Genomic DNA, 72,089 nt, shown 5'->3' with positions numbered 1-72,089 from the left:
GTAAAAGTATTCCTATGAAAATACATTTATCTAGCCCAAAGGAATCCAAGGCAGATAAGAAAGTACAAATTCTACAGCCTATCCCTGGAAGTGTGTTGTAAGAGATTTATGTTTTATCTTCCTCTCATTTCCTGGACTTGAATATTCTAGCAATGGGGGTTGAGCACCATTACTGGCCACTGCTTCAGTGTATAGACTGCATTGTGAAAGACAGTGTACTATTCCTACAGAATGCTGTCCCTGAGCAGATGCCTTCATAGAGCCTTTCATAGGACATTTCACTGTTCTCTTGAGGTATTGTTTCTGGATGATGGAACAGAAGATAAGATCAGTGGAACCCATGGAAAAGAATAAAATTATTGCATTTTAAAGCTTTCTAAAATTATCCATAAGTATCTGATGTATGTATCATAGCATGGCTATACAATCTCCCTGGATAAGAAATTATGGTACCCGAATTCCTCATTATTCTCTCACCAACTATCTCTATAATCTGAAGAAAGTGATGGTATCTCTATTCTAAGATTCTTCATCTATAGATTGGGGAGGTTGGGCTCATAATCACCAAAATCTTTTCCAACCACGGCTTTGATGATTTTTATGTTCAGCAAACACAATCCATATAAATATTGTGGAGCATCTACATTATTCTAGAAATTATGTTCAAGGTTTTATATGCATTTTCTTTTTTTTTTAATATGCATTTTCTTGCTGAATTTCAAAAGTCTTAGAGTCCTTGAGGTAGATAGTCACATTGGTATACTGATTAAGAACTTTGAGCTGCAAATGTTCTATTACATGCCCAAGATTGCGTAACTCGTTGACCTAGAATTTGAGTTCAAATTGGGCCTTAGAACCTTTATCTTCAATTACAGTGCTATACTAAGTCAACATTTCTGAACAAGCCATTGTTAATAATAAAACAATATTTTTTGTATGTAAAAATAAGTTGTTTGATAATGTTTGTCACTGTAGTTACTTGCAAGGAAGAAAAAAAAATTTTTAAAGTCTAGTTAAAAAAGAAAGCTTTGGGGGTCCCTGGGTGGCTCAGCGGTTTGGTGCCTGCCTTTGGCCCAGGACGCCATCCTGGAATCCCGGGATTGAGTCCCATGTCGGGCTCCCGACATGGAGCCTGCTTCTCCCCCTGCCTGTGTCTCTGCCTCTCTCTCTCTCTCTCTCTCTCTCTCTCTCTGTGTGTATCTATCATAAATAAATAAATAAGTATTGAAAGAAGAAAGAAAGAAGAAAGAAAGAAAGAAAGAAAGAAAGAAAGAAAGAAAGAAAGAAAGAAAGAAAGAAAGCTTTATCATTGGAATTTTGCATGATACTATTTTTAATATTATTCATTTATTTGAGAGAGAGGGAGAGTGTGCACATGAGCAGATGAGGGGTGCAGAGGGAGAGGTTAGAAGCAGATCTCTTGGGGGATCCCTGGAGATCATGATCTTGGAGGCCTGGGATCGAGTCCCACATCGTGCTCCCTACATAGAGCCTGCTTTTCCCTCTGCCTGTGTCTCTGCCTCTCTCTCTCTGTGTGTGTGTGTGTGTCTCTCATGAATAAATAAATAAAATCTTAAAAAAAAAAAAAAGAAGAAGAAGAAGCATATCCCCCACTGAGCAGGGAGCCTGATTGCGGCTCGATCCCAGGACTCTGAGATCATCACCTGAACTGAAGGCAGATGCTTAACCGATTGACCCACTCAAGTGCCCCACTTTTTTTGTTTGTTTTTAAAGACTTAGAATTAGTCCATTTTACTGCAGTTACCTTATAAGTGTATAAGTCCTTTTTTTGGCCTTAATTTATTATAATATGAAAATTCCTTTATTTTTATGATGCTTTACTCCCCTACCAGGTCATAATTCTTCCTTTGAGCACAGGATTGTTCCGAAAACTAGCATTTTCATGTTACCTGCCTGAAATGAATTTACGTATACATTTGTACAGTAATACTGTAAAAGATAAATTTGATGCTCCCTTTTCCAGGGGCTTTCTCACTCCTATAGTAGTTTTCAACACAAACAATAGGCCTTCATGAACCCCTAAATATTTCGTTTCCAAGGACCAATAGTTGCAATACCCTATTTGGGTCATATAAAACCAGCCATGCTCATATGTCCTGTGGATAATTTGTCTTATACCCTCAGCTTTCAAGACAGTTCTAGTTATTCTTCCACTGATACCCTCTACTTTGGTTATATTAGAGATCTATCTTGTGATATATTACCCAGAATTTAGTATCCCTGGATGCATTTTATTATTTCCTTCATGTTCCTAACTTTCTCACAGTCATTTCTATAACAGATATTTTTCTGATCTGAATTATGTTCCAGCCTCTCCCAGTTTAATGTTATCAAAAAATTTCATTAACATGCTGTCTGCACCCTCTTATAGATCATTAGCACCAAACCTGAAGAAGTCCACTCCATATTTCCCCCAGAAGGCTCTAACACCTATTAATCATTATCTTTTACTTATGGTCTTTAAGTTCATTTTTAATTCAAGGGACTGCATTATTCCCTGGGCCAATCTGAACAGAATTTATAAGGAAAGCTGTAGGAGCCTTGTCCTCCCAAAGTCTTAAAAGGTATTTTAAAGAATCATTATAAATATCTTATACTGCGCCTATATATTGCCTAGCAGATCAATTATAACCCTTGCATGTCATTTACGACACTCCATAATTGCTTATCTTTTCTTTCTTCCTCTTTCTTTCCTTTTTTTTTTCTTTCTCTCTTCCTTCCTTCTTTTGTATTTATGTTTTATATGTAAGCTTCCACAGATGTTAAAACAGTCACTTCTCTTGGGCAATAGCAGCATCTTTGACAATCTTCTCCCACGATGTCTCACTCTGAAAATTGCTTTGGCCAATTTTCTTTCCTGGAATGCCCTCTTCCATACTTTTAGCCAGTGCATTTTTGTTTTGTTTTGTTTTTTTCTCCATTTTAAAAAATTTATTTAGGATTTGACTTATTTGCTCTTTCATTTTTGCATCTAAAAAAATATTTGTTCTTTAATAGCAGTAACAGTATTGCCTTCTTGCTTATCATTCTACTAGCTGCAATAATGCCCAACACCCAGACAACAAATTCTTGGGCATAGGCACTTTTTCAAGTATTTTTAGAGAAATCTGTGTTTATAGTACTTAATGTGATTTTGTCATTACTGATAACCATAAATAGCCCCACTGTGATGGATAGTCTCATGGGCTTTGCAGTTCTGGATTGAAGCCCTGCTCTATAGCTTAAAATTCTGTGATTTTGTATAGTTACTTAACTTTTCTCAACCTTATTTAATTCCTAGCAGTAAATTCATGATGACACCATTGACTCAGAGAATAATTGTGAGGATTAATTAAGATAATATCCATAAATAATCTATTCTCTTTAATAGCATGATCAATCTTTAAAACTTCATTGCCTATTTTTTTTCCCTTCCTTTCAGGCATAGCTTACTCTTACTACCAGTTTTTGTTTCGTTTTCTGGATCTGCTAAAATAACCCATTTATATTTCTGTACACCATTCTAATCTTACTGATGTTTCAAATATCCATTAAGCCTGGATATGAATTCTTACTAGGTTACTTTCTAGCCTTATGTGCGGCAAATAACTTCTCAGCAGTTTCATATTATAAAAGCGGAAGAACATTAGTAATGCCCATCTGAAGGGGTTATGCTGAGGTGTGAAGGAGAAAATGAGCACAAATCGGACCACAGTGCTTGGAATAGAGCCTGGGTTCACTAATGTCAGGACAATTCGCTGGGGCCATGAGATAAGAATGAGAAGCATTTGGGGTGCCTGGGTGGCTCAGCATTTGAGTGTCTGCCTTTGGCTCAAGGTGTGATCCCGGGGTCCTGGGATCCAATCCGGCATCAGGCTCCCTGTGAGGAACCTGCTTCTCTCTCTGCCTCTCTTTCTGTGTCTCTCATAAATAAATAAAGTTTTTTTTTTTAAAGAACAAACGATAATTGTGCTATTACTGGTTATATTAATGTCTGAGTTAGAGGAGGGAGAAGAATTACTTTATAGAGAAATAAAATAATACATAAGGCCTATGTGGATGGAAGATTGAGATAAATTGACCCCAGGTCTAAGTCCTTAAAAAAATGGTGTTTCAAAGTATCAGTCTGGTTTTCTATAGGATCACTATATTTAACTAGAAACCTTATTTCGTTTTTTAACTGCCTTTTGTCAATAAAACAGTAATTCATGTGAATCTTTACATTGTGTTTCTATAAGTTAAGGCAAACTACAGACAGAGTGAATTTTAAAATTTTAAAACATTATTTACTCTCATTTTGTCAAAAGTTACAGAAAGCACCTTGCTGGCATATGGCAGGTCAGGGGTAGAGGGTGGATGGTACAGAAGAACAACGTTGATTGACACCGTGTTGGATTCTCACTCCCATCAAGTGCACATGTCAGTTCTGTATAGACATACTGGGAGCTAGGGTTAAGAATACATCAATCATTTCCAGAAAAACAAAAGCAGTCAAGCCAGTTAGACTTTGCCCCTCTGCTGTAAGGAAAATCAGAAGTCAAAGGGAAGGAGAAAGGAACCGGAACAGAAGTAAAATCAAGACATATAAATGGTCCTTTTTTTTTTTTTATGTGACAATTATCTACTATTGGATTATGACCAATTGCAAACAATTCAAAGCAAGAGGCACATATTTGAAAATGTTTAGGACAGCAGGGTGTTATTCTGTTTACAGCCTTCTTAACATCAAGAACTGAATAAATGATAACTAATCATAATAACTAAGGAGTTCAGTGAAATCCCACAGTGTGCAGGGGCATTAACAGTTAATTTGATTTACAAACATTTGCAAAATATGCAAAAGCATGTTTAAAAATACAAATAATAATGTCTTTCAAATTTTAGTTCTGTATCCAACTACATGCAATGTTTGAAAAGTAGCTCACATGGACCCAGCAGTGTGTTAGGGTAATAGATACACAGCTGTTCTCCAGCCCTGAGGAATTGAGGAATTTGCTATTTGTTTATTAGTTTATTCTCTTATTTTTGTCAGTCAGAATTAATCAATAAACATTGAGAGACTGATAGCTACAGTTCTGGAAGCATCATTCTTGTGCTGGTGAAGAAGCACATGTTGATCCCTTAAATTTCAATATAAGTATAAATGAAATTGTAGTGTGGGGGCTGGTGTGGCGGGGGGGAAGCATTTGCCTCTATTCTATTTCCATGACTACACCTAAAAATGGGAGTCAGCTTGAATCCTTTCCAATGAAAGGTCCTTTGTTTTGCTGAGCCCTTGGATCTTAACCCCTGGGTTTCATAATCACTACAGTGAAAAAGAAAGGTTGCCTTGAACAAGAGAATAATAATGATGTGGATTTTCCATGGACAATCTGGGAGGAACAGAATGGGCAGTGAGGCAGAGGTGGAAGGAACACAGAGCTAAGGGAGACATCAATACCATAAAACTGCTGTGGGACATGGACTCTCTTCATGGTTCTCTCAAAACATCAAAAAATGGATAGAATTCACAAACATATAGTAGAATTAAATGTGGTTGTAAAGTGACCAAAAGATGAGTTCATAATCTGAAGAAGCACATGATCCACCAAAGCAGACCAAAGAGAGGTACATTGAAGAAGAGAGAACCTGATGGGGATTTGACCTCCTGAGACTAAGCATACATTTGCAGGAGAGATTATGGATTTCCAGAGGCTGAATTGTTGGATTGGAGTCAAGAACAATTTCTAGGTTCAAGGGTCAAGCTTTCCTTCCTCCTCTGCCTCAGCAGAATTCTCAGAGGAGATATATCTATATACATTTATACTTATTTATAAGAGTATCAACTCATTAAGGATTCTTGTCTATATAAGAAATTTCATGCACTTTTTAAAAATAATAATTTTATATCTTTTCCATGGAATATCTGTTAAAAAATGTACAAGTGGGATCCCTGGGTGGCGCAGCGATTTGGCGCCTGCCTTTGGCCTAGGGCGCGATCCTGGAGACCTGGGATCGATTCCCACGTCGGGCTCCCGGTGCATGGAGCCTGCTTCTCTCTGCCTGTGTCTCTGCCTCTCTTTCTCTCTCTGTGACTATCATAAATAAATAAAAATTTAAAAAAATATTAAAAAAAAATGTACAAGTATGAGCAGCCCCGGTGGCTCAGCGGTTTAGCGCCACATTCAGCTCAGGACGGGATCCTGGATACCCAGGATTGAGTTCCGCGTCAGGTTCCCTGCACGGAGCCTGCTTCTTCCTCTGCCTGTGTCTCTGCCTCTCTCTCTCTTTATGTCTCTCATGAATAAATAAATAAATAAAATATCTTAAAAAAAAGTACAAGTATTGGTGCAAATGAAGGTTCTAAGTGAAGTACACACGCGCGTGTGTGCATGTATACATTCATACATACATCTTCATATGCATTTCTCTCTGTATATTATGTATTATATGCATTCTGTATATTCTAAAAAAAACCTCAGAAATGATTACATTCAAATCATAGAATTCTGAAGGTGGAGTATGCTCCAGATCACCAGGAAATGCTTTGCAGATGTGGTAGCCTCCAAGAGTGAATAAGAATTGGCCATGAGGAATGTATAAAATTTATAGAAAGAGCATTCCAGGTGGAAAAAATAGTGTGAGCAAAAGCTTTAGTGTTCCCTTATGAGAAAGCATTATAAAATATAACTAGAGGTCTATCTTGCTTCCATGAGTGGCTTGCCTTGGTTTTAGGCAACTCTTTGCATATTAGACCTATGGATCCTTCCCACCACCCCAATTTTCTTTAATAATTTCAAGATTAAAGAAGTTTTAGGGACTGGCATGTGATTGAACCATCAATCATTTTCAGCTGCCTAGAGTAAGGGAGAGCCTGGGCTTCACTAAAGCATAACTTCACAGCATAACGCAGCACTGTGTTGCTCAAGTCAAAAAAGTTTTGTATGATGCGAGAACCTCCAGAGTTCTACACTGTGTCTCTAGCTGTTACTCCTCCTGCCCCCAGCAGGCAGGTGAAGGATAGTTTATCAGCCCTTCATACTATATAGGCCCCCAAAGATGCTGCATTTTTGTATAGAGATTTATCCCACTCCCAATTAGTTCTCTGCTTTGCATTGCACCCAAACCTGATCTTACTACTACATCATTTCCTTGAGTATAGGCTATCAATAGCTGGCCACTGCTCTTAAGATAAGAGAACAATACTACCTGGTTCTGCCCACATCACCTGCCTTCACTGGTACCAACCATTTCCTTCTCTCTGTTCCTTGGACAGAGGTATCTTTCATTCTTCACCTATGTCACAATAATGCCAGCTTCAGAGTCCTCTGCCCCAAGTGGCACTTATCTTTATGTTAAATAACTCATCACAAGATTTCTACCTTAGTTTACTTTCTCAAGGAAACTTTTCTTAACCCTAATAAATTAAGTCCCTTGATATAACACTGTTTTTAAATTTCTTGTCTTCTATAATAGTTATCAAAGCATATTTAAATAAATGTTTAGATAATTGCTTACTGAGATATAATGTCCATGAGGGAATGGGCCTTCTGGATTCCATCATGATGATATCACCTGGGCCCAGAATGCTGCCTTGCCTAGAAGAGGTGCTCAAATTTCACTCACTGTAGTCAATGAATGGAGTTAGACAAATGTGGATTGAATTCCAGCATCTCTACTTCTTAGGTCAAACATTTTAGATAGCTCTTGATCAATTTCAGTTCAGTTTTCTTACAACAAAGATATTAAAGGTAATAATTCCTATTTGACAGATTTTTTTTGTGAAGATTTTATTTATTCATGAGAGAGAGAGAGAGAGAGGCAGAGACACAGGCAGAGGGAGAAGCAGGCTCCATGCAGGAAGCCCGACATGGGACTCGATCCCGGGATGGCAGGATCATCCCCTGAGCCAAAGGCAGATGCTCAACCACTGAGCCATTCAGCTGTCCCCTACGTGACAGATTTTTGAGGATTAAATGAGATGCATATACTATGGGTTCTTTGTAAATCAAAGCATATACCTATGCTTTATTTTTATAATTGAACATTTATCTTCAGGATTGTATTTAAAATGAGGCTTAAGAAAATTAATAAACAGATTACAATTTAGCATTTGATATGTCTGCATGATAAATATCTTCAAACTTATTTTTATTTGTGGTATGTAGGGTTTAGACTAAGAAGATATTGGAATCAGCTTTTTGCAAGTTGTGATTCTAACCACATAGTTTGGGGCCTTGTCTGCTTTTCTAATCATCTGTATTCTGCTGGCTCTGGGTAATAATCATTTTATAGATTTAGGATAACAGTTTCATATTATCCATTTTTAACTGATTGCTCACTTCAGCAGAGTAATCATTTTAGAATCTGTTAATGATCCCCTATGACGGCTTTTATAGACACAGCACCACATATCATGTATCTGCAACGCGTAAATATCAGCGATTGTTTTTAATTGTGAGGAGAGATTTGTCCAAAAGAATCAAGGAAAGCACAAAACCACAATCAGTGTCATATAAAAGGTACAAATTAACATCAAGAAACATAATTACCTTGCAATTTCAGTCCATCATATGTATGTAGATAATATGCCTCTCTAACGTGAGTACAGAGTTATTTCTGAAAGCAGATGCTTCCTACTGCCATGTGGGATACATCTGAGTGTGCCCAGGCCTTACTTCTTTGTGGCAGCCAAGATAAATAAAGCAAAACCGTCTCCTGAAAAGCACGGGCAAAATATCTGCAGACCATTAATCCTCATCCATCCTCATTTTGCAAGCAGTATATATGCCACTTTGTACATTTACTTAGGGATCTTCTTTCCAACTTTTTTTTCCCTCATTCTCCTTCCCCATCCAGCTTAACTTTGATTCTGCCTTGAATCATTCCATTTGACAGACAGTATCTTTCCACACAACAGTTCAAAGCTGTCAATATCAGTTACTATTTCACCTTATTGGGCATGTGACTGTATTATAAATGCACCGCGCCTTCTTGACTCACGACTCATAGCCCATATTTTTCTTATCTCTTTTTTTTTTCTCTTGACTCTCTAGATCTCTTCCTTTTTCAGATTCTCATCTTAAGTTCTGTATTTCTTTCTTAGTTCTCAAGAAATGACTAATGACTGTATTGCTTTGTCTTATAGGCTTATACTGTCACTTTAAAACCATGCAAATACCCGTGTTTCTCCCTTGGGGGTGGGGGCAAGGGAAATAGCATTTGACTTGGAACCCTCAGACTCTTTTACAAAAAATCTTCTTTGCACTTTAAAGTTGCATTTTTCACTTTTTTCCCCTAACCCTTGCCCTACTGAACTTAAGGCATGAGAGCTTTCCCTAAATTTGCTGCTTCAGAACCCTAAATTCAATACTGAATATATTGCAGATTTTCAGAATCTGTTTAGAAGTTGCTAAGAGTGGCTCTTCCAAGTTTTCTGACAAATTGTGGAACAGCTACTCTTGTGTCATGATCCTTTGGAACTCATCCACCCGTGCTGTAACTGCTATAAAAGAGGACAGTGTTAAAGCAATCAAAACTGTAAATTGTAGAATTAAGAGGCATTTTAGATCCTCCAAATCCCCCAAAGAATGATGTTACTTTTTGATTGCATCTTGAAAGGGCAATAAGATGTGTGAAATAACTTTTGACATTAGAGATACAGAATGGGAGACATGTTGTGTATATTTTTTTCCTTTCTCCTTTATTCTTTCCTGAGCTATTTTATAGTTCAGAAATGTCTCTATTGGGTTCTAATTCTGTAGTGTGTTGCTCTAGTTATGTTTTATTTTAAAACACTATGTATCTATTAAGAGGCTCTCAAATGTAGACTTCTAAAGTTTCTACTTCAACTAATTAATTAGGGATAAAATTCTCAGCTTTTTGACAAAATAGGCTTTACTCTAAATGAATTCATTCAAAATTGTAAAAGAAAAAAGATTATTTAGAGTGTCGATCTTTAATTTTAATAAAGTAAATTGGGAAAATTTTAGAAATACTAAAATAGCAAATCGCAAATGGGAAATTTTAGTGTTTAGGAAACTGTGTGTGGCTTTTTAAATTTTTACTTGATAGGGAAATACTGACTTTGAATGTCTCTAACACTTTCATACCCAGAATTTTCACCCTCTTAAAAATTATTTTATCTTTGTCTGTAATCTGTCCACCCTCTTTAAAAAAAAAAAAAAAGATCTTATTTATTTATTTGACAGAGAGAGATGGAGCATAAGCAGGAGGAGCAGCAGAGGGAGAGGGAGAAGCAGGCTCCCCACTGAGCAGGGAGCCCAATGCAGGGCTTGGTTCCAGGACCTTGAGACCATGACCTGAGCCAAAGGCATACACTTAATAGACTGAGCCACCCACGCACCCCTGTGTCTACCCTGCTTAATTATCCACTCATATTTATTCATCCATACACAATTTATTTTTCACTTACTAAATGAGTAATATATAGTGAAAAGGTCTTTGTTTCCTATGCACTTTTTGGTAGTTCTACCAATGTACTTCTAGTCTCAGAACCTGTGGTCATATATTTTTACTTTCTCCATCTCATTCATTGTATTTAAATTCAAGTTTGGATTAAAAAAAATGTATCTATTTCTTTTCTCTGTTCCTATGGTGCTACCCTAGTCAAGAGGTTCATCTCGTCTCATCAAGGCACACAGATAATGAGTAACGTTTTTCCCAGGCAGGAAAAACTAGCAAAATAGAGTACTTGAGACAGGAATAGAGAAGTGCAGATTGAAGCTTATATTTAAAAAGCAATAGCTAATGTGATGTTGAGAGTCCTGTGATACATTAAAGAGATAGAAAATTCTTGGACTTTAAGAAACTGGATGTTTGCCATCTCTTTATTACAACAGCTTAAGTTAGCTTAACTATCTGTCTTCCTCACAGTCTAGAAGAATAACGATTGGGATGTAGTGAGAGCTCATAAATAGTTGCTTCCATTATTATTATTTTGGCAAGATCAAATTTTACCCATTCTTCATAGTTCACTAAATGCTATTTTCATTATTTAGTCTTCCTTATTGCTCCCTAGAAGAAAATAATATTTCCATTCCAGAACTGCAATTCTTAATCTATATTTAGCAGAGCTTTAATTTTAATGTATATTACACGTACTTTTGCACCTATATATCATATCACTAGAGCCTACTTTCCATGCAGGAAGATAGTATGTCTTATTATCTGGTATCATTCATAATTTTCACAACAATATTTATGCACTAGACACTTAATAAATATTTGAAGAAAAATAGTGATTGAAATCCTTTAAGACTTCATAGGATGTGAAAGGATACTTCTGCCATTTTGATCATGTCCCAGGCTGTGAATCCATGGCTTACACATGAAAGGAATACAATGTCTTCTGCTTCTTGGAAGTGGGGAAAGGAAGTTCTATTGAGATGATGACTCCCAAGGGTGATAGACTCACTCCTAAGCTACGTGACTTGCAACTGCTCAGCAACTGAGAGGGCTACCAATTCAAATTCATACCTCAAAATATGCAAAATCTATACAAGTTATAGACTTTTGGGTTACTTGGTTATAGTTGAACCACAGATATAAAGTCTGAGCATGCCAATGATCCATCATGACTGCTTTAACTTATCAGGACAGGCCTCTCCTCTGGACTCATTGCAAAGCCTGGTGAGCAGGGCAGTTAGTTTTTGGATAAATATACTCAATTATATTCTCTTGAGATTTACTTTATGCCTTGCCAAGAGCCCATTATTCCAATCCTCAGCTTATGCTTGGACTAGAAATCCAAATCTGATTCTTCAAAAACATCTGTTCAGCCAGCTGTCCGCTACTCTCATAGTGAGTATTCTTCCAAAGTGGAGCTGAAATATCTCCTTGTTCTTATAATTTCAAGATTGCTGCCTACAGCTTCATAATCCCCTGTGATGCTTCCAAATTTATCCATGTATTCATTCTTTCATCATTCATTGATTCACTTTTGAATTATTAACTGAATTCATTATTTATTGAGCCCCTAAAATATGCTGGTGTTGTGCTAAGAACCAGCTAAGACTAGTGAATAAAACTAGTCTTGGTTCCCTTCCTCGCAGGGAAGTTGGCTTCAGGTAGAGTTCTTTGTTCATATCAACACCTGTGAGTGTCTATGGTGGGCAACAAGTTTGATAACCATCTCCCTCTTGTTATGGGCACCCAGAATTAATGAATGAATAGGGCCCCCTCTTACCTTGGCGGATTAGCATCAAGGTTTTAATAAACCTTCAACATAATGTAGCTGACCTTGGATTCATTCTCATTTTATGGTTGGTAGCAGGTTTCTTCACATTTTTGGCCATGCAGTTCATCAGCCTCCCAAATTTCTTCTTCATGACTGACAGCTAAGTAGCTATGGAAAAGCTACTTTATAACATTGCTGTTTTATAGCAGGGTCCATTCCACTAATGCAGGATTTCTGAATCTCTTATTTGCGTCACGCACTTAGTGTCATTCAGTCACATCTCACCCTTATGGTTATGATTAGTATTGTCCTCAGCTATCTCATTTTTGAATGGGTGCCACTGTATATCAATTGTGCAGTGTCAACAGAACAGATATGCTGCAGCCAATTTCCTTAACCAGTCTACCTACTCCAGAGAGTTCTAGAGTGACAAGTCTGGATGCAATCTTCTGCCTCTAGTTTGGCCACATGTGTGGCAACAGGGTTACAGATACCTACAATTCACTATGCTGTGATTCAGGTAACTCAGGTCCCCAAATCTACTTTAATGTTTATTACCCAGATGCAGATATTAGGCACAGTTTAGCACTATGAAGAGCTGGCTGATTATTTAACTTGTTTTATATCTTAATGCTAATGAAGAAGATCTTTTCATGTTGCTCTCAATGTTTAAGTCCCTAATGTTTTCCCATTATAAGCATATAAAATATTTATAAGTAAAAGGTGGGAATAAAATGAGTGATTAAACTCTGCAGGAGAGGAAAAAGAAAAAATATCCCTACAAAAATATGTAAAAATAGTTTAATTAAAATTTTGATTTTTTTAACTAAAACCAAATTATTATATTGTTCTACATGAAGGTATCAGAAATTTAATTCATTTTTTATTGATCTGTGAAGTGGCTAGGATATCTAACCAAGCTATCTGGACTTAAATTTTAACAATAATTTCAGGACTTTATTCCATCAGTTGGTGCTTTATCGCAGTCATGGCTATATTTTGCATTCTGTGATGCCCAGATATGTTTTCTTATTGCCTTTATTTTTATAATATTTTATTCAATGTACATTAAGCTTAGATTCCTGGCAAGATGGAAGACAGAGCCAAATTTAAATGAAACTCATGAAGCTTAATCATTTTTTACCTTATTGATTTGGGAAATAACATCCCACCACTAACCTGAAATTAGTATATTCTTGGCTGTTTATGCCAAATGAAGGGAAACAATGTTAAAGGCAGTTTTGTTGGTCACAAGATCATAGAGAACCACCTCCATCTTGACTATAAACCAGTGATTCCTGAACTAGTTTATTTTTGGAATCAACTGTAAATCTGCCTAAGCATATAGATGTATTTATGTAAAGAATCAGAACCTCCAATGGTGGTCTTTAAAATTTTGATAAAATTCTGTAGTGGATTTTTTTTAACACCCTCAATTTTTATTCTTCTTGAAACAGCACCACTTTTCCTCAGAATGTTTCCACAGACACAATCCTATCCATCCAATGGATGACCTTTTGTTTGGCTGCAGCTCTTTAGCCACAGGTGATTTGTCCAGGTAGAGGTCACCAGCCCAAAATATACTCCGCTTCCCTCTCCAAATTAATTCAAGAATTGTTAACTGACTCAGGTTTGGCTAAAACATGGTAGACCATGTTCTGTACTGACAGTAGAAGCTAAAAAAATAAATAAATAAAAATAAAAAAATAAAAAACTATGGATGAGGGCATGAAGTCCAGGAGGGACTGTTGTTCTGTTTTTCTATTTGTTTATTACAGCTGCTATAACAAGTACCATAGTCTAGGCGACTTAAACTACAATTTTTTTTTTTCTCATAGTTCCAGAGGGCACAAGTCCAAGATCAAGATGTCAGCAGGATTGGTTTCTTTTGAGGCCTCTGTCTTTGGCTTGCAGACAGCGTCTTTTCTTAGTATCTTCACATGGTCTTCCCTCTGTACATCTGTGTCTAAATTTCCTATTTTAAGAACATTAGCCATATATTGGATTTTTGGCTCCCCCAAATGAACTACTTTTGCCTTAATTACCTCTTTAAAGGCTCTCTCTAAATACAAAAGCTCTGTCACATTCTGAGGTACTCGGTGTTAGAACATTAATATACACATTCATGGGGAATGCAATTTAGCACACAACAGTTAACACCCTGCAGCTCTTTCCAAATCAGTCCAAGAGCTAGTTTATTGAAATTTGGTCTTTTCCAGAACATTTCAAACCAGAATATGACAGAGTATGTTCTCCCCTGAAAGTAGAAGCTGTGGATGGAGAAGTGAGTCTCAAGGGGGAGGTGGGCTGTGGATTTGTTTCCTCCCTATGAAGTGGAAGCCTAACTACACTGACAAGAGATGTCATCTGATAGCCAGAGGAGACCACAGACCAAAGATGGAGGGAGCTATAGTCTCAGAGGTGTTAAAGCCATTGGTCATCCTTCTTCTTGAGTACTGACTGGATATATATATCACCTTTTATGATTCTGTTTTCATACTTTGCCTGGATATATTGAGCCAATAAATTCCAATCTACCCAAACTATTTTGAGCTCAATTAGAATAATTTGCAGATGATTCAGATATTCTTCAGGACTTTAGTATTATTGCTTTAAACTACCCTGGTTTCTATCGCTAAAGAAAAATGTCGGATGATTTATTCAACTTAATTCTCAATTTTGATTTCTCACTTATATTCCTCTTCCACCTTTTTTGCAGCTCGCATCTTATATTAACCAGCTTCCTCTACTCCCCACCTTCATCCCATCCCCAGTACATAAGTAAACTACTCTTACTATTTTTCTAAGCCTAACCAGTTTGATTTTCTATGATCATCCTATAACTCAACCTTATAAGTAACTTAAATTCTTCTTTGATTTCTGGATCTGAGTTATTATTCTATTGAATTGTCTTATGCCTATTTTTACCTTAGTCCATTCTTAAGATTATTTTCTGGCTGCAGGCCATAAAGGTGAGATCTTTTTTGTTGTATTTTTTTCTTGGGATACCTGGGTGTGGCACACTGTTTTACCTCTTTTCCTTTTTGAGAATAACTGATTATACATTTTTCAAATTCTTAGATGCAACTGTCTTGAAGTAATAAAGGACAGGAGAGAAACTTTCACAGATGAAGAAAATAGGCAGACATTGTTCTCATTCAACTAAGAGCGAAAAGCAACTTTATGAAGTTATCTATGAAGGTGCTAAAAATAGAAATAATGTATACTGTGATTTTCTTATATTCCATTTTTGAAAACATCAAATTTACGAGACTTTCTGTTGTTTAGACAATACAAAGTTGGACATGGAAATATGCTGACAATTATTTTTTAAGAGAGCAAGAATTAAAAAAAGCAACAATGAGGTTTTGTGGTCTGTGAAGGATGTGGTCTGTGGGTAGCCTAGAAATGAAGCTTTCACCCCACTTCAAGAAGCAGTGCTTTCCTAGCTCCATCCTTAAGGAATCTGTTTCCCTGGAGTCTTAGTCATCTCATTACAAGGGAGCCTTGCATCTAGGATCTAAAGATCTAGTAGGAACATGACAATCGGGTTTTACAGCAGGGGGCCTCCTTTGACTCGTGCTAGCTCTAAACCTTTTGGAGGAAAGACTAGACCTTTTGTTGCATATTCTCATTTTTCTTCTGGGCCCATTAAAATAATGATAGGCACCCAAGTGTATAGATACATATTCCCTTTACTCTAGATGCTCACAGATTTGCAAGGATGAGAACATTTAAATAAATATTTGTAGTACAAGGTGGTAAATGCAAGCAAAGGAGTACATGCTGCATGTACATATTGCTCTGAACACACGTGTGCTATTCGTGTGTTACTAGGGGAAGGGTTATGGCCGGCAAAGTGTCATTGGCTTCTCAGAGCAAGTGGAGCCTAACAACATGATTTTAAAGGATGATAAGTAAATGGCCTTGAGTGAAAGGAAGTATTTTAAGTAAAAGGAATGACATGACTAGATGCCAATTCCTGATTTAGTATAGTTTGTTCAAGAAACCATGAGTAGATCATCACTGCTGAGGATATAGTATGAGGCACTGTGGTGTTCTGAGGTAGTCTGTGGTGAAGTTATAAGATATGACATGTAATGATGTAATTGTTAATTCAAGTTAATCTGCTAAAAGTGAAAATTAAATATTTCTTACAAAATGGAACAGAAGCTTTCATGGTTGTTTTATCTTAAAAAATAAAAGTAACAAAACGATGTTTATTTTGTATATTGTTAAACATCATTCAGGTTCTATTTTCAAGCTACTTAGCAATTCTTGTTATTAACAGAAAATTATATATCTTAGTACTTTCTGTAAACATTTTCCTATTAAATTATGTGATGATATATTTTGAGTTCTGAAATTTACATTTGACTTGAATGTCCTAATTTCAAGAGAGTCACATTGGCAAGGACATTTGATAATTTTATTATATTTTTCCCGTGAGTCTTAATTTCTTGCAATTCACACTATTTTTTTTTCTCCTTAGGTATAGCTTCTGAAATGGTTAGCTGGCTTACACCTGCCCAATTCTCATTTGAAATGGAGTAGTATATGATTTGCAGCCCTATTGCTTGGCCATACAGGAACTCATGTTGAACTAGAAAAAAAAGAAAAAAAGGAAAAAGAAAAGCACTCCTTTCTAAGACAAAATGTTCATAATAAATACACAACTATGATGTTTACACAGAGAATGCCACCCCAACAATTGTGCTGTACATACATGCCCAACTCTTTGTGATGTCCTTGATATTTGAGATCTTTTCCCACATCTTCATCTACTCTATTGAATCTTCCATCTTTTGTAGGTAAAGCAATTTTGTAACCAATTTACATGGTAAAACTTACATAGCATAAGCAGATGTTTGCAACTACTGCAAGCATGGGAAGATGAACTCTTCAACAAAGATAGCTTATAGCAAAAGACACTAGTTTTAAGCTGGTAATAACTTTGAGGAGAAATATAATTTTTAAATGATTGGCTGATCAGTTGGTATCTTCTGCCGACAACCTCTGCTTCTCTGCATGACCACTTGAGGAGTTGGACAGTCTCCACTCATATATACTGAAGATGATCTGAAATAAGAGAAACAGAAGAGGCAGACTGGCCTTCCCAGTAACAGGCAACACTGAGCCAGAGGGGGTCTCCTTGCCTTGGGGGAGCTTCTCAGGTACCACATATGCCATGGAATATCAGAGGAGAACTACTGCTCCTTATGGCTGTCCTGGTCTCATGAGGGAACAAGGGATTTCATAATTCATTGTGTGAGAGAGAGCAAGAGCAGGAGAGAATCCAGGCAGTTGAGTATCAAATCAAAATGTCACCTATATTCCTTACAGACACTAGGTGTGTGGAACATGGACTTGCAAACACTCTTCTGCATGACTAACATTTCTCAAACTGTCAAAGCAAATCTGCATAGCCCCACTCTAACTCCTCCAGAGGGCCTGAGTCAGTCTTGCTGAGTCTGGCCAAGAGAATGGAGAACAGAATGAGGCCCATTGAAAGGGATGTGACCCATGCTTTTACATAGAGCTGCTATGCTCAGAAGGGTCCTGGCTTGGAGTTTAATGATCTGTGGCCAGTGCCTTGAAATTCTAAATAATTTAATTTTCAAATATGCTCTCAGCTCATCCATGGCCTATCTCTGGCTTTCTTCTCACCTTTTTGAGGAAAGCCTTTTGCTTGAGTCCATGGCATCCCGGGTCATCTGGCCTTCCCCTCCTCACCCCTGCCCACTGCTGCCTCCCTCTGCATCTCCAAACTCATCCTGTATGGGCCTGGACCTAGGGACAGGGAGGGAAGATCGGGGTCAGACACGATCATTCTGCCACATTTTGGGATAGGACATGACTGTGGCCCTCCTGGTTCAGAGCTCCAAGTATTTAACCAGGGGCTGGGGGTGAGGATCAGTCTCCTTGCCCACTCCTGATTCAGGCACAGAGTATGTCCCCATGTGGGAGGTTGCAACCACTTGGTGGTCACCCTTTGATACAGATTGAAAAGGCAGGTGGCAGGCACTGGGAAGGGGAGATGGTCTCCATTCCCTCCCCACGCACTGCATCAGTCCTGCAGCTATGGGGAGGAGAAATGTGTAAGCAGTGTGCTGCTGTGTGTATCACAGAATCATAGAGCAGGGCCTAAGCCTGGGAGCCTATGAACATCTACACCAGCCTTGTGACTACCACCGTACCCGAGGGAGGGTGACATTAAACAGCAGATAAAAGACATCATGACAGGTTGAGAGAAGGACCACAAAAGAAATAAAAAGTTGTATATTTTAGTAGCTTTAATGCTACATTTTTCCCTTTGCTTTGGACAAGGGGCTCCACCTGTCCATTTTAATTTTATTAATTTAATTTTTTAATTTATTTTTATTTTTTGGTGTCTGATCTTATTTATTTTGTCACTCTTAGAAAATCTCATTTTTGACTGGGCAAAGAGGTAAAAGCTCTCAGAGAGGACAGCCTCTGTCTCTTGGCAATCTGTACCTGGCATTTTTCTTTGGCCTCCTTCATTCTATTGGCCAAAAGTTTAGCATATACTGCAGCCTCTTCCTTATTTTTCTTAGTACGCTGTTTCTTCAAAGCAGTATGCCGACATTTGTGTCGGAGGACACGTGGAGTAACAAGACGCTGAATCTTGGGTGCTTTGGTTCTAGGTTTCTTACCTTCTTTGTGTAGGGGCTTTCTAACAACATACTGGTGGACATTGTCTTCTTTTGACAGATTAAAAAGCTTTCAGATTCTGCTGGCTCTTTTGGGCCCCAGGCGATGAGGCACAGTAGTATCAGTGAGTCCAGGAGTATCCTTCTCCCCTTTTTTCACAATAACCAAATTGAGAACACTGAGATTGGCATCCACAATGCAACCGCAAACAGATTTGCGCTTCCCCTCTCCAGTCCTCCTGGGTCAATAGCAGGAATGCCCCTTACTCAGCAGCAGGTGGACGGGGCCATGGGTCAAGACACCCTGCTTCATGGGGAAGCCTTATCATTGCCACCACTGATTCAGGCCACGTAACCCTTCCATTCCTCCCCCAGAGCATCAGCAACAACTTCTGTGGCCATAGGCTTCTCATAAAAGGTATGCAGTTTGCGCTCATCATCCACTTCAATGAGTTTCAGGCAGCCAGTGGCTGGGAAAAAGATGTTCACCTTCATCCTGAAGCAGCCTACCACCTCAGAGGCACCATGAAAAAGAGACCTGTCTACCTGTCCATTTTAAAATAGGCCCTGCAAATAACGGAACGGACACCGGAGATATCCAAGGTGGGCTGAACCACATATTCTCTGTTCCTTCTGTGTACATCACCAGTGGGGCAGTCACTGAGCAAGGGCTGTGGGAGTAAAGTGAGGCCCAGAATAGTCTGTCTTCAAGGGGAATTTTGTCCACATGCACTCAGAGTGATGGGGATGTGTTCCTCCTCCTGAGTTGTAATTAACCTGCATGTACCATTTCAGATGGAACAAATCTGAGCTCTGTTAGTGACACAAACTCAAATGACCGAGGTAGAGCTATAGGATTTAATGTGCTTCCTTTTTAGTAGGGGAGTTTAAATTGCATTCAATATGTAATTACTCTTGTGCATGTGCTGGCTCTAGGAAACCAGCAGTGAAGGTTGGGGTAGGGTCAGGGGCTGCACCTGGTGAGGTAAAGCAACCTGTCAAGATTCCCCTCAGTCTTGGGGAGTTGGACAAGATCTTATCCAGAAGCACTTGCATAAAATCTTCTGTAAAGGTAAATCTCATCTTAGTGGTTGAGTCTGTTTCACACTTCAGGCAGAAAGGCAGTGCTGAAGGAAGGGCTCCCTTATATTCAGATAAGCCTAGCCGAAGGGCCATTTGGCCAGCAGGTCATTAGCATCAGCACAAGGACAATCAGCCAACATGCTACTCTGCTGGGTGGGAAGGGAGGCTGTGGACTGGTCAGAGACCCATAACAATCCAAGGGCTGAAGCTGTAGGGACCAGTCCCTTTTTTTTGTCCACCATATGATTCTGGGAGGTCTTAAGGACTTTGGAGACACCTGACTTCCAGGGGTGGTGGGAGAGGGGAACAGGCAGGACTGAGTTTACAGAGTCTGGCCTCGATGAGCATGTCAGAATCTCTGCTTCAGCTTCAATAGAGTGACAGCAAGGATTGAATCAAGCACCTCTGGGGAACTTAGGAATTATCTGGAAAACAAAATCTATGGTGGAGAGGAGGGGTGCCCACAGTTTAACACATGGGGTTTGGAGCCAGAGCAGTTTGGATGTTCATAAAAAAAAGTAACCCCGGGCTAATCATGCCTGCAGCATACCCATTATTCATTCTTTTGTAACAGACCTGGAATTCAGTACACTCCAGCTCTCTGGGCTTCTTCCTCTTATATTCCAAGCGATCGGCCATATTTCTACTTTCCTGATTTAAGTAGCAGGTCAGCCTTTGGGAAAATGGTGTTAAAGGGAGAAATCTGTAAAATGACATATCACTTGGTGTGATTTTATGTTTTTTAAGAGGTTTTGGAAACAGCAGCCTCTCTGTCCCCTCACGTTTAACTCAATTCCCCCAGCAACAAAGTTTTGGACACAAACCACTAACACTCTTCAAATGGTTCACTCTCCAAAGACCATTAGGATTTTTATTCCTTGGACCAACTGAGGAGGGAAAGAATGCCACGGCACTCAGCAGGGCAATTCAACTTTCACCAGCTGAGACAGAGTTAAGCCTTTAGAATTGTTGCCCCCTAAAGGAAAATAAAACACAGGGAGAGGGAATTAAGATGATCTTGCATCATTAAGCAGTCATGTGCATTACTGAAAGATGTTGCTTTCTTATTGGGGCTATTAAGTATCACTTTGAATAATGGCTCCAGAGAGCTAAATGCCAGAACAAAGGCAAAAGGAAATGTGAAAATATCATGAATTAAAATATCAGAACTGGGAAGAATAGATGTTTCCTGCAATAAACTTTAAAGTCATAATCATGCTCACATATATGTACATAAAAGACATTTAAAGCAGGGGAGAGAATCATTTCTCTTATAAAATCATTTCTATAATCTAATGATTCTCTCTAGCTTTTATGAACCCTTGTGTTCTGCAATAATTTACATCAGTGTGTTCAACTTTTATTTTAATCAAATGTAGAGGTTTGTACTCACTCATAATGAAACACACTCTGAAGGATTGGTCTCAGAAATTTTTGCACTTAGCTGGGAGTAGATGTTTCCTTTTCATATTGAAGGGGATAGGATTGATATAGTAAGATTTTTTTTTTTTTTTTTTTTTTTTTTGTGGCATAGCAAAAATGAGAATGGGGCTGACAAAGCAGTATACTTTGTCAAACATCTCATGTTTTCATTAGATGAGAACTGGCTCACAAGTTAGCACCAAATGATGGGTGTGAGGGTAAATTATATATTTTGCTTATGACAAAAGCTTATTATTTTATGATAGCCTATGTCTTGGATTAAGAGCTATTTCATGCTCTTTAGGTTAGGGAACGTGCTAATTAGATAACATTTTAATTAAGTAGAATGTGGGATAGAGGTTATTATTTAGCTCTCCTTAAACACTCTGGAGACCAGAGCACAGGGCATATGCTAATACAAAGATGAAAGGTGGGCTACCCAGGGGCATTCTATGTAGTGCCACATTTTGCCTAAGTCATAAGTTAATAACAATGTTCTAAACGGGTTGGACATTTTGTGGAAAAACAAAAACAAAAATACAATGTAGTTTGATTAGTATCACTGAAGATCCTTTGGTGCCATCAACCAGATAACAATTTGGTTACCCAAGTAGTACTAGTAAGAGGGGTACACAAGAAAATCGTGAGGAGCCCGGATCTAGCACCTGTACGAAAACAGGCTGTTCTCTGAGGAGGTTGAAAAGGAACACAAAACAAAACAAAACAAAGTTTTGAAGTCATTTTTGGACATATTTATGTTAATTGCAGCCATTAAAGGTCACAAAATGCAAGAGTGCTACCTGGAATCACACATATGGTGCAATCTTTTGTCTTAAGGTGCAGGCAAGTAATGTTGGAGCTAATTATCGTTGGTTCCAAATGCTGGGAGTTTCCCAAGTGAAACCTGAAACTTACTCTGGGGCAAGGAGAGATGGGAGAAAGAGACAGGCCACTTTATTTAATAAGCAAAGGAAATTACATATGAAGTTTGTCCTGGGCAGCTGCAAGCTGAGTAGATCTGCATACCTACTACCAGCCAGAATGTTAAAAGTTTATATTGAGACCCTACCTGGGTTCAGTCAGCATGTATCCTGTCCAGGTGGTCTCAACAATACATTGCTCTCTCAAAGCTGCATCCTTGAGAGTAGCTCACACTACGGGAATGGTGGGCAGAGAATACATTCCAAGGACAGACGAGACGAGGGGCAGGGTCCAGCTCTTAAGTCAATCAGCAGTGTTATGTTGTCTCAATAACCTACTACAACAGTTACTTATTTACCTGTCATTTTCTGAACACTTCTGAGATTTTCTACTTTCTATATAGGCCAATCAGCTGATAAAAACTGTAGCTTTATGGAGAGGGTGGGGGGCAGAGATTTAGCCTAGGTCACAGTCCCTCCTGATTTAAGGAGTCTGAAATCATATTTGTACTGTATCACAGATTTTTTATATCTGATAACTTTCAAAGGTACAACTCTATTTTTCTATCTCATGGCCATACCATTCCTACTATTACTATTTCTACAAGGAAAAGAGAGAGAGAAGAAACAAGAAAACTATTCATTGTACTAGGAGAATCAGAATGAGAGGAGTCTTAAAAAACAAATTGTTCTAGAACGTAATGCTTAATTGCAAATGCAATTAGGCAGAAACTGTTACTACCCAAAATCCTCTAAAAAAAAAAATGGAGAATTCAAAAAAGTATATTTTTCCCTGGAGGGTTATCCTGCTTAGCAGAAGTTGGGGAAAATTCTTAACAGAGAAGAGGGTTCACAAAATATAAATGTGTTGACAGCATGGGGTCTGACTAAAGGAATAGTTTTGGTTATTAGCATGTTATATTCCTAAAAATTTAAAATTGAGACCAGAGAAATTTCATACATCTGAAAAATTTTAAGACAGTTTTAAACATTCTATTCAGGGCAAACAGTGCCTTAACCAATTTTACTGAGAAATTGCCTAATATTTCATGTATTTGGGTCAGTTTCATAAATAAAGGAAGTTCAAGTCATATTATTATATAGTTTTTTTTTTTTTAATTTTATACCCTGAGTTATATGATCATCATCTACTTGGATCAGAAGCATTTAGTCCCTTTAGCTCAATATAGTCAAATTTGACATCATTGAAGAAATTAAAACAGAACTCCTGCCTCATTGCACAAATCAAAATATCAGGTCATAGAGTCAAACTCAGTCTTCTTAACGTTCAATTTGAATTAACAGATTAATGCCTTGTTAACTTTGACAAAGAGCTCTTTGGCACAGAACTATTTCTACACACTCAGGTAATTGACATAACAGCTTAAACAAATCTCTTTACCTGAGACAGTTACATAATTACATCAGATATCTGGCCTCCTCTCTTCTGTTGCAGGAAGCTGACTTTAGTGTGACATTTTGGCTTCTCTGCATTGCTTGTTTTTGGGGTTTTTTGTTTTCGTTTTTCTGTTAACAACCAATTGTATAGTGAGAAAGTCACCTAGCTGTGAGCACTGACAACCACACCTTGAAAAACATTCCCTTCCAGTTTTGGGTGCAAGTTGAGTTGATTTTGAGCCATCTCAGGACTCAGGTCGGGTGTCAAACTCCCGTTCTTGGCCTGTTCTCTATTCCCCAGGGGCAGATCAAGTCCCTCATGCACCTGGGAAACCATGCAACAATAGAGCTTAGCAGGGAGAGTAAAAGGTATTTTTTTTCTTTGAACCCAGCTGGCATGCAACATTCTATGAAACAAGAGGATTGATAGCCCATGTAATTTTAATCTGGGTTAATATGCATTTTTAATAAAACTACAGATGCTATTCTTGTTCATCCATTCCCATCTCTACTGTATCACTGCTCAAGTTTTGCTGGCTCATATTTGTTGTGGGAAATAAGTATGTTATAAAGTGTGTAGTTCCCTTGGCCTTTGGAACTTTTTCTCTTCCCTGGCATGAATCAAATCCTAAAATTATTAATTCTCTCTGCAGACTAGACGTCCCAGTTGGTTATATGAGTCTCGAAAGTCTTCCTTGTTTGAAATGTAATCAGTTGGGTTTTAAAAGTTTTAATCAGAGATTTAGAACAGACAGATAATTTTTCCTTACGAGGATAGCTGAGAGTCTTTAGCCGCTGTCAGATGTGGCATCGTAGCCACGTGGCTTCCTAGGGCAAAGTCGCAAAAATGTGTTACAGTCTGAACAATTCCTACACTGGAAAAAGTAAAAGAAGCCTTCGATTGAAGTCAGCCTGTCCTGGATTTCCAGATCCGCCCATCTCCAGGGAGCAATGGCTGCTTTCATACCTTTAAATAGTTTCCTGGTTCGGTGTCTTCTGGGAGGTGGTGACCCTCAGCTGCTACACCTTTCCTAGCTCCGGATGGTTTTGTCAGCCTCTCATGCTTGCTCTTGATCTCTGACTTCTAAGCCACCTCTCTTTAACCCACTCCCTCCATACCACTGACTGTTAGTCTCAGCCTTGGCCTCAGCTCACTCAATATTCACCTTAAATTCCATTTCCCCCAGTTTGGCATTTCTAGGGAGGCATGAGATAGTGACAGTACTCTCGGTAAACATTCTCTGGTTAATTTGTAGCTCACAGCAGCTTCTACTCACTTTGAACCCCACTCCTTTAGAGGGTTTTTTTTTTTTTTTTTTTTTTTAAGATTTTATTTACTTTTTTGAGAGAGAGAGAAAGAGCCAGAGTGCAGGGGGAGGGGCAGAGGGAGAGGAAGAAGCCAACTCCCTGTTGAGCAGGGAGCCAGATGGGGCTAGATCCCAGGACCTTGGGATCATGACCAGAGCCTAAGACAGATGATTAACCCATTGAGCCACCTAGGTGGCTGAAAGTTAATCTTTATATTATTTGTCAGTTTGCTCCCATAAGCAGTGGGTTTAAACGTGTCCTAGTTGACAACATTCAGTGATTATCCTTGAGGATCACGACATTGGAAAGTCAGAGTGAACGGAGTTTCGTCTGCCTTTACGTTGTTTGTGGTCACCTTTACCTCTCTGCATATTCTCTGCCATGACTTGAGTTGACAAGGCATCCAGGAGATTCTTGGCCTTGCCTCTTGGGAGAGCTGCCGCCAAGGATCTTCACAATGGGGAAAAAAGAGAGAAAAGCCAGAAAAGTGTATATAATATGACCCTAGCTTTTAAAAATGATTTTAAAACAATTACCAATTCCTCCATAGCTCTGTATAAATCCACTAAACACCCATATAAAATATGTGTATATATGTAGCAGGTGGATTTCCTGGTCTCCACCTCACTCTGGGGAGCCCTCTTCAAATCAAGCAGAACACTGTAATTCTAATCATTCTTTTCAGACATTCCAATCAGACTGGCAACTATCTTGCGGCGAGAGCCGTAGTCGGCCTTGGCACACTCCAGACGCTTTCTAGCTTCGGGATATTTCTAGACTTTTTTGGACACGATTTGAATGATAATGGCATCCAAAACACAGGATATAGTGCTTTTGGACACAGATGATTTAAAAAAAAAAAAAAAAAAAGGATAAGTGGCTTGAGTAGATAGGCTCAGGTGATAAGAAAACAAATACCATCTTTCTTGTTTTGCTGATACAAATATTTTGGGGGACCAACTGACAAACCCCGTTCTGTAGGACAGGAACCATGGAAGCTGGCTGAGTATTTAGACATAAAGAAGAAAACTGTTAGTGTGACTTTTATTTTTTTTTAACCAAAAATACATCCTAACAAAAAGGTCAAAATTTTGGCTGTTTCATTGGAGAGGTCAGGGGACAGGGGAGAGGAGGGGCCAAGCCAAGCGGAGCAAAGCGGAGCAGGGGGCCTGGGCCCGGCCACTTACCAGGTGTGTTTCCGGCCTCTCTCATCCCCGGTACAACCAGATCCTCACAGCTCCTGGGATTGGGATTCTCGCGATTATGATCATTACACTTAAAAGTCTTCCAAAAATGACAGCAGCACCCAGTATTGACTGCTAACGCGCACACACCTGCAGGTCGCTTGGTCACCACAGACCGAGGTCGACACCAGCCGAACCGCGGGCGCCTCAGAGCGAGCAGCTCGCACGCTCCACCCACACAGGCCGAGACGCCGGAAGGAAACCGGAAGGCTCCCTGGGAAGCCGCTCCAAGAAGCGGGAAACCTCGCGAGAGCGCGGAAGCCTCGCGACATCTCGGAAGCCTCGCGACACGTCGGAGGGGCGAGGGCGACTCTTCCCTGGCACTTAAAGATGGCGGCCCCCCCCCCCCCCCCCCCCGCCCAGGTAGAGCAGGAGCCGCTGAGAGGAATCTGGGTGGGCTTTGGGCAGCCGTGGTCGTGGGCAGGATGCGTGGTTCCCGGAGGGCCTCGCGGGATGATCCAGGTCTCGCCAGGACTGGTCTGCGGTCACCGAGCGCACGCGGCACGGAACTCCATTTTTGCTTCTAAAACTACCTGAAACCTACTTTACCTGACGAAGAAAGTAGTCTCCTGAGGAAATAAGCCTGCGTCTTAGGATCACAGGTTAGTTACCCATCAGCGCAAAAAGGTCACTTTTGAAACAACGACTTTTTAAAAAGGCTTGTGACAGAGAGCCTCCCGTCCGCGTCCGCGTCCGCGTCCGGCAGGGGATCACAAACCTTGTTCAGGCCCAGTAGGTTCCCCTGACCTTCCGGTGGAAGATGCACCTGAAGCTGCTTGTGTCCGGATTCCAAGCCCTCAGCCGTACCTGTGTGGAGACCGAGAAAAATCAAGGCCATCCCACCTCAAGCTTAGCGTTAGCACAAGTACAGCCATCTTAGGCCCCTGGGAACAAGAGCTGAACCATAAGGAAAAACTGCAGAATGTCCTCGGCAGGGAATCCCACATCAGAAGGACAGAGCCCACACCCCTGGTAGAAAGTCCCATATTGGAATGAGAACAGAGCTCAACGCCCTTGAAAGCCCCACATCAGAATATAAACAGAACTTGAGGAATTCCTCCCCCCACCTTCTGGAGGTCCCCTAGACCAGCCCTTAAAACTAAGCTGAAACCCACCTCGATGTCCAAGTCCCTGCACCGCTGTGTCGGGTATACTTGGACCCACACTCGAGCTTGTAAATAAACCCTCGTGTGTTGTGTTTGCATCGGCGTCGGCTCCTTGGGGGTTTCTCGGATTCGCAATCTTGGGCGCGACATATGGGGGTTTGTCCCGGATCCGAGAGACCTCCAGGACCCCATCCAGAGGGTTTTATGCGTGGTGAGTGCACTCAACTTTTTCCACCTTTTGCACGCATATTCTCTGAGAGCTCTATACTGTACTTTTACCTGTAGGAATTCCAATATGTGTTGGGTCGGCATTGGCTTAGGCGGATGCACTGGTGGGCCGTGGACCGGGGGTCTTGAGGAGACGTCCCTTGCCCCCACCTGGAGGATGCGGTCCTCGTCTGTAAGGAGGACTGAGGTCCTCATCTGTAAGGGGGACGGGGGTCCTCGTCTATAAGGAGGGCCGGCTGCCAGCCCTTCAGATTACTTTCTGTTTTGTCTCTGCTGCAGCATGGGAACGTTTGTCAGTGTTACTATGTCCTTGTTAACTGTTTGTGCATTTGTTGTGTTACTGTGTCTTTGTTAACTGTCATAACTGTTTACATAAGGAGAGGGAAATTTCAAACTTACTGCATGTCAGAATGGCCAACCTTTGGCGTGGGATGGCCCCGAGAAGGAACTTTCCACCTACCTACTACAGGTTAAGGCCGTGATCTTCAGGGACAAAACGGACGGCCACCCTGACCAGGTGCTCTACATCCTGGTCTCACAGGACATGATCAAGAATTCTCCTCCTTAGCTAAAACCATTTTTACCCCCCAAAGTGCACAACTCGGCTGAAGGTAAGGAGAGACTCCGGGTCCACCTCTAGACTCTAATGGCAGGTCTCCAGGCTGCCGTGCGCAAGCCTACCAATCTGGCCTAGGTATGGTTATGTAAGACAGGGTAAGGATGAGAGTCCAGCAGCCTTCTTAGAGAGAGAATACTAGGAAAGAAGAGCTTGCAGGACTTATAGTAGCAGAAAGAGTCTATAATAATAAAGTCCGGAAGAGCAACAAACCAAACTAAGTGACCGGCAGACCTGAAACCCGGCCAAGATCCTGCTGGCCACAACCATGGATGACCCACAGGAAAGACGGAGGCACCTCAAGAAGGTGGCTTCAGGGACAGGTAAGGAGGATGGCCCTGGTCCCAGTCAAGAGCGCCCTAAGCTAAAAAAAAAAAACCCAATGTGCTTATTGCAAAGAAGAGGACCACTGGATGAAAGACTGTCTTAACAAAAGACCCAAGGCCCCTGCCAAGATCTTGGAGGTGGAGGACCTGGACGACTAGGGGAGTCGGGGTTCGTCACCCCTCCCAGAGCCCAGGGTAACTCTCAGAGTGGAGGGGAAACCTGTTGAATTCCTAGTGTACACTGGGGCACAACATTTGGTTTTATTACAACCTCAAGGGAAATTGGCAAACAAGACTTCATGGGTGCAAGGGACCATGGGCACAAAACAGTACTCATGGACTACCCGGAGAACTGTGGATCTCGGTATGGGTCAGGTATCCCACTCCTTCATGGTCATCCCTGAGTGTCCCTACTCATTGTTAGGTTGGGATTTGCTCACCAAGATGGGAGCACAAATTTGCTTCCACCCCGAAGGGGCAAAAATCCTAAACAAGGAGGGGCACCCTATTCAGGTGCTTGTCCTGAGTTTAGAAGACAAATATCAGTCTCCACCAAATGCCCTCAGCCCCAGTGACTGACATTGACCGTTGGCTGTGGGAATTTCCCCAAGAGTGGGCAGAAAATGGGGGAATTGGACTGGCCGGGCACCAACTGGCCATATACATAGAACTAAAGCCGGGGGCAGACCCTGTCTGGGTCCCCCAATACCTCATGCCTCGTAGTGCTTACGGGAATCACACCCCACATGGAGACTTTTGGACTCAGCATATTGAGGCCTTATCTATTGGCATGGAACACTCCCTTGTTGCCCGTTTGGAAACCGCACTCTAACAATTACAGGCCAGTCCAGGACTTAAGGGAAGTCAACCGGTGAGTAAAGGATATGCACCCTATGGTCCCAAACCCATACACCCTCCTCTATTTAAAAGATGCCTTTTTCAGCCTGCTTTTCGCACCCAAGAGCCAAGACCTTTTTGCCTTTGAATGGATGGACCCTGAGAAAGGCATCAATGGCCAACTCATCTGGACTCGACTACCACAAGGATTCAAAAATTCACCGACCATCTTCGATGAGGCCTTACATGAAGACTTGGGTGAGTTCTGTTCCGAGCACCCTCATTTGACTTTATTACAATATGTAGATGATATCCTGTGGGCGGCGGAGGACCAGGACACATGCCTGCGAGGCACCAGGGACTTGCTCCAGACCATAGTGGCCCTAGGATACCGGGCCTCAGCTAAAAAAGCCCAGATCTGCAGAGCTCACACCTTGGGTACAAATTAAAGGATGGACAAAGATGGTTGATGGATGCATGGAAGGAAACCGTCTTAAGGATCCCACAGCCGCAAACTGTCCATGAGGTTGGACAGAGGCATTTCCCACCAAACATGAAACAGCACAGACCATGACCAAGAAACTGCTGGAAGACATCTTACAGAGGTATGGTTTTCCTGTTAAGACTGGATCAGACAACGGCCCAGGTTTCGTCTCTAAGGTGTGGCCTAAGCTGAGGGCCCTCTATGAGACTGGGCCACCCCCGGACCCCGGGCCCCCATTGATACCGGCTGGGTGACTGGGTGTATGTGCAGAGATACCAACACCAGACACTTCATCCTCACTGGAAGGGACCCTACATTGTGATCCCGACCACTCCCACCACTCTCAAGGTCGACAGGATTACTCCCTGGGTCCACTACACCCACGTCCGGCCAGTTGATCCACACGCCGTTCTCAAGGACTTTGTTCCAGAATGGAAAGGCCAACCAGACAAGGACAATCCCCTAAAGCTAAGACTGTGCCGTTCTCACTTACCCCACTAATGTTGCTTCCCCATTAGCCCTTTAAAAATATGCACCCAATTCAGCCTTGCTTTTAAAATCTTTTAAGGGTTTAAAAGATGGGAGCATCTTAACTGTAGAGAGGCTTTTGCAAGCAAGGGGCGGGGGTGGTGGTGGGAGGTTATGTGTTGCCCCAGATGAGAAGTGTTGCTTCTTTACTGACCACTCAGGAATAGTCCGGGAATCTATGGCAAAAGTCAGAAAAGGTATGGCTAGACGTAAACGGGAGGGAGAATAGCAACAAGGTTGGTTCGAATCCTGGTTTAATCATTCCCCCTGGCTCTCTGAGAGCAACCCAGACCCATGATTGGGTCCTTCCTTAGGTTCCTCTGAGAGGGGGAAAATGTGGAGACCGAGAAAAATCAAGGCCTTTCCACCTCAAGTTTAGCATTAGCACAAGTATAGCCATCTTAGGCCCCTGTGAATAAGAGCTGAACTTTACAGGAAAAACTGCAGAATGTCCTCGGCAGGGAATCCCATATCAGAAAGACAACAAAGCCCACGTGCATGGTAAGAAGTCCCATATTAGAATGAGAACAGAGCTCAATGCCCTTGAAAGCCCCATATTAGAATGTGAACAGAGCTCAGTGCCCTTGGAAGCTCCATATCAGAATGTAAACAGAATTTGAGAAATTCCTCCACCCCTTCTGAAAATCCCCTAGACCAGCCCATAAAAAACCCGGCTATAACCCACTTCGGGGTCCAAGTCCCTCCTCCACTGTGTCGGGTATACTTGGACCCAAGCTCTAGCTTGCTAATAAACCCTCGCGCACTTGCATCGGTGTCGGCTCCTTGGTGGTTTCTCAGATTTGCAATCTTGGGCACAACACCTGTTGCTGACCTCTTCCTTCTGAGACCAAAGTCAAGGTGCCAGAAGTGTTGCAGCGCAAGAGCATTGGCTCTGCTTGGTCAGTAGGTCATCCTCATGGTCCTTTTGCAGGAGCAAGCATCAGTGAGGATCTGGGCAAGTTTCTGAAGTGCAGTGAGTCCTGCAGGGCTGATAAGGAAAAGCATGTGCTTCTGCCACCTGGGTGGCTCCGGTGGAGCGTCTGCCTTCAGCTCAGGTCATGACCCCGGGGATCCTGGGATCCAGGGGATCCAGGGGATCCTGGGATCAAGGCCCACGTCGGGCTCCCTGCACAGAGCCTGCTTTTCCCTCTGCCTGTGTCTCCGCCTCTCTCTCTCTCCCTCTCTGTGTGTCTCTCGTCAATCAATAAATAAAATCTTTAAAAAAGAAAAAAAAGAAGCATGTTCTTGAAGGGCGTAGAAGAGGACCCTGAAAGAACTTTGGAAACGACATAGGAAGAGATCTGGAGGAAGTAATTCTGTACTGGCTAGCCAGGTGAAAAAGGCAATAGGGTTAGGGAAGGGTGTTTTAGAAACAAAGAATGACCAAAGCAGTGATTCAGGGGCAGGAGGGAACTAAGTGGGTTTCTGGGGTGGTGGTGGTGTCCCATGGCTGGAGGGCACAGTGGAGGTAGCAAATGGCAGGAAATGAGTATGAGAATATAGCAGGGCCCAGTAGGGGTGGTGGACTATTGGTTAGAACACTTAGGAATGGGGATGTTGGAATGAGACTTAATTGAGCATCTGGGTGGCTCAGTTGGGCCAGTACTGACTCTTGATCTCAGGGTCCTGGGATCAAGGTCCAGGTTGGGATCCTACTCCACAGGGATTTTCCTGCTCTGCTTAAGGATTCTTTATCTCTAAAAAAATAAAAATAATAATAATAAAAAGGATTCTTTATCTCCCTCTGTCCCTGGTCCATACACACACACTCTTGTGCAAGTGCGGGCACCCTCTCTCTCTCAAATAAATAAGTACATCTTAAAAAAAAAAAAAAGAGAGAGAGAGAGAGAGACTTCATTACCAAACAGCTCTGGTTTATACCAGATAAAAAACCACAAATTTGGGGCAGATATTGGTAATAACTAAGGAGAAACAAGGGAATGGTTCCAGGAGTGCCGACAATGCACCCATTCTTCATACGTGTTCTCATCACATAGCCACATTTGGTTCGTGGATGTTCATTCAGTGGTTAACATTATAGCCTCTACAATACATTTTCACAAAAACATAAGTGAAGAAAGAGAAAGCATTATTTCTACCCACAAATAACCTAGTAGTGATAGGCTGATCTAGTGTTTTAAATTTCAAGGGGAAAATAAATCCAAGTGATGTAAGTAAGTTTGCAATGTTATTGAAATGATTGTCTGGGAGCACATGTTTGGCTATGTTTACATTTATGGGAATTGGGAATTGTGATGCATATTTTGCAAAGTTTGATGCTCAAGTACATTCACCATAGGCAGAACGTACTTTAAGTCATGAAACATGTTTAAAAAGACACCTTAAAAAGAGCTGCCCATTCACTAGCTTTGAGTAAACAACAATGACAAAACTTAAAAATGTGTTGCAGTAAGTATAATTGTACGAAAAATAGGGAAGAACTATATACACAGGGAGACTAGAAGTGTGTCCAATGACTATTATTTGTGAAAAGAACAAGTTTCCTAGAATAGCCATAACAGATTACCATAACTAAGTGGCTTAAAACAACATAAATTTATGTTCTCACAGTTCCGAAGGCTGGAAGTCCAGAATTAGTATATTGTCAGGGTCATGCTTCCTCTAAAGCCTCAAGGGGAGGATCCTTCCTTGCCTCTTTGTAGCTTCTGGTAGCACCAGTAATCCGTGGCATTTTCTGTCTTGCCGCTGTCATCAGTTGGCATTCTCTCTCCGTGTTCCTATTTCTTTACCACTCATATTGAATTAATGCTCACCTTAATGACCTCATTTTAACTTGATTACATTTACAAAGACCCTATTTTTGCATAAACTGATGTTCACAGCCACCGGAGGTTAGGACTTTAGCATATCTTTCTGGGGACACAATGCAACTCATAACTCATAACAAGTTACAGAAAAATCTGTAGTTTGAGCTCATTTAGGTAAAAATATGAATACATGAACATATGAATGCTTATACAGAAGCATGAGAATGCCTATAAAGAATGCTAACAGTGCTTCCACCTAAGGAATAAAGGGAAGTTTTCATATTTTTCTCTAAGTATTTCCAAAGTATTTGAATATTTTACAGTGATTATTTATTGCCAGTATATTATTCATTCTTTCAGTGTATGTTGATGAGATGCCTACTATGAGGCTTACAAAAAACTCAATCTGTCTTAAAATATACGTAGAAGAACCATTACACACCATGAAAAAATTGAAAGCATGTAGAAGTGTAAGGGTACATCAGTTAGTATCATTAAGATGTAGAATTTTCCAAAATCAAGATGTAGAAAAAATAGACATGCAAATTATATTTGGGTTATATTTACCCTATTTAGTTTTCATGTTCACTAATAAACTAAATTTTATGATGTCTTCTGTCTGTGGGCCATATGGATTTAAGGTCAGGTGATTTCATTTATTTTGATCAATAGAAGTAGTAAAATAAATTATCTGGATTGGTTGTTCTATGCATACATAATCTCTAACCTGGTCGGGATGCTTCTTATCTAAAGAAACATCTATGCAAACTCTCTATTCCAATATAGTATTATATGGGCTCGATCTGCATAATTATATCAAAATACTTCACTATCCTTAGAGAGGTAAGATCTGTAGCATTAAGTTTTCTTAAGAAATTTAAACTATGATATTTTAAGATTTAACCATCTTTTACTTTTCCTTGAACTTGATAGTATAATATTTGTGCTGAGAGTATCTCAGCCCATTTTTCTTCCCATGTTCATTAGTTCTGAACTTTCTGTGCCATTTGTGGTGGTATTTGCACAAATCTGGGAGCTTGAGGCCTTGGGTTAGCCTTCAGATATGCACCATGAAAGCCATTCTTCTCTGAGGCTTTGGGAAGCTTGTGACCTGAGATTTTAGAACTTGATTTTAGAATCTTGACCTGAGATTTTATTTTATTTTATTTATTTATTTATTTATTTATTTATTTATTTATTTATTTATTTATTTATTTTTATTTATTTATTTATTTTTTTTGACCTGAGATTTTAGAACTTAAACCCAGTTTAGACCACCAGGCATCCTATACTCTGTCCATACCAGGAGGAAATCTTCCTGTTTTTCTCCTATTTCTAAAAAGCATTTCCTTCTGTTAACCTCTCCTTCTGAGACAAAGGCTTACCCTTTTCAATAAATTTAGGTATCTATGGGGAGGGGGGAACTATTAAGTAGTTTCTACTGTTTTCCTTACAGAAAATTATATGACAAGCAAGTACTAACAAGTTGGCTTTCCGGTTGTAATGAATGAGGAGAAATATGCAAAGTTTAACACAGATAAACAGTTCAAATACGAACTTGCCACTGCATTATTCAGGAATGTTATGATAAAAGTTCAACATTTGCCAACAAAGCATTTGTAAACACAGAAAAGAGCAAACAGTTCCTACTTTGGAAATATCTGTGTTTGCTGTAGAGACTGTTTCTCATTCCGATCGTGAGATGTAAGCAGAATAAAATATATATGTTTCAAAACTATGCTTTTAACTAAACTATTAAAGATGGATTGAATAAATGGTGGTTAAGTAATTCCTCTATAATTAAGTCAACAGACCAATTTTCTTTCTCAGAATGTGAGCTCTGAAAAATGTACTCATACATTTGAACACATTCTGTTTAAAATTGAGCTAGAACATAGTCAAATTCTATTTTACCTGATTTACATGAACAAGGAATTGTGGACATATGTAAAAAATATGTTTGCCTAATATGTAACTTCAAACCACAAGGGAAAATATATATTGAAGTGCATTTCGGGTTTTACTTAAGTTGCTAAAGCTTATATGTAAAGAACAGAAATGAAAAATGTTTCCTTCCTGTTTCATAGCAAAATAATGGACTTCATTTAAATATGGCCACCCATTGGTGAGCCTGAGCCACCTGAATTACAGAGCGCTTACAGATAGCCTAGAGTACCTTCTCCCTTCGGAATTCAGTTATGTTCTGCTGACATACCTGACCATCTTCGCTAGAGGTTTAACAATAAAAATAAGTATTGACAGTTTTTAAGTTGGTTTCTGTTTTGTTTATTGACTGCCGAAATTGTGGTCAGTGCTTTTGTTGTTCTTTGTTTTAATCTGTTGTCTCACCTTGTTCCCTTTCACCTTTCATGCCTCAGTTCCTTACCTGTCAGGAGGAAAATAAGGTACAGATACAACACATCCATGTAAACATAGTACATTATGGGAATAAATGGTTTTGTAACATTTTCCAAAAGCCCCATATATAAAATAGGTTTCTCACCAGTGTTCCACTAAACATTTCGCTTTTCCCAGTGATTTATACCATGTAACATGATGATATGTATTCATTCATTCAGTTATTTATTTGCTAATTCATTCAATGGCCATTTTTGAGTGTTTATTATAGGGTAGATATGGTGCTGAACACTGAATATTTCACTGTGAACCAAATAGAAGCAGTCTAGTTTTTTGTTTTTTTTTTTTTTTTTTCCCATGGAATTGACTCTAGTTTGTAGCAGTTGAAGGGAGGGGAGGCAGTTGGCATATACAAAGGGATGTAAAGGAAACAGAAGTTCTATTTAAACCACTGGTCCTGAACCCAAATTCATGTCCTAGGCAGATGAAGCAGCATTTTGCAAGGCAGTAGGTATTTGACTGTTTTTATTGTCATTTACCTTGTTTCAGGACTCTGTAAAAGACTGCTCAATGTATCACAACAAAAATATATGTTCTTAAGTTCTGTAGTTTGCTAGTTTGAGACCTGTGATGTAAGCCAGTGCCAACGATTTTCTTTTACCTTCTATTGTGAGCTGTATTCCAAGTTGATTAAAGATAAGGTGGCAACTGGGTCACATTTGAAGTTTTGTTTTTACAATAAGTGTAATTGATAGGAGCCTGCATGCCATTTTTATTCAACCATTACTTCTACTAAACAATATGACTTCAAATTTTTTTCTTTTTCCTCTTATGTAATAGGTAAAGATTTCTTTCCATAACTGTTCTTTTTGGTGACTCACATTGATATGTGAATGTGAACGTTCTTCCCAATTTCTATTGGATATCATGCAAGCAAGAGTGTTTATATCCTCTTTATATCCTAATAATGTATGCTATAATAACCATGAACATATTTTTGATCTTTGAATTTTAATTATGTCAGTGATACTTACTTTGATGTGAATGTGTTTTTCTCAAAAAGATCAAGGTTTAGAATATGTAGTCAATTTAGTAAAATAGCCTTTTCATCATTTTTTATTACTTACTGAGTTTCTACAGTATTCAAGGGACTTCAACTAATACTTAAAACTCAGGTGGTATGCAGTGATTAAACAGTATTTTGGAAGCAGCCTTATACATTTAATTTTGCTCATGGCTTTCTGCTTAGTTATATGATGTTACTGAAACAGCCTCTGCATGCTGATGTCTTTAACATCATCCATTCATTAGTTCATTAAACCCACATTTACTGAGAATCTACAACAGGCAGAGTACTACACGAGTTTCTGGGGATATACAAATGAAGACCATTTGGGCTTTTTCAAGGAGAGGAGTTCTATTTTGAGATAACCATTATAGTCCAGTATGATGTACATATTATTAAGTCCTGTGAAAATGCAGAGTTGGAAGTGTTTAATTTAGTTTGGGTCAGGGTTAGAAAGAGACAATTTGCTTGGGAAGGAATAGGTTGAATCTTCAAATGTAAGTAAAATATTATCAGACAAAAGGAGCAGTTACTCTGTGATGATTAACTGGACTAGAGAATATGAAGACATCCAAACAAGAGGACAACATATAATTATTTACATTGCATAAAAATTAGAGAATACATGTCAGTTTGCATATCACCAACATCAGTATAATTAAGCATTTATTGGTGTTTATTTTTGTAGATCACTGAGTTAGTTTGTTGTGACATAAAGTTCTATGGCCCAGACTATATGCTTGGGGAGTTTATAGGATGAGTAAAGCTAGTGCTTCATATTAGAAAGATAAATGTTGATGTTAGCATATTATAATGATCTTACAGAGGCATAATATAATGAGCTGATTATATTACTTATATGCAAATTTAAATATGTATTTATCTGTGAAAACTGTTTTGTATTAAAATAGAGGAATTGGAAATTTTCTATACTTTTTAAATTATATTTGTTAAAAATAATATGGTATTTGCAAACATTGTTATCTTTGATATATACTTTCCATCTGTGATAAATTGGCTGGTTTGTTCTCAAATATATACATGTTACTTAATTAGACTTTATAGGGCCTATTACGAGTTAGATACTGTAAATGCAAAGATTAATGAAGTGTTTATATTTAGAGGCTTACAATCTAGTGAAAAGAGTGAAAATCTTGACTTTTACATGTCATAGGAAGTGTAGCAGAGGGAGCATGTGGTATTGTATGGTGAGGGGCAGCAATTAATGCCCAAAAAAGCCTGGATGGGCTTCAGAAAATGGAGTCATTTGATCTGATATTGAAATATGAGTAGGAAGTTACCAAGAAAATTCCAGGCACAGCAGGTGTAAAGATGGGGATAAGGACACTAATTTTGATATCTGCTTGTAGTTTGGTACTGCTAAAATACAGGCTATGGTGTATAATTATAGCAGAAATGTAACATGGGGTTCAACATACATTATGGAGACCTTTGTAGCATGCAAATTTTTATGAATAACATCTGTAAAATGTTACTATGGTAAAGATAATATGACCTTTCAATCTGTGCTTCCTTGGTTTTAATTACTTTTAATTACTTAAATTTTAATGGCCATATTTTTTTCAGAATTGACAAATAAATTTGAGAATAAAAAATATTGACAATAAAATAAAGCTGAGAAATAAAATTTCCATTTTAAATAACAATGCTTATTGTAAATAATGTGCTTTATTTCTTTACATTGGAGAAAACCTTTTGTACATATACCTCATTGTAATTCTTCACCTTCTTCCCTAATTTTATGCTCTTTGAGACTTACATAGTATGGGGACCCCATGTAAACTTACCATGGATTTATACTGCCTTTTAGTATTTTTATTCTCCAATAAATACTTAATGTAACATGAACAGTTGGACCTTGAGACCTCTGGGCTTGGTTGGCCATGGCTACTGTAGCAGTGAACCTGCAAATTCATTTCAGGAAGAGACTCTTTTCATAACCCCAAACCTAGTGAAATGGAACCATAAGTGTTACGATCACATTTGGCAAAAGCCAATAAAATGTAATCAGTAAATTTTCACATTTGAACAAAATGGTGTCTTTGTACTACTACTGTCTTACATATATTCCTTTCAGTGAATTTTAATACCTGGAGCTCTGACAGAGAACAGGCATCAAAACTATTATAAACTGCTTCCAAAATTACATGCATATTAAGAATATCTGCTTGTACTTCCATCATAGTACACTGACACACAAACAGATATGCTATTTTTGTAAATGTGTAAACATGCATTTTCATGATGTGATAGTTAATAAAATTACACATTATTTTAAAGAATTGTTGATTTCAGTATGTTTTTACCATCATTCACTTTTTATATTAAACATATCTTTACATTATGATTATTTGATGTGAGATAGACCATGGCATAGTTTTGACATTAAAAAGACAATTTCACAACTTTGAAAATGGCAATTTTAAATTGCTTTTATTTGTTGAAAGGATTAGTGATACTCATGTAAATCCTTTATTTGAAAATGTCATTTGATGTGTCAGGACTAGAACAAATTTGATTTTTCTAAGAAACACTGTATATAGCACAGAAAGGGGTTTTTTTCTTTCTTTTTTTTACAAAAAGGTGTTTCTAAATATCTCTTTGAACTTAATGAAATACTGCTAAAAAATTAAGTAAAGTGCTTATGTGATGGAGAATATGGTGATTTGCTCCCCATACCTTGTTCCCCATTCTGAAATGCTTTGCAAAGCAAAATAGAGGGCCACATATTTACCTTTTTTGCATTTCCACCACAACTCAGCATCAAAATCAAAGCTTACCTTCTTTCTTGTGTCTGCATCTTCAGAAGGACCCTAACTACAGTTACTGTAAAATCTAGAACAAAACTTCTTCCAACATTATACAATTGAAAATGTACTGTAAATACAGGTTTCTTGTGACTTAGAAATTAAAATGACTTATTAAAGTCCTTTTGGAAAAATAGATCTTAAAAATCAATCTTAGTACAGATATCAAGTTCAAAATAAGGCTACTTGGTCCATTTTTACCTTCTACAGCCGCTCATTCTTTTTGGTCATTCCATTTCCTTCATCATCAGGATCTACTACATATAGGAAGCAAATGATAGTCTTAATTTTTTTTTTCTTTCTACAAAATGCCAACTTTCCTTATAGGACTATAGTGTTAGCTTTGGGATAAGCTTCATCCAACTAGAGTCTTAGAGATATTGGAGAGAACTCAGCTTTGAGTAAGAATTTGCTGAGTGAGTATGTATAAACCCAGCTGCATAAGCTGCAGCGGTTGACTTAGAAGAGCCCAGGCTTCTGTGAGCAAATAAACAGTGACTTCAGGATGTGATCTAGTAAGTGCTGTTCCAGAAATGTGACAAATTAGGTCAGAACAATCAAGGTGGGTGTTGCACTCTCACGGCCAGTCTTAGAATAATGCAAAGAGCTTTTGAATGAGTCAAATGAAAAGATGAAATTCTGTACTGGTTCCTAGTTTGTGACAAGAACTTCCTATTGCATAGCATCCTCGTTTATTTAGAAAGCACAGAAATCCTATTCTCTATTACCTTCTGACTTCTGATTCTAATGGGCCATATGGTTCCCGAATCTTCTGTAAGTAACTTAATGCTTTGTGTAATTAAGAGGGCATATGCTTCCTGTACAAAATCACTGTTAGATCTCTGCCTGGCAGAAACCAGCATGGACCAGGTTGTGATATCAGCTTTTATCTGCTGCCAGTAAACTTTAAAATTGCTTAATAAAATTCAAAGAAAATGATGATACGTCTTACAGTTTTCAAGATAACCACATGCTTTATTCTCGTTTATCCTGAGACTCAGGGCTCAAGAGAACTTAGCACCTTGTCACTCCCCATAACCCTCTCCACACCAGCAGGCTCTTATGACAATTTGACCAGATATCAGGCAAAGTTAAAATTCTCTTTAGATTCTTTTTATTCTTTCTGAAATTTATGTACTCTCTAGCATCATTCCAGCTCACTGATTTTTAAACATCTTACAGAGAACCTTTTTTTTTTTCTCTCTCTCTCTATTAACCTCATCTCTGCAAAGCAAGAACTGCAGGTGTATGGTCAAACAAATGTGAGTCATCTGTATAATTTTATACATGAAAGGGACAAAAAGGCATATCACTTTTTGTTTCACATTCTGAGAATTGACTGTCTTTTAACTCAAAATAGCTATAGAATTAAGTCCTTTATCTTGAGTCCTTATTCTGCTTCAAGTTGCTTGAAGGTTGGTCTAATTCCTTTCCTTTGTTCTGCTGAAACAGATTTTAGAACTATCAGAAATTACCAATTTTTACTAAAGCAATAATTGTTAGAGACCCTGGCTAGGAGTCATATTGTGGGTGTTCTGTACATATCAGAACCACGCTTGAGGCAGTAGGAATTTTGAAACTTAAAAACTAGTATGAAAACAAAGTGATGTATCTGTTCAGTTGGGGCATGTGTTAGATTGCAGTAATGACTGTAAGTATTCTGCACCCATGCTCGTATCGATGGCTTTGGTGTGTGACTTTATAATAACCTCCCACTGTGACTCAGGAGAACTTCACCTTTTTGCTCTGGCATTAGCCATGTAACTTGCTTTGGTCCACTGAAGGAGGTAGAAGTAACTATGTGCCATTCTTAGCCTAGGCTGCAAGACTTCTCATGTTTCTTAACTGAGTATTTGTGCTTCTGCCATAGGCAGAGAAGGACGTTCCTGGCCATTTATAACTCTGTAGAAAGAGAACGGTGGAGCAGAGCCAACCCACAGGTAAATGAAGAACTCACTGGAGATGAGCTGAACTTTATAGATGCATAACAGATACTAGTTTATTGTTGTATGCTACTGACACTTAAGGCAACTTGTTTTGCAGCAAAAGAACTGTCTGCATTTGATGTGTGTCAGGCATAAATCCTCTGCCAGAGGGGGCTACTGATTTTTAAAGATTGTTGTAGAAATCTACAACAGAGAATTTGGTAATTAGTATATGGTTTTCTAGAAATAACATTTTAATGGATGAAATTAATAATGTTTATGATAGATCATTGGCTCTGCCCCCATAATTATTTGGGTCAGACCACTCAGATATTCCAGCTAGCTCAGCATGTAAATAGCTTTAATCAGGTCTAGAGATTCATTGGTTCAATGTTCTCCCTACTTCATGCAGGAATACGTTTTTTGACCTGACTGTAGAATTGACTGAATTACCCCCCGCCTCTCCCCACCAAAAGAAAAGGTTGAATATAAAAAATTATCATGTGACTCATTTTGTGCTTGTTTTGCCTATTTGGCCAATTATTCTAAGATTTGATTTCATTGTGAAATTTGGAGATAATCACTACCGCTTTGCACTGAATGCTTCTGGCTTTTCATCTTCCGTAGGACTTTATAATTCTGATGTTCATGGTTAGTAAGCGGTGAAAGTCACTTCTTGACTGAGCATTCAGTTGCTGCTACACAACCTTCTAGGACTCTTTCCCTTTACTCTCTGTGATGGCCCTTGGCAATGTTTCTTTTATTTATTTATTTATTTATTTATTTATTTTATTTTATTTTATTTTCTTCTTTTTTAATTTTTTTATGATAGGCACACAGTGAGAGAGAGAGGCAGAGACACAGGCAGAGGGAGAAGCAGGCTCTATGCACCGGGAGCCCGACGTGGGATTCGATCCCGGGTCTCCAGGATCGCGCCCTGGGCCAAAGGCAGGCGCTAAACCGCTGCGCCACCCAGGGATCCCGCAATGTTTCTTTTAGTTGCTGTCTCTCCGTCTAGGTCTCCAAGTAAGAACTACGATCATAAGGTCACAGCCCTTAGTCAACCTCCAGGGGACATAAGCCTTTGTTATTTTAGCCCCTGAGATTTAGGCTTTTCCTATTCTTTTTCTGTTTCTTCTTCTAACTCAGGTATAGCCTGGGCTCATGTACTTTTTGATAACGAGGCTATGGGGAAGAGGAGATATAGTGCTCACCTGCCTCTAATCACCTCATGTGAATGACAGTAATGAAAGTTGACAGTTACTGAATGGATAATTTGGCAAAAGTGAGGTTGATATATTTCTATATCAGTGACTCAAATTAGCTCCCTCTGCCCACTTGAAAATATGTATTGAATCTTTTCTGACCTGAGAATTAGCTGATGGGGCTCTAATTCTTTCTCAGTCAATATGTAGATTGCTTAAAATAGGATCCTGGTTTCTCATGACTGGGTTCTGCTTTGAAAGGGTGTGCGTGGGGGTATCTGGTTTAGAGGACTCCTGATGGCTTAGGAATAAGTCATATATGACATGGAAAAAATACATATTTTGGAAAGTCAAGATAGTTAAATAAACTTAGTATATTTTCATTTTCATTTTCTCTTAGTAAATACTCAGGACCAGTCCTGGCAAGAGAGTCTTTGCAGCCCAGCTGGAAACCTTCACCAGCTCCCAGGAAATGGTGAGTCTCAGGGCTGCTGAGACGGAAGATTGGAGGGTGTGCTGAACATGTGAATTATGCATTTCAATATGTGTTTCAAGTGGGTGATCTTGTTTTATCTTCCCACAGTGCTCTGCTTTAAGTATGATTCTTCCTATGTAAGATTCTTCATAAGCAGTTGAAGATTAGGTTAAGTCAATTGGCCAAGACCACACGCAGATGGAGAAAAAAATAGCAGCACTTTGACTTCAACTCATTCCTTTTCCTCCAAGTGTCGTGCGTTCTGCTATAAGCTGCCTTCTTCCATCCCCACCAGGGCTCTTTCTTAAAACACATATTCTTAGTTGTCTTTCAGTGTCCCTGGGACTTCTTCCTGGGTGACCATGCACAGGTAATCTACAGTATGCAGTCGTGTCTCCCTGAAGACATGCAGTTCCTTTTCTCACCCATCCCATTGGTCTACTTATTTTTCAATTTCTTTTCTTGCCACCTTTCCCTTTTTTTTTTACTCTTTTCTCTTTTCTCTATACTTTCTCCATTTAGTACTATTTCTTTAGAGATTTAGTGAAAGTAAAACGAGTCAGGACTAGATCATTGGGTAAGTAAGTGAGGGCAGAAAGCTGAAATATTTTAGTTTTTCTTTTCTTTCTCACCGACCAAAATGAACATGATTGATTGTAGTTTTGCAGTGTTTCTGAAAGCCAAGTGGTTAAAAATCTGATAAATGTACTATCCTAAAATGTTATTTAAAAAGAGTAAAGCTTATGTCTTATTTCTTTATATAAATCTCCCAGTTGTGAGTAAAAGAAGTGAACAAAAAGAAATGGATTAGCCTAGTCTCACATACCAAGAAACCAAGTAGAATTATACACTATTTCTCACTCTGAATATGCATAGAAATATAAACATTTCAAGCTATGGGTATTTGGGGGAAGTTTGTGTTTACATAAACTTTATATTAAACTTTAGGCCTCAACAAATATTGTCAGAAGATATTCTCATATCCCTTAGTATTTCTTTCGAAGGAAAAAAATCACAATATCATTAAACTGATTTGAATATGTGTCATGCAATTTAATAGGAAGTTCTAGATTTGATTTGATTGGAGCCTCAACAATGTCTGCAAGGATCAAAGTGAGATTGTTTTGGCCTGTTTTCTTCTTTCTGCTTTGACGTCTGTCCTGTTTCAAGTTGACTGCCAGAGTTCCAGGAATTTCTCAGGCATGGCAACATGCTGCAGCACAGGAGACTGATCTGCTTGGACTTATTTTTTTTGGTGAGGCAACCTTTTCCAGGAGCAGTGTCTGCAGAAACCCTAAGACCTTATTGGCCTGTATCACATTCCATGCTCACAATTAAATAAAATAGATTGAATCTTGAGGTTGGGATGAGACCACACTCCCTGAGAGACATATAAACTGTATCTGTGTCAGTAAACAGGGAAGAAGGACAAATACCCATTGTATAGGAACATAACAATGACTACTAGAGCATTTGAATTTGTTTCCATATTAGTTTGTTTTTTTCCTGTTGTCATTCCTGCTGAAACTCATGAGTATGTGTATATATAGTATTTGTTTGCCTGAGGGGGAAAAAAGAGACGATTATTAAATTGTTAGATTCAGCAGGCTCATGGAAAGTAGCTTCTTGAACATTAGGAATGAATTTGAGAAAATGCATTTTGTTTCAAGTGGTGAAGAAAATACTGAATTACTTATATTTCATTCCTGCTAATCCTTCTTGGTTAACCACATCTTGTTTGTTTCTTCTCTCAGTATCTATGATGTTTCCATCTTTAATTTAGAGATTATACCTTGTTCTATTTTGTAGCCCACACATAGAAATATTGTCATCATTATATGTTTAACTTGTTCCCAGATTGATTAGTCACGGGTATGTATTGCCAAGTATAGTACAGTATATTATATAGAGAAAAATCATTCTGGGCAAAAAAGATGCTTATGCATATATGTGTATTGTAGTGGGGGATAGTTGTTGGTGAAGACTCAATTGCCTTCAACTGAAGAACATTCAGAAAACGCTCAAGTTGCTGCAGGAAACAATGAAAGGAAGGAAACGTTAGTCAAGGGTGAAAGGCACCATATGTCCTCCTGTACCTAGGCACGACAGGGAGTCAGCCTAATAGCTGTCTTAATGCACCCCGTTGTGTGTAGGTATCGGGGACATATGGTATATTTCACCCTTAACTGTGAATTTCCTGAAACAGCTGTAATGTTCTTTTAATGTAGTTTGTGTGGGTCGTTATATGTAAGCAGAGATGTTTAAAGCATCCCCCTTTCTCCTATTCACAGTAATCAAAGGAAATTTATATTTGGCTAATGTACACTTCTAACTATTAAACTTTTCCCATTTTGAAATGTTACCTGCCCAACCCCTACCTTTTACCTGTCTCCTATCCTCCACAAATCTATCCTTCTCTTTCCATTTCTCCATCCTGTTCCCCTTTATTCTATAGTTAGCAAAGGGCTACTATTGAGGAAAAGCAGTGAAATTTTTTCAAGCTGTTTTTAAAGTGACAGCTTGCATATCAAGACTGTTTATATGCATTTTTATTTTTAAAATAAAAATAAATCCCTGGACAGAGATGCCTACATGGCTCAGTGATTGAGCGTCTGCCTTCATCTCAGGTTGTGATCCCGGGGTCCTGGGATCAAGTCCTGCATCAGGCTCCGTGTGGGGAGCCTGCTTCTCCCTCTGCCTATATCTCTGCTTCTCTCTCTGTGTCTCTCATAAATAAATAAAAAATCTTAAAAAAATATTGGACAAAATTTAGATCTCAATTTCAAGTTTGAGATTTCAAATGTATTAGTACAAGTAGGAAGCTGTGTTCATTATCTCCTGAAGAGTCAGTTTTTTTCCTTAGGGAAATTTTATGCTTGTTCTGAATTCACACAAACAGTTCTGATCTGCAACCTGTGACTTAGAAACAGTTTAAAAGGATTCTTAGATTTAAACAATAAAACATAACTTGATTGTGAAAATGAGAAAAAAATCTTCTAATAGTCAAGTGAAGAGTAAATTATGACAAAAACCATATAAACCTACAGTAAAGGATATGGATGAAAAATGTGATTTCAGGGAAACATGTTTGATGTGAAATTAATTTGACATAGGTGTAACTGTTAAAAAGAAAGTTCACCTAAAATCAGTGAAGGTGATAATAGTTCAAATAAGACAAGAATGACACTATCTTAGAGAACAATTATTTCTTAAGGTTCACTGGAGGAAAAAAAATGAAAATTTACAACACTAAATTAGGATCCAAATAATTGCTTACTTAAATTAATAATGATTCAACATTTAAAAAGAAAATACTGATATGTCATAGACTGTAACACTTTGCCTTCATATGAGTACATTTTATTATAATTTTGAATTATAAGTGACAGAACTACCTCATTTTAAATGTAGTTACCTAACCTAAATATTTAGAGTTCTGTACCTTGAAAATAGATTTTTCACATTTTTCTTGGTTGGGGTAGTGGGTGAGATGTAGCCATCATTTCTCCTTAAAGATAAAGGAGCTGAAATTCCCACAGAAAAGTGTTAGAGCCAGTTGTTATTAACAAAACTACCTGCTCAGAGATCTTTGCTTTGGTAATAAATGGAGCTGGGTGGGGATAGATTAGGCTAAGAATTCTTCCAGACATTTCTTTGGTGAATAAAGGTTTTGATAACATGCTGTATGCCCTAACTACATCCAAATGTTTTAACATCAGTCAAATAGCTTTCCAGAAGAGTAAAATAGCATTAAAGCCAACTCTACCGCTTCGGAATTTATGATACTTAATAGCTACAAAAATGTTTATTCAATTTCTGATAAAAAGATTAACCAAGTAAAACTAAGCAAAAGAAATAGGATATGAGAGTCTACTTGAGAAAACTTGATTGACATAAGTGTTTTTAAAGGTTTGTACAAGATCTTTAAAACAAGCAAATTTCTGTATATTCTTAAGAGTAGAACCAAATTATTACCAGTATTAATTATTCAGGGTCTTTTGATCTATAACATGATATTTATTTTAAAATATTTCATAATTCTTATTTGACAATAATATACATTCTTTTTAATTAGTTCATGCAGAGATTTTTTTTTTCCAATTCGTATCAAGGTTCCTATCACTTACAAAATTGCCAGTCCTTTGTGATAAAGAACATATGTGGCAAAGTGAAATCCAGCTTTCTCATAGTTAGCTGTGCCAACTATAGGCAAATTATCTTTCTATATTCCTGATTACTTTATCTCTAGAATGGAAGAGTATTACCTAGAACAGTGCTTTTTAAAGTTTAATATGCATAAAGATCACTGAGAATCTTGTTAAAAATGCAGATTCAGACTCCATAAGTCTAGGATAGTGCCCACTTTTCTGTGTTTTTGAGATGTTCCCAGATTATGCTGGCATTAGTGGCTCACTTTGCGCAAAAGGCTCATTCTAGTTTCTCATCTTTGTAGAATCATGTGTTCTACTGGAAAATGGGACAACTCATTAGCTATAGGAGATTGGATAAGAAAATGGATGATTTTTCAAATAGTGAATTCACATTAGTGCTACGTGTCTGTCACCAAAAGGAGCAAAACAAGAAGATTGAAAAATGTAATTGAATACCACCAAGAGTACCAAAGGGAGATTAAGAATCCATTAAAAAAAAATGGTTTGGCTTGGTGTAAAGATAGTAACATGAAGCAAAGAAAAGACAAAGGTCAAGGCCATATTTAATTAATTACGGGGAAAGCCACATGTAATTAACAGCCGTGTGGGATAAATATCCATGTCTGTGTACTACTAAAGGTGAAATGGATCTGCTCAAGTGCCGGCCTATGACCACAGAAGAATGTTTAGTTACTCTTAGCTGACTAACCAATCCTTTGGCCCCATGAAACAAAGAGTATCCTTAGACCACTAATTATAATTAGTCAACTCCTTCTTCTGCACCTCCTATCCAAACTCATGATTTAGTTTTCTGACACTTATCAGCTTCTGACAATACCACACAATATATGTTTCATTTTGTTACATTAAAATGTAGTGACAGAAACTCTTGTCTTATATTACATGTCCAGATGCTTGAACAGTGCAGGGTGCAAGATATGTCTTGGGTAAATATTTGTTCAACATGCAAATGAAATAAATAAAGATATTAGTAAAGCATAACAGAATAGCCAAAGAAAAAGGGAAGATGAAGAATGTAATCTTAACACCTGAAACTAATGTAACTTTGTGTATCAACTACAAAAAAAAAAAAAGATAAAAGTTGAAATAACAGATGCTTGATATTTAAAAAAAAAAAAAAAGCAGGTAATCTTAGATGATATGAGAATCCATTCTGACTCTTCCTACCAGCTGGAGGAACCTTTGTATTGCTTTTGTATGAAAGCTTGTCTAAGGTATTCTGTCTTGAATATTTTAAGATGTCTGTATCATACAAAATTATAACAAAATTATATTAAAAATTCACAAAAACTCTAAAATTTTATGAGTAAAGTATTTCTGATATCATATTAGGTACTTAAATTATTAAAGTCCTTAACTTAATTCAACTGCAGAAAATTACTCTTGCATATTTGCAAATATGAACTGAAAAACTTATAAACTATCTTTGCTTTTTGTTTTCTCCCTTGTTCAGAGAACTCAGTAATTTTCAGATTAAATATTCTCTTCTGGGGATACAGTTGACTGTACTATAAAATAATGGCAGACTCCTACTCTATATTCTGAAAAGTATTTATTCTAAATTCTTAGAATTTTTTATTTTATTTTTTTTTTAATTTATTTTTTTTTTTATTTATGATAGTCACAGAGAGAGAGAGAGAGAGAGAGAGAGAGAGAGGCAGAGACACAGGCAGAGGGAGAAGCAGGCTCTATGCACTGGGAGCCCGACGTGGGATTCGATCCCGGGTCTCCAGGATCACGCCCTGGGCCAAAGGCAGGCGCTAAACCGCTGCGCCACCCAGGGATCCCTAAATTCTTAGAATTTTTTAAAAATATTTTATTTATTCATGAGAGACACAGAGAAAGAAACAGAGTGAGAGAGGCAGAGACATAGGCAGAGGGAGAAGCAGGCTCCAAGCAGGGAGCTCGATGTGGGACTCGATCATGGGACTCCAGGATCTCACTGTGGACCAAAGGCAGGCACTAAACCACTGAGCCACCCAGGGATCCCCTAAATTCTTAGAATTTAAGGTAGCAGTGAGAATCCAATAATGAGACCAAAAGAGTGACACTTTTTCCATGTTCTTACTTTTGAATAAATGCAACAGGAATTTTTCTTTGTGTGTGATCTGGGTATAAAGGGAAACTTGTTTGTTCACTTTACATATCTAAGAAGTATACAACTTATTAGTACATTCTGTGGTCCTTTCATGTCATGTGTAACGGAAAACAAAGGAGAGCAGAAGAAGATACTGGCAGCAGAGGTGTGGTTTATATCTATTTTCTGGTTTCATGGGAACTTTGTTAGCCTAAAGTCTTGATAAAAATTATGACGGTCAGCCTAATTGATTATTTCTTGATATTGTTTATGGGTGAATATTCTACTCTATTGATTTTGTTTTTCTTTCAATTTCCTATTCTTTAAAGTATGTACAGGAATGTCTGATCATAGCACTTCTATTCAAAGACTGTAAACAATTATATTTTATGGTGTCTATGATGATAATTTGGAACTGGATTTGCCACAGTGTGTTTAGATAATTATAGCTTCTTTTCTGCTGGGTTGTACCTTCATCCTGATTTTTTCCACTCTATTCCATATTAATATCTTTCAGTTTTAAAAAATCTAAATCAACAACAGCTATTTTTTTATTTCTCTAAATATTGCTGAAAATAGACAGTTGAGTTAATTTGGGTTAAACTGAGTTAACAGACACTTGAATCAAATTGTGAATTTTAGGGAAAATGTATTCTTATTTGTGTTTAATAATGTGGTTGAATCAGTGGGGGGAAAAGGGGACAATTGCTTATAAACAGAGGCCTATTTCCCCTCCATTAAGCTTAATTTCAAACATTTTAGGGATAATGAATCACTGTTGACCATAGGCCACTTCATCATCATTCCGTGGTCATTGTGGGTGCTTGTGGGTACCAGTTTTGTATTTCATTTAGTTGTGGGAAGAAATTGTAAGCATTATTTATAATACTGTAGGAGCCTTTTGTAAGTTGCACATGAAACTGGAAGAAAAATAATTCTTTAGAATCCTTTGGCCTACTAAAACCTAAAACTTTTTCATCATGGAAGTTAAAAAATGATCCCTTGCTTTTTGATTCTCTGTAGTAGTCAGGTGGAACAATCTGAAAAACTATTTATGAGAAACGTTAAAATATGCTTTGAGAGAACCACCATAACTATATTTTAAAATTGTTTTGCAAAGCCTTGGGCAGTTTAAAGAGCCAAGCAAACAAAAGATGCAAAATTATTTTGTTGTTCTCAAGCCTGTAACCATCAAAATAAAACAAAACTGGCTGCTTTGGGTTGATTGTAGAAATAATGCCGATGGAGTCTAATACAAGGCAGTGTTTACTAGTTAGTAGAAAGAGAAAATCATAGCATGTGGGGTCATGAGATCATACCACATGAAGCATCATGAACATGCAGATATTTTCTGATAGGAAATATTTTAACAGAGATTTAGTAATTAGAGTCAGAAGGCAAGATGAACAGAGGGGGATCACAATGGTAGTACACCCACAATAAAGTTTTTCATAGGTATATATAATTAGAGATTCAATTTTCGCACCTATTTGGAATAAATATGGTAAATTCAATGTTTAAACAAACAAGATAGAAATAATAGGGTCTGAGCAGTAGGATTTATTTTTCTTACTTGACTTTGAATAGAAATGACTGCTAATTCTAGAGTATACATAGCTTGAGGGATCTGACATAGATAGAGACTTAGATATTAAAAAATAAGGCCATATTTATCCAAAACACACAGAAACCTTCCAGATATATTGTGGTATGTATAGGTATGCATATCCATGCAAGGAAAAAATAATGAGAGGTAACAAAGTATAGAAAGTAGGCAAAGTGTTTACTTATAAAATGGGAGATGAAATGGGCCTAGGACAAAGGGGAACTTTGTTACATAATTTTAATTTTTACCAGAAGTCATGTGGTGATTTTGTATTATTTTTGGCAAATTATTAAAAAGAAAAAAGAAGATAAAATTTAGGCCTTTGAGACAAAAAGTGTAAAACTAGAAGATGATTAATGTGTCCAAGTATCCAAGTAGTTAGGGTGGCCAGAGGCAGCAAATGGAGAAGTCCAAAGTTTGAATTTCATAAACATATGTCTCCTTCAGGCCTTTGCACCTTGCTAGTCCGCCTCCTTGCACATAGTCCCATGGCTTCAGTCTCTATTCTCGCAGATGGTTACAAGACCAATTCCTTTCCTTTTTTTTTTTTTTAACTCCAATAAAATGACATTTTTGGGGGGATGGTCCATACTCCCCTCTCTTGTCTGCTATCCTTCCCTCATCTCATTACTCTGAATTAGTTTCCTTCATAGCATTTTTCATGGAATCTGATTTATTTTCAGGTATCCTTATGTTGACATGTGTTTCGAGCACTGGAGTATAAGCTCAATGATGGCAGGGCCTCCGGCTTTTCCTCTTTCTCAGCACCTACGGCGGTGCTCAGCATGGAGTGGTTGCTGAAAACATATGTATTGAAAAGAGAAAGACTCTAATAGATCCTTAAAAGATGCTGTTAGGAGCAAAAGCCAAATAAGGTGGAATCTAAAATAGAATGCTAAGCAATATAACCAACTGTTATGTTATGAAAATTAATTTGTTCCACTTACAAATAATCTTTATATTAACATATCTTTATATTATTATCTTTAACATATCTTTATATTATATGTTATATTTCATATCTCTTAGATATTTGTGCCTTTGATATTAAATGGATAATTTTAAATTAAAATTCAATGTAGAGAAAATCATAGCTTAACATTAAGTCTGGACCATCTCTTCCTAATAGAGATTTTTTTTTTTAACTTCTCCTGTAGTCCCTAATTTCTAATCATTTCTGCATATGGCTACCATAGAGGGTCTGAAGGAAGAAACATTGGCCTGGGATTGTTGTCTTGGCTCAAAAGCAACATATTGCAGAAATACATAGTACTTCTCAGTCCTAATAGTGAACTTATATTTTTCTTTTCCTTGTATTTTCTACATAATTATTTACTGGCTATTCCTATAAGCATATAACACACTGCAGATGTATGTGTCTATATCTTGTTGAGGGGGGGGATATCTTGTCTGAGTTTTATACTGGATTTTATATGCCAAATAAATATCAATATGAAATTCTGTCCAAAGTTGTTCAAAATTGCAGGCTTTACAAATTCTCTCTCCCTTAAACATTTGGTAATATAGCATTTTAGAGCAAACAAACCTGGATTTGAATATAATAATGATGAAGACAGAACTTTCCAAAACTTCACTGAAATGCAAATATTGGGGAGGATAGTTTATTTTCTACCTATGATGAAAGAAAACTTACAAGATGGTGATGTTTTATTGATTTCTCCATGCATGTTTAATCATTAACACTCCAAAAATTAATTTCATTTTGTTGTTGCTTAGTTGAATGACTGGATTTATATAGAAAGATGTTTAATATCACTTAAAAAAGCAAGTAAAATAGTGAATTTAAATTGCAAAGTGCTTCAAATAAGCATGTAAGATGTTACTATTAATGTTATAAATGCTAGATACCAAAAATAGATTTTAAAATAACCAAATATGGTAAAGAAAGAGAATGCATATTCAGGTAAATATAAATTCCTGACATTGGGGATTATCTAGGACAAAAAGTTTGTTTTAATTTGAACATCAAAAGGATTTCTCATCTGAATGGTGTGTATGTGCATGTGTGTATCAATCACCATAAGAAGTATGATAATTTAGAATTTTAGAATCACTCAAGGCATTTTATGCCCTCCCAATCATCGCAGTGTTGGAAACATGTCTAAAAAATGAGTTATTTGTAAGACTGCAAATCCCAGGACTCTAAAGATCATCATTCTGAATTTTAAAAGCTTATCTCTAATAGTTTTTATGTACGCCAGATTTTAAGAACTATACTTTGGCAATATTATGAAAGAGACAATAATACAATAAGTAATAATTACAGCACTATATTACTAATAATTGAAATGTCAAATGTGCTGATTATTGCCACCATCCTAATCATGTTACATGTATTAACTCCTTTACTAATTGCAGTGACCCTATATGGCAGATACTATTGCAAACTCCATTTTACTACTAAAGAAAACGTGTCATGGAAAAGTTAAGTAATTTGACGAAGTAATAGTGTGAGTGAGAGAGACTGGAGCCAACAAAGGTGCCTGCTTCCTAAAGTTGCCAAATCAGCCCTTGTGTCTGATCCATGCCACACACTATGGGTCAGAAATGAATGTTGCACAGTCCACTCTTGAAGGCCTTAACATCTAGAGGAGAGACTGAACAAACACTGAGATAAATGCAAATTTGATTTAGGCATAAGATAATCAGGAGAGAAAAGACTATTAATCTTTATAGAGAATTCTTTACAGAGGAGACGAGTCAAACTTAAAGACCAAGTGAAAATGGCAGATAAAATGATGGCAGCATTTCATACAGTTCCAGCATGCTGTACTGCAAAGTCACGGAACATTAAAGCATGACACATTTAGAAAAAAGTAGTTTAGTGTGGCACAAATATAGTGTATATTGAGGACAAGCAGAAGGAGGTAGAGCTAGAGAGGTACGTCAGGGCAATTTATGAAAAAAAAAAAATAAAGAGAATGGCTTTACTGCCCATGCCAAGCCCATAGACAAAGATACACAGATTTTTTTTTTCTTTTCTATAACCAAAGTGCTCTCTTGAGTTGTGCAGGGCAAAACCAGCACTGATATATGTAGTGGGGCAATGGTCATGGGACAGTATTAAAGAGTGGAAAAAGTAAGATGGGATTTACTACAAATTTAAGCCAGTGTTTCATAAAGCATGCAAAGGAAGACCATAACCCACCTAAAATATGATTGAATTTGAGTAAATCTAGTCAAGTATGAGTTGGTCTAAATGCAGGTGATTTTTTTCAAAAGGAACCATTTTAAGGATAGATTATGGGAAGACCTTGAAAACAGCCCTTTGCTATAGAGGTCAAAGTTCACTTGGACCCTTCCTTCAGGATTTTTCTTTTCTTTTCTTTTTTTTTTTTTAGCAGCTACAAAGATTTTGGGTTTGAAAGTATAGTCTTCCTCCTTCAGGATTTTTAAAAATGTAAATAACTTTATAAAGTTGTCACTACTGGGCGTAAGGACTCTATCAAAGAAATGTTACAGACTCAAGAAAAATAATAATTGATTTAAGGCAGAGTGGCCACACAGCATACCGTTTGGGTTTTGCTCTTTATTCTGCATTTTGCTCCATTACTCAAGAATGATGTGAGACTCTAAGAAATTCAAATAAAAACACTTCTTAATAGTTTAACTTGCTGGGCAGGGTGGCTTTGTCACTAGGCCGTCACTGAAGGAAGAGGGCCATCCACCTCAGCTGCTTGCTGGGGGCATCTCAGAGCAGTTGCCAAAGAAGCAGGTTTCAAGTGATGTAGCAAAGCAGACAGAAGCGGTGTGCAGGCTTCTTAAGGAACCTGAAAGAGTTCATGAAAGAGGGAATAAGTTAAATATTTCCAACAAATTAAAGAGTGGAGAAAAATCTATATAAATTAAAGAATGGAGAAAATTCTATGCATGAAACAGGAAGGCAAAGTTTAGAGACCACTGATAGGATGATTACAGATGAATTGTTAAAAATAGAGCAGTAAAAGTAAGCAGACTAGGTTTAAAAAAACCAAACTTGTAGGAAAAGAAAATAAAGTTAATAAAAAAAGGAGAAATATTTTAAGATGTGATGTATCTGTTAATGTGGTGATGCAAATGATCAGGAATGTTCCTGATTTTCTGAAATAGTCATCTGATAAATCCTTAGCCAAGATTCAATCTCATGCAGATTTGATGCCGAGGATTGCCTTCTCTCAGCCATAGCTATCTAACAAATTCTGTGAACCCTATTAGAATTTATATGTATTAACTCATTACATAGAAGATCACATTGTTTCCTCAAGAGAAGGGTCTACCCCTAACCCATTTTGCAGGGCTGTGGGGGAGGGATGTCTGTGCATAAATAAATATGGATTGGGATATATGATACTTGTAAAAATATGCTACAATCCTTTTCCTTAAAGGTAAATTTTAAAAATTGAATATGTGGAATGGGGCAGCTTTTGTTTGTTGATTTTTTTATGGAGACAATTGAATTAGGTAAAGGATAGCTATAATGCTGTACTTGTTTCTATAGAGAATTATAAACATCAAGGATAAGTATTTTTTTTGAGGATAAGTATTAATAAATATCTTTGAAATTACATTACATGTAGGCTGAGACACTAGTGAGATCTCTGAGTTTATACTTGACCTTGCCCGATTTTTAGAAATGCAGGATCAGTCTTGTAAGAATAAATTATAAGAATATCCTAAGTATCTGGGTGAGTGAGCAGAAAAGTACCTGATGAGTTTCAGAGGCAGCTAGTGCAGTGTAAAGTGGTGAGAAATAAAACACTTAAACTGTATGCATTAAAAAAGGCCTCTGAGGTATTGATTCCTATTCTTGGCTCATAGTTCACACTTAGAACATTTGCCTTGCCTCTGCTGAGTCTTTATTATCGCTATGTTGTCCTGATCTGTCATTGCATAGCTTGGCCCAGCACAATGGCTTGAATGGATCAAGAAACGTCTTTTAAATCAAACGAATTTTCCCCCAGTCATTTCAGCTCTACCCATGACTGTGTAAGTATGGCAATTATCAGAAAGGGCACTGGAAACAGACTATTACCCTGCTGGTAAGGGATAAGTTACTCATATGCACCTGTTGTAATGGTGTGTACTATTATGGTTTCTGCATTTTCAGAAGATAAGAAAAATGAAAAGACATGCCAAGCAATGTGCAATAGGTTAGAAGGGAGCAAGGGTGCTCTACAATAAAATTACAAAGAATCTCTGAAGGTGACGGTTGAAAATACATCATAAATTACTGAGGTTTAAATGGCTTGTGGCTACTGTATCAAGAAGCCCAGCTCTAGAATGAAAAAAATGTTCTAATATTCATAGTTATTTTGTGTGTTCTTTTAAAAAACGTATCCTTCTTCACTTACTTTCTCCCAATAAGCATGTAAAACAGAATATATTTTTTTCTCTTAATGGGAGAAGAAATTGAGTCTTGAGTAATGAGAAATCTGACCACAGGTCAGAGGAAGAGTAAGTTCTTGAACCTTAGGTCCACCGAATTCACAGAGTTTTAAAAATCAAAAGTTTTAAAAGAATAATTTAAGTTTTTATTTTTTTTTAATTGGAAATGGGAGTGTGTGACTTTAAGAGCAAACACTAGGAAATACTGTTTCACATGGTAAAGAATATATACTTTTAAATCAAGAGGTAATGTGAATGGGTTTGAAAAATATCTGAGGACTTCACTCAGTCTACTAAAGATAATTTGGTGTGGGCTTTACCTTTAGAGTTGAATGAGGAAGATGTTCTCTTTCTTCTTGTGGCGTTCCCCTGAGCTCCTCTTGGGGAGCAGTGCCATGCCAAAGCTTCTGGAACAATCTGCAAAATCTTTGACTTTGAGAACTAAGAATTTTAAGCCGTAGTTGGAAGTTCTGCCTGTGACTAAGATTTACCAAATGAGCCACTAAATATTGTCAGAAAGGGATAAAGAAAAAAAGACAAAGATGAGGCAAGGTGGTGGAGGAGTAATAGAAGTTCCATTAGCTTCTATGACAATTTTTCTAGGAATCTAAGAAAATAATGACAATGAAAGTATTTTTGAAACACATCATGTTCCAAGTCAAACCGTTATGATGCTACAGTTATTCAGAGACAATATGTCTGTCTTTATACTAAATGGAGAGAATAGAATCAAAGAATCTGAAGAATTAAAGCAGGTATTACAGGTTTTTATTATTATAATTTTTAAATTTTCTAATCTGTATTTCTCCATTACAGAAAACATTGCTGTGTAAACCAAAATGGCTTTCAATGTGCAAAGCTATAGAAAATAATACATTGGGTAAGCATATATATATATATATATATATATATATATATATATATATATTTAGTTGGGCTTTGCTGGTTTGCAAAGTCTTGCTGAGAATGATGAAGAATGAACACACTGAGAAAACACATTATGTAAGTAATATAAGCATTTGTATTTGTGAAATTAATACTAAATCATAATAATAGGTAATGACTTGAACTTGAATACTTAGAAATTATTTTAAATATTTAATGAAATGATAGAATCCATTGACAACCTTCAGTCTTTGTGTGAACTCTAGCAGTTCACCAAAGCTTTTCAATATCAGAGAAAATGAAAAACGGAAGCTGACACATTTAGATACATATTATGCCAAGGCACTCAGGTCACACATTTCTGTAACAAGAATTATAGCTTACATTTAATAAACACCTGCTATGTGAAAAACACTGTGTTAAGTGCTTTATATGCAATGAATTATTCAATTTTCATAATGACTCCATAAGGTGATACTTTCATTATTTCCATTTTTAACAGACAAGGGATTTAACTTATTATTAATTAGAAAATTAATAGCTAATATTAGCATAATCAAGTAAGGCTAAGTGGGGGCACAAAGTTTTCAATTGTCTGATTACAGATCTATGGTCTGAAACACTAAGTTATAATACAGATATAAATTAATTAAAAGAAGAATACGGTTTGGGGTACTTGGGTGGCTCAGTGGTTGAGCATCTGCCTTCAGCTCAGGTCATGATCCCGGGGTCCTAGGATCGAGTCCTGCATCAGGCTCCCTGCAGAGAGCCTGCTTCTCCCTCTACTTATGTCTCTGCTTCTCTCTGTGTCTCATGAATAAATAAATAAAATCTTTAAGAAAAGAAGAATATGGTTTATGGATTAAACACAATCTAAATCATATTCAGTCATCAATCTAACAAACTAAATATATGTATATGATGAGGCAGGTGACAATGAGGAGGTTTGGTTATTCATATACAGTAAGGTATTTTACTTTATGTAAGCAGGTGATTTTTTTTTTTATGGAAGATAGTGAAAAGTTTCCACTATAGAAACAGGTTGGAAAAGCTTTTTAAAGCTTCCTTTTAAGTAAAAATATAGGCTCTTAATGGATACAGAGAAACTTATGGTTGAAGAATAAATATTTCCAGATGATTCCATGTAACTGATGTTCTAGTGGAAGAGGAATAATTGTTGTTAGCTATTTGCAACATTTCAGGAAGACAAAAAAATAATAAAATTTCCATAGAATAAGACTATCTGGTAAAAATAAATCTTTGCTTTGTGTTTGAGAGAATAAAAATGAAATTTATAGTTGGTATTAAAAATATCTATAGCATATATACATGTATGTGTATTATATATGCATATATATGCATGACAATCACATATTTGTAGATATTTTTCAAGTGCTATAAATAAAAATTAGTGCAATTAGAACTTGATCCAATTCATGTAACACATAGTATCTCTATAGTTAGTGCTAAACCACTTTAAAATATGATTATCTGATATGCCCAGGGAAGATTTAGTAAAACAGAAAGTATGTTATTGTAATCACTGATACTTTGGTAGGTAGTGATATGGTGTCTATAAATAGAATAGAATTAATTCAAAAACAGTGGCTTTTCTTGGGGATCAGGTGCAGCTGACTGGACATGTGCTGATTGCTCCAGATCTGTTTATTTAGCAGTTTTTGTTTTTGTTTTTGTTTTTTAAAGCCAGCATACATGTGGCTCGACCTGGACAAAGGCAACCTTTAATTCAAGCAGTCGAGACGCTCTTCTTTTCTAAACTGCTGTTGTTCAGAATGCTGATCACTACCTAGGATAGGGTTATGCAATCAATTTAGGAATCTTATGCATATTTTCTGTGACATAGAAATGAAAGAACTGGCAATGTCTAAATGGTCTCAAGGTCTAAGGATGACAGTTTTATGAAATAATGTGTTTGAGCCATAGATGTATGTGGGAGGTTGAACGATGGTAGAGACTTATGTAGGAACCATAATGTAAAATCTCTGTATGAATGGAGGCAAAAAAAAATAACATTTCTCTGGGACATTATCATGGAAAAACTGATAAAACCCCCCAGTGTGGACACCCAATAATGGGGTTTCGTTGTCTAACTTTTGGGACTTCTGTTTAGGAACATGATTTGTTCTACTTTCTATGTCTCTGGAGTCCATCCTATCCCTCCTGTGATGTAAACTGTATTCTAGTGGTCAGGCAGGGGAGCTTTCTTTTTTTTTTTTTTTTTTTTTAGGGGAGCCTTCTGAGTTATTTCTTTGTTGATCAATTCAGCTTCTGTGGTGTTTCCAGATGAGTTTTTCCCAGCCACAGTTCTGCTTAGAACAGTTTAATAATTCTCCATATGGCCAAGGTTAACTTTAAACACTTTAATCTGGCATAAATAAAAAAAAATTCTTTAGCCATTGGCCTTTGCCAATGTGTTCAGCTCTATTTCCTATCATTACTATACAAAGACCTAGGATTCAGTAAAACCAAAACACTTGCTGGACCAGATTGCATGAGAGCATTTCACACATTTCTGTTCAGTCTCAGTTCTGTTCTCATTTATTGTTTATTCTCTCTTTGTAAACCAGTAAACCTTCCATTTCTCCTTTATATCTCAGTGGTCTTTATGTTTTACCTCCTATATGAAATCTTCACTGATGCCTTCCACCCGGCAACGGTAAGATGGTTAATCTTTTCAGCCTTCTGCTGTCTCTACCATTATGTCTTACATAGCTTCTTGTCCCAAGTGTACAATAAAGCACTTAGAACATAGTAAGAGATTAATACATATTTGTTGAATGAATAAACATCTATAATCATGGATATATATATATATATATATATATATATATGGTGTTAATATTTGCTGGACACATTTATTTGATTGTTGTGCTCCTTTTTCCCAAAACTAAATAAATATTGATTGATATACCAGCACTGCAAAATTGAAAATGAATTTCTACATGATATAAGGAAATCATCATCATTTAGTAGACATGATGCTTTGAGCCCTTCAAATAACTGCTTGTCTAAGCTGTTCTTGATGAGTTATTATTTTAGTCTGCAGAACAGTGAAGGGAAATGATTTGTTTGTGTATTTATAAATAGTTTCTATGTCATGTGTGTTTGTGGGTTTTTGTGGGGAGAAGAGTGAGAAGCATTGCTATCAGAAACATAATAGAGAATGGGAGACGAAGACTATGAAAGGAAAACAAGTGTTCATGTTTTTCACCAGTGATTTTGGTTCAGAGAGCATTTGATGTTTACTAAGAAGTGTAAAACAAGTTTCAAGATTTGATAATCTAGCAAGAAGAGTAAAACAAGATTCAAGGTACAAAAATGTTTGAATCAGTCATTCATCTTAAAGTAATAGGAATGTAAAACCCAAATTGTTTTTAATTTTAAAAACAAGAAAAACTGAATTACAATGATAATGTGCTTGAATTTTTAAGTATACAAAGAATGACTACCTGATATAAATTAAAATTTTAGTCTTTGTTATTTTGTAAAATTGTACTCATTTTCTCTGTGTAATATAAAGAATTTTTTTTTAGCCTTTGAACACATACCATAAATTAGATAACTTTTCTTGGCATGCAGTTTTTCAATCACACTACTGCTGTAATTGATAATCAAAGGGAGATTGAATCCATATCTTACAAATGTAATCATAAATAGATATTTCACACTAATGTTGGCAAGTGTGATCTGAAGTATTGGACAGATGTGTAATATAAAGAGATTAAGCTGACATCCATGTTTCTGATAGTAAGGTGTGGATTCCAGAGACACAGAGAGCTAGGGAATGATGGAACTAGACATCCAAGTGTAGTGTTAAAGAATAGGTTTGGGGAGTGAAGGCAATGACTCAATTTTGTAAAACCTTCTTTTGTGATTCTTATTCCATACTGTATAATGTATTTTCATTTATTATTTTTAAAGGAAGGAAAATAATACATATTAGGTCTTGCCATGGGTCTTTTTAGAATAACCTGTGAAGTAAATATTCTTTCTAACCTTTTTATAGCCCATGTAATATTTTTTATGGGTCAAGCAATTATGTGCATATTCCTTAACAAGGATTTTCTTTTAAAAAAATAGAATTTTCTATCATGTATTTAAGATACTGTTCCCTCAGCCAGACTTGAAGGAAATCCTTGTAGGCAGGGGTTATACTCTTAGATTGGTAAGAAGATTCACTTTCTTAGACTTTGTACTGTAGAGGACCCTACGTTAGTCCTGGTTGAGCTCTGTCTTTTCCCATGGGCCATGAAGTCCATAGGGCTAGTTGGATATACTCACCCTCTGACTAAGCCTCTCATAACTGAAAATGAGCATAAATTCCAAAATCCAGGATTCAAGGTCTGGGTATGATCAAGCAACCTGTCTTATTCCTGGTCCCCTTTACCTTGCTCATACAATTCTGGTCAAGCACTTGTCTTATTTTATTCTTTGAAACGTCAGGTTCATCTTTGCCTTAAGATCTTGCATTAGATGTTACCTCTGCTTTCTATACTAGGATCTCCATTCAGAAGAATAAATACTTTCCTGAGGTCAGCTGGCTAGTTTCCTTGCTTGCTGTTTCCTTCTTTCCTTCTTCTTTTTAAAAGATTTCTCTTTCTTTCTTTCTTTCTTTCTTTCTTTCTTTCTTCTTTCTTTCTTTCTTTCTTCTTTCTTCTTTCTTTCTTTCTTTCTTTCTTTCTTTCTTCTTTCTTTCTTTCTTTCTTTCTTTCTTTCTTTCTTTCTTTCTTCTTTCTTTCTTTCTTTCTTTCTTTCTTTCTTTCTTTCTTTCTTTCTTTCTTTTCTTTCTTTCTTTCTTTCTTTCTTTCTTTCTTTCTTTCTTTCTTTCTTCTTCTTCTTCTTTCTTTCTTCATGAGAGACACACAGAGAGAGAGAGAGAGAGAGAGAGAGAGAGGCAGAGACACAGGCAGAGGGAGAAGCAGGCTCCCTGCGTGGAGCCCTATATGGGACTTGATCCTGGAACCCTGGGTTCACTACCTAATCCAAAGGCAGACACTCAACCACTGAGCCACCCAGGTACCCCTGTAGTCGGCTTTCAGGTGAAATGTCACCTCCTCAAAGAGCTTTTCATTGACCATCTATGTCAAATAAATTATTTTGTTTCTACTTCTTTTTAAAATATTTTCTAAGGTATGTATGTGTATGTGCGTGTTGGTCTATTTGTAATACAAATTCCCTGAGAGCAGAACTTTGTCTTTTTTTTGGTTGTCTGATCTTACTTATTTTGTCACTCTCAAAAAATCTCATTTTTGACTGGACTCAGACTTAGAGGTAGAAGCTCTCAGAGAGGACAGCCTCCGTCTCTTGGCAATTTGTACCTAGCATTTTTCTTTGTTCTCCTTCCTTCTCTTGGCCAAAAATTTAACATATTCTGCAGCCTCTTCCTTATTTTTCTTAGTATGCTGTTTCTTCAAAGCAATACGCCGACGTTTGTGTTGGAGGACACATTGAGTAACAAGACGCTGAATCTTGGGTGCTTTGGTTCTAGGTTTCTTAACTTCTTTGTTTAGGAGCTTTCTAACAACATACTGGTGGACATTGTCTCTTGACAGATTAAAAAGCTTTCAGATTCTGCTGGCTCTTTTGGGCCCCAGGCGATGAGGCACAGTAGTATCAGTGAGTCCAGGAGTATCCTTCTCCCCTTTTTTCACAATAACCAAATTGAGAACACTGAGATTGACATCCACAATGCAACCCCAAACAGATTTGCACTTCCTCTCTCCAGTCCTCCTCGGTCAGTAGCAGGAATGCCCCTTACTCAGCAGCAGGTGGACGGGGCCATGGGTCAAGACACCCTGCTTCATGGGGAAGCCTTGTTTGTCATTGCCACCACTGATTCGGGCCACATAACCCTTCCATTCCTCCCCCAGAGCATCAGCAACAACTTCTGCGCTCATCATTCACTTCAATGAGTTTCTGGCAGCCAGTGGCTGGGAAAAAGATGTTCAGCTTTATTCTGAAGTGGCCTACCACCTCGGAGGTGCCACGAAAAAGAGACCAGAACTTCGTCTTTTCATCATTGTCCTTGTCTTCTGCCAAACCTCTAGTGCCCAGAATGGCCCTAGAACATAAGAAACACTCAATAAACATTTGATGAATCAATGACTATTGAATGAATTATCTGGAATAATCTACATATTTGATAAATATATAATGTTTGAATGAATGAATGAATGAATGAATACATTCTTTTTTTTAAAAGATTTTATTTATTCATGAGAAAAAGAGAGACAGAAACAGAGATACAGACAGAGGGAGAAGCAGTCTCCATGCAGGGAGCATGACGTGGGACTTGATCCCAGGTCTCCAGGATCAAGCCCTGGGCTGAAGGCGGGCGCCAAACCGCTGAGCCACGCAGGCTGCCTGAATGAATGAATAAGTGAAAGGTCACATCATTTTTCTGACTCCAAAACTTATGGTCATTTCATTATTACACACTAACTATACTTTTTCTCTGAACTCAATTGTACCCTTGTGCTCTTACCGAGTTTGAGACAACAGAATGTTTGTACAGTGTAAAAAATGTCGCAGATTCTTTTCTTTCATACTCTTCTTTGCATTGTGACATGACAGTTCCTCCTGTCAATAAGTGGAACCTATCCCTCCTCCTTGTATATGGGTGAGCCATATCAAATGCTTTGCATGATGTGTCACTCTAAACATGATGGCAAGCAGAGTAGCTTTCCTCCTCTTACTGCTGTGGAAAACCCTAGGACAACCATTTTAAAAAGCCAATGCTGTTTTATTAGGTTCTGAGAAACATGTGGCACAGTCCCCTCAATTGCCCCAAGATTGACTGTCAACTGTCAAATGTATAAGGGTGATATCATTTTGGATCATCCATCCTTCAGGTGACCTTCCAAATAATCACAGCCACAAGACTGAGTTCAGTAGTTATCAAATGAGCTCGTTCAGTCCAGAAGAATTATCCAGCTAAACCAAAGAATTATGAGTCAAATACATGGTGGTGGTTGTTTTAACCACTAACTTTGAGGGCAATTTGTTACATAGAAAAAAGCTAACTGATAGTGAGACTATATGGAAAAAATAAAAACGGGGGATCCCTGGGTGGCGCAGCAGTTTGGCGCCTGCCTTTGGCCCAGGGCGCGATCCTGGAGACCAGGGATCGAATCCCACATCGGGCTCCCGGTGCATGGAGCCTGCTTCTCCCTCTGCCTATGTCTCTGCCTCTCTTTCTCTCTCTCTCTCTCTCTTTCTCTCTTTGACTATCATAAATAAATAAGAATTAAAAAAAATAAAAATAAAAATAAAAAATAAAAATAAAAACGGGACCTGCTACAACCATGCCCTTGTAATTCAAGTAGCTTCTTCTTCTTTTTTAAGATTTTATTTGTTTGAGAGGCAGAATGAGAGAGAGAGAGAGAGAGAGAGCACAAGCAGGTGCAGAGGGAGAGGGAGAAGCATATTCACCTACCGAGCAGGGAGTCCAACATGGGGCTCAATTCCAGGACCCTGAGATCATGACCTGAGCTGTAGGCAGATGCGTAACCAACTGAGCCACCAGGTGCCTCAAATTCAGTTAGCTTCTTAAAATGTAAATATTAAACTGAGATACAAAGAAATCATATTGCAATGGCCATTCCTGAATACTCTGTTAGTGAAATGCTTCATTTGTTTGACAGAAGAGGAAAGATTAGGATTTGTCTTGATATAATTGAATTTGATGAGTCACTTTTTATCTATATCATAGGTGATATTTAAGTGAAAAACCAGAAACAAGTCACAATTTAAATATTACAGAGGTAGAATTAGAATAGATAAAAGGCAGGTTTTCTCCTAGATGCTGACATTACAGGATTTGCTGTGAGTGTGTGGTAAAGTTGGAATAATAGTAGTGGGACCTCAACTTTAGAACATCCTTTTCGATCCACAGCTTCAATAAATTTTGATGTTATAAGTGATACCAAAGTTATGATTGAACATCAAGTCATTTTAATATCATGTAATGGCATATTTTGATACACACACTGAGAAACACCATATTATTTTGCTTAAGAAAAGAAGTTTTGCTGAGAAAAGTTGTGGCCTCCAAACATATTCCAATGAATGATTCCAGTACCACACTAATCTGATACTTGAATTTGAATTGCTAATATTATAAAAATTTTCTGCTTATGCTACCACTGTTTATACTTACTCTTGCTAAGCCAGATGTCTAATATCCATCCTGCACCTACACATTAAACTGCTAATCTTGGGGAAGAAAAAAAATGCAATAGCTTATTTTTGTTGTTGTTATTACAGTTGATCTCTAAGATGTAAGGATAAGACCGATTTTTATCATAATATAATTTATTATATTGGTGTGTATTCCCTTGTCTTCTAATGTTTTTCTAGGCCATCTGATATTTTGAACTATCCTGCCAATGGCATTAGGGTTCAGTCTGTAGTATTATGGCTTCCTGGATCAGAAAATCATGTATGTGATTCCCTCATCTCATATAAGTGGTCTGTCCAAGCCACTCCAAAGTCCATCTGCCAGTATAGACATTATTACTGTAATGAAGGAATGAAATGAAGTTTCTCATAATTTACTAGAAAATGAATTCTTTACATACTAACAACAACAAAAAGGAACAAAGGATTGAGAATGGAGTCTATCTTTATATCAGTCAAGTAAAGACCTTGAAATAGAGTAGAACCTTCTATACACATCCAATATCTGTTTTGCATTAATACTTTCCTCTTTCTCTCTAAGTACAGTATCTTAGAATTTCCAATGATGAAAGCCTGGATTCATCCAATCTTGACCATATTTTTTTCTGAGCGAGCCTTTGTGAAATACTTTACATTTTCCTCTTATGGTGTTTTAAAATATGTCCAAAAGTCATTGGTTCTCCTCTTCTCAAAAGGCATAGCTTAATTCTTACCCTGTCGGCTAGATTTAGTAACTATTTTCTAATTAAAGAGAATGTGGCAGAAGTGATGGCATGTGACTTTTGAGACAAGGTCCTAAAGGGCACTGTGGTTTCTTTCTTGCTCTTCCCTGGAGAAGCCAACTGCCATGTTGTGAGGATGTTGAAGCAATCCTGTGGAGATGTCCATGTAGCAAGGCAAAGAGATCTCCTTTCAACAACCATTTTGGAAGCATCTGGACCATCTTAGACACATATCTTCCAGCCCCAGTCATATCTTTAGATGACTTCAGTCTTTACCAACATTTTTACTGTGATTTCATGAAGGAACCAAAGCCACAACCCTTTAGCAAAACTGAATTTCTGACCCACAGATATAGTTCAATAATAAATGTTTATCGTTTTATTTTTTTAGTTTTTATTTAAATTCCAATTAGTTAACATACAGTGTAATATTAGAGGTGTTCAATATAGTTAGTCATTTAGTACTTCCATGTAACACCCAGTGCTCATCACAAATGAATTCCTTAATCCCCATCACCTATTTAACCCATTCCCCCACTCACCTCCCCTTTGGTAACCATCAGTTTGTTCTCTATAGTTAATGTTTATTATTTTAAATAATTATGTGTTGAGGCTATTTGTTACAGCAATAGGTAACTAATACATCCACTAGAGCAACCAGTGAATTTAATAAAACCATCAAATAAAAATGTTTCTCCAATGTTAATTGCCAATAACAATTGGCAATTGTTTCCTCTCTTGAAAATGAATAGTTTGTCTTAAATGTATTCTTCCTCCTTCCATGAAATCTTGTGAGTGTATTTTCAGGAATTTGTAAGTTTTATGATATGGGCAATTAAGAGAAGGGCTCCATGTTTAATTATAATATAAAAAGTATAGAGCTGAGAAACTATAAATATATATAAAATTAGATATAAGTATGTAAGTATGGAGTTTCCTGGTCCAAGATGTTATTAATGCAAATTTACTGACACATGAGCATCTTTCCCCCTGTATCTCTATACTGGCATGTGAGGACATTTTTTGCTTTGAAGATTTATAAAAGGAAAGAGTCTGGGATTGGGAAATGATGCTAATAGTGGGAGACTAAGTAAAATCTGAGAATGTGTGTTTCATGGCCAGCTCCTTGGATTATATTTGATTTCCTATAGTAGAGAAGGAAGGGCCATAAGCTGACTTAAACATCAAGAAAGAGTGTATCACCTAGACTGATAATCATCTGTGCTTTGCCTAGAGATGCATAGAATATGAAACCTAATTATGAAAGAGGTCTTTCATAAAAACCATCAATATCTTGTATTTCAACATATCTTGGAATACCTTGAGGTACATGGAAGATGCCTTGTAAAATATCCTAAGGGAAAGGAAGTTGAAAGTAACATAATGGACAGTGGCAGGAAGATTTTAGCAATTGGCTTGACAGGCATAACTGGGGCAAGTACACATAAAAGCAAGAGGAAAGGAGTGGGGTGGACCCCGTGTCATGATTTGCAGTGGACAGGTTGTTTGCTCATGTGAGACACTCCTTTGAGCATACCTAGAAAACCTGGGAATTCTAAAGGGGACAAATCTCTTGGTTGTTAGAAATCTTGTGGGTGAGGAAAGTGCATTTACTTATAGCTGCAATCTCAGAGGTCTTAGACACACATTCTGGTTCATAAATATGCTTCCAATTTCTAAATGTCTCTCTCCCTTTCTTTCTCCTTTCCTCTCTCCTTTCTTCATTTCTTCCTCCTCCCTTTTCTCCCCGTCTTCATGTTTCTTTCCTTCCTTCTCCCCATCCCAGCTTTTCCTTTTTATCTGTTTCTCTTCATTCTTCCTGGTGTCTAACCTCATTCCCTTTTTTTCTGTCTTTCCTTTTTTATTTTACATATTTTGATTAGTCACCTTCTAGAATCTGGATGCACTGGCTGAATTAGGTCTATGATTCCAATTGGCTTTATTGACATAGGCTCTTTGATATACATGCATGCATGCACATGTACATGCACGTGCACACACACACACACACACACACATACCCCTCCTGCTTCATTTTAGACAACTCATTCTGTTTGCTAACTCTACTAAGGGTGTTTTTGACCTCACTCTATGGCCTGTCACACATCTTTGGAATTTAGAAAATTTAGTAATCATCTTATGTCATTCCAGACTTCTGTTAGTGGAGGCTGAGTAATACCTCGGAGACTTTCTATTGCAGCAGGTTGAAACCTGGCATAAATTTTGACACCCAGATGCAATATTTCTTCCTAATTGTATGGCTCATAGTTACTTAATAATGCATTGTTTTCCCAAATAAAACTCAGCGGAGGTACAACATCTGGTTTCTAGTGAAAAAGCTAACTTAATTTACTCAAATCCCTGGTGTGATTTACAAAGCACCAAAGAAGGTGGAACGCTTTGACACATTGTAGAATACTGACTAACTGTGTCTACATTGGCAAGGGTTTTCTAAATGGCTCATTTAAAGCAATCAGGGAATCTTTTATTTGGTACCTCCCTGACAGCGAAAATGTTTACATTTCTAAATGAAAACCTTTTTCTTTGGGTGAAAACATTTCCAAAAAAAGTAAGTGCTTTGGTCATTACAAGCAAAGACAATGTTTTCCTTTGAACAGTGGTGATTGTAAAATGTTTTCCAAATATCCCCAAACATTATGAGGCAAATGTAAGTATTTGATAAATTCTTGGCTCTGAGTATTAGTAAAATTTCAAGCAAGTTCAGATTTTTAAATAGGCTATCAATTCTTGCAGTAGAATAGTTGGATGTTTGAAAATGCATCCAAACTATAACAATGGAAAATTGATTGCTGATGTGAAAAAAATCATCAGGGTTATTGATATCGACCTTCACTTTTTATAAATTACTAACAAAACTGTTTCACTGTTGTATTTTTAATTAAATTTGCTTCTTTGACATGGTGAACTCCGACTTTGAGGCTATCTTCTGCACAATGTGGTAGGTACTATCAAAGAAAAAGTCAAAATTTGGCCTTGAGCAATAAAAATATCTTTTCCATAGTCATTTTTTTACCTTGCATGATAATTATTACATGGAGGGAAACAGGTGGTTAATCACTAGGTTTTATGCTTGTTGAGTTCATCATAACACAATCAGCGAAGTCCTAGTGAGATAAATAAACAAAACTAAATTTTCTACAACAAATATAGATGAATAAATATAATTTCCTACGAAAATAAATAGGAGCTATTGCCTTAGTTTAAATGATGATAGATAACTGCTAGTCATTGAGTAAAGGCAGAAGGTCACATGAGAAATTCTTATAAAATTTACAGTTTTACAATAGAATATGTGTAAAATTGATATGAAGTGATACCATTGTGGCTAATTATAATCTTAGGTACATCAAGGTACCTACTCATTAATATTTTTCAGATTTTGTCTTTATTTATATATCAGTTCCCAAGGTCAGTGTGTGCTTCATTCACATAGTCTTGTGTCAACATGTATATTTAATATTTGCATCTTTGGTTGGCTTTTAAAATCAACAATGAATTGGAAGAATTCAAACTTTAAGATTTTCAAAATCTACGTCTGTTAATAAATTATGTTACGGTCTCTCACATAAATTATCTCCCGTAACTCTTTACAACTGCCTCATCCCATAATATTACTGTTCCTTTGTGGCAAGATGAAGCAAGTCAGAGTGCGCTAAGTTGCATTGGAATTTAATAAAAAGTGAGAATATTTGTTCCATCTGATTATTTACATTTACTCATTTATTTTTTTAAGGATTTTATTTATTTATTTATGAGAGGCAGAGACACAGGCAGAAGGAGAAGCAGGCTTCATGCAGGGAGCCCGACGTGGGACTCTATCACAGGTCTCCAGGATCACACCCTGGGCTAAAGGCAGTGCTAAACCTCTGAGCCACCCAGGCTGCCCTTCTCCTTTAATAACATTTATGTTTTAACCTGATTCTCTCATTGAATGTAATATTCCAGTCAGCTCTATGACAAAATTATATTTTATACTGATTACCAAATTGAGCCTTAGTTTTCTTGTATTTTAAATACAATTACTTACCTTTCAAGATGTTTTATGTGTATTAAGTATAATACATGTAAAGATTCTTGGCACTTATTAAATGTATACCTAGACACTGTGCCGTTAAGTAAGGAGTTATACAAGAAGATATTGCTGATTAATTCACACTTTGCATATGGACATATACAGGCCATTTCCTACAAATATTGTGAAAATCACATAACAGATATAATGATGACTTCCAAAAATAAGTGCTATCTATTTTCCTGTTCTGTTGGTATTTTGCTTTAATTATCCTAATTTAAGTTGGTCACACAAAACAGTATTTATTCATTGAACACACATTTTGTGAGGTCCTATTATGTTGCTGGTACATTTCTAGAAGGTGATATGTAATAGTGAATCAAAAACAACCTCACAAAATTTGTCTCACAAATTTATATCCTAATGGTGCAGGGAGAAGAGATATACAAAGGAACACATAATACAGCAGGATGATAATAGATAGTTGTATCTGTCAAGGTTCTCCAGAAAAACAGAACCATTAGGGTGTGTGTGTGTGTGTGTGTGTGCGCGTGAATAAAGAGATTTGTTTTAAGGAATTAGCTGATGTGACTGTGGGGGCTGACAAGACCAAAATTTATAGGGCAGGAAAGTCAGACAAGAGGTGATATTACAGGCTTGTGCGGAAGGCCTGTAGGGCAGGCTGGCAGGCTGAAGGTTCAGAAAGATTTCTATGTTAACAGTCTTGAAACAGTTTTTTTCTTCCCCAGGAAACCTCAGTTTTTGCTTTCATTTTCTTTTTTTGTTTTGTTTTTGTTTTTCAGTTTTTGCTTTTAAGGCTTTTAGTTAATTGGATGAAGTTCACCCATATTATGAAGGGTGATTTTAACTTAAAATCAGCTAACTGTAGATGTTAATCATGCCTACAAAATGACTTTATAGCAACATCTAGGCTTAGTGTTTTACCAAGCAACTGGGCACAGTATTGGAACCAAGCTAACACAGAAGTCACAATAATTTGGTGGGGGTGGGGGTGGGGGGGGTATAAAGCATGATAAAGAAATGAAGTGATGGGGAAATATAAGTATTATTTCCAATAGGCTAGTTAAAGAAGACCTCTCTGATAAGTCAGTGTTCCAACAGAAGTTCAACTAAGTGAGGTGTCAGCTATGGACAGATGGTTGAATAAAACATTTCACCTAGAGCAAAGTCCAAAGGCCTTAAGATAGGAACATGGTTAGCACAGTTTATGAATAGCAAAGAGAACATTTCACTTAAGGAGTAAAGAAAAGAGGGAGTGGTAGGAACATAAAGTAAGAGAAGTAGCCTAGGACAAATTGTGTAAGAATTTCTAGGTCATGGTAAACTTTGGCTTCTATTTTGAGTGAGATAAGGAACAGATGGTAGATGTAGAGCAGAGGAGATATCTACTGCAAGCCATACCCCTAGTACATAAAGGATGTAAATTAGTGACTCCAGCAGAAATAAGTTTGTCTTCGAGTATAATGGTAATTGGTGAATAGGATATGCACCATGAAAAAAGAAGAAAACCAAGGATGACCTCACATGTTTCTTTAGCCTAAATTACTAGAAAACTAGAATTATCGTTTGCTAAAATAGAAAGCAAAGACAGAGTTGATTGGGATGGGAGAGAGTAAAGAGTTAATTTGGAGATGCTTCTTGAATATCCAAGTAGAGAGGCTCAGTAGGAAGTGAGGAGTAGCTATTAGATAAAGACATGAGACTTTTTAACTTATCACATTGTTTAAACTAATGGGAGTGAAATAATAACTTGTAAAGATTAGAAAAAATAATTTAAAAAACTAAGTCTTGGGACACTTCAATGTTTAGAGTTCAGGAAAGTGAAAAGATCCAACCACAACAATAGCAAAAACAACAAAGTTGAAGCTGGATAAACATCTAAAATTTAGGAGTGTAAACAAACATGTCTGAAAGTTCTAGTCAAGGCTGTATTTCTTAAACTAGTGTAGAATTCTCCTCAATGAGTAAATTTTATGTTCAAATATATTTTCAGCATCCTTTGTATTATATTGCCC

At 37.5% G+C, this 72,089-nt stretch overlaps 1 long non-coding RNA gene and 2 pseudogenes across 3 annotated transcripts; 1 reads left to right on the top strand and 2 right to left on the bottom strand.

Annotated features, from left to right (window-relative positions):
- Positions 1-17,977: 17,977 nt before the first annotated feature.
- Positions 17,978-20,502, bottom strand: LOC111097129 (annotated as a pseudogene).
- Positions 20,503-26,590: 6,088 nt separating this feature from the next.
- LOC111097128 lies at positions 26,591-52,251 on the top strand. Of its 3 annotated transcripts, none has more exons than XR_005363639.1 (5): positions 26,591-26,826; positions 41,240-41,309; positions 42,127-42,320; positions 42,900-42,974; positions 51,513-52,251. It is a non-coding gene; the product is annotated as an uncharacterized LOC111097128 (long non-coding RNA). The 3 variants fall into 3 exon arrangements; XR_005363640.1 differs by lacking the exon at positions 51,513-52,251 and adding an exon at positions 44,035-45,520; XR_005363641.1 differs by lacking the exon at positions 51,513-52,251 and adding an exon at positions 43,083-44,027.
- Positions 52,252-62,363: 10,112 nt separating this feature from the next.
- Positions 62,364-72,089, bottom strand: part of LOC100687740 — a 13,249-nt pseudogene continuing 3,523 nt past the window's right edge.

This window comes from Canis lupus, chromosome 8 (genome assembly GCF_011100685.1).
Source record: "Canis lupus familiaris isolate Mischka breed German Shepherd chromosome 8, alternate assembly UU_Cfam_GSD_1.0, whole genome shotgun sequence".
NCBI lineage: Eukaryota > Metazoa > Chordata > Mammalia > Carnivora > Canidae > Canis > Canis lupus.
The sequence above is the reverse complement of the archived record's forward strand: the minus strand, read 5'-3'. Positions and strand labels throughout refer to the sequence as shown.